The sequence below is a fragment of the Cicer arietinum genome, chromosome 2 (assembly GCF_000331145.2).
Source record: "Cicer arietinum cultivar CDC Frontier isolate Library 1 chromosome 2, Cicar.CDCFrontier_v2.0, whole genome shotgun sequence".
Lineage (NCBI taxonomy): Eukaryota > Viridiplantae > Streptophyta > Magnoliopsida > Fabales > Fabaceae > Cicer > Cicer arietinum.
This window is the reverse complement of record NC_021161.2, coordinates 10,648,731-10,720,819: the sequence shown is the minus strand read 5'-3', so window position 1 is coordinate 10,720,819 and position 72,089 is coordinate 10,648,731. Positions and strand designations below refer to the sequence as shown.

The window sequence follows — 72,089 nt, the reverse complement described above, 5'->3', positions numbered from 1 at the left end:
GTGAATAACTTAAAAATCTATCCCGTTTCTTGCGACGACATATATGATTTATTGGGGTCGACATATACATTATGAGGCTACAAGTTAATAACATAAAATTATGCATATATGTTCATATCATTTCACAACATTCTCTTAAAAAAACAATTTTGCTCATTTTTCTTATACATTGTTTGCAAAGTTTGAATTTATTTTTTTAGTGGTTCATTATAGAAGAGAAACAAAAGATAAATGTTTTCTAAACCATATGTCTTGTGAAGTTTTGAATAATAAGATATGACATTTGGTTATTGATAGAATATAATGGATCAATTTGGCTAATACAATCATGGTTGAAAATAGGGACTTCTGATTCTTGAGCATCTGGAACCATACTCACTTGAAAGTATTGAGGATCTAGAGTTTAAATATATGGGTGATATGATGGTCACCAAATAAATACGAATGTCAATAAAGATTGGGAGATATAAAGTGTTATGTGATGTAGTTCCAACAAAAATGAAGCCATTGCTACTTAAAAGCCCATGGAAGCTTGCTTGTCAAACACAAAGTATGACAAAAACCAAAAAGTAATCATATTTGTTTATCAATAAAAAGTACCATTAGAACAAAAAAAAATGTGAGAGAAAAGATAAGGAGATAGAGTAGTAAAAAGAAAGTGATGAGAACAGACTCGTAGAAGAGGATGTTGGAAAAACATATGAAAATGAAATAGTCTATTTGTAAATGAAATAAAGGTAATGGAAAGTGTTTCAGAATGAACTTAGTGATGAGAGAAAAGAAGAAGATGAGAAAATTGAGGGAAAAGAAGAAAGAAAGATAGACAAAAAAGAAAAATTTGAGAAGAAAGCGGATTAATGAGTTAAACATAAAAGAAAAGATGGAACAAAAAATGGAGAAACATTGCTACAAAACTCATTATAATTTAAGAGATTTTGGATTTGAGGACAAATCCTTTTGAAGAATGGGAGAATGACGAGACCATGAGTTCATTAAGTATGTGGAAGGAAATCTACGGGGAAAAAAAACCACTGATAAAAGAATAACAAACTTGGGCTTATTTGAAATTGACAAATTTGTGATATTTTCATCATTTTGTGGACTTCGATAGAATAATATTAAATAAAAAAAATAGGAACATAAAACTAGTACAAAATTCATTATGAGACTGCAAGTTAAGAACATAAAACATGCATATATGTGTATATCATTTTGAAACATTTTTTTTTTAAAATATAAGTTATAGGAAATGTTTGTATCTTTTCGACACATAAAAGAACACCTCAATCAAACTTTAGAAACTCAAGATATTTTCAAAATAATTTTGTTTTGTATGTTTCCTTCCACATGTTTAATGAATTGATGATCTTATCAAAGATCATGACAACAAAAGTCTATCAACGCTCTAGATTGAACTTCTCTTTATTCCCTTTGTTGCCTCTACAAGCCACGCTGATTTTGAGCGAAATTCTGTGTGTCTATAGTCGGAGCCATATGGGCAATTATAGCTTCAGGAATTCCAACAATAGGAGGGTACATCTCAAAGGCATTGTTTCCTACATCGATCAATCCAACTAGAACTCTACATATGATAGTGATAAATATATATTGCCTCATTATAGAACCAAGTAATACCTATAGCTACTACACCTATAATCAACAAATAACACTAAGCATGACTAGTCACACAACAAGTTACCCCATTACGCAACACTGATCATCTTACAACACCCAAATCGCAACCCAATTAAGATTGACATGCTCTGACACCACAATGTAACATCCCACTTTTTCTAAAATGAACTCAAAGTATTAATGTCAAAATTACTTTCATTTTTTAGAATAATATTAAAAGGTTAATTCTATAATTCATTTCCTTCTAATTTAAGTTTATGTTTACATCTGTGAAAATTTATTAAGATTATTCGCAAAGTTTGGAACGTAAAATCATACATGACAAAGTAACAAATAAACACTTAAAGTTTGGAACGTAATATCATACATGACAAAGTAACAAATTTATTAAGATTATTCGCAAAGTGTTTACGCAACACTGATCATCTTACAACACCCAAATCGCAACCCAATTAAGATTGACATGCTCTGACACCACAATGTAACATCCCACTTTTTCTAAAATGAACTCAAAGTATTAATGTCAAAATTACTTTCATTTTTTAGAATAATATTAAAAGGTTAATTCTATAATTCATTTCCTTCTAATTTAAGTTTATGTTTACATCTGTGAAAATTTATTAAGATTATTCGCAAAGTTTGGAACGTAATATCATACATGACAAAGTAACAAATAAACATAAAAGCCTCAAATTTAAATGTGAAAAATAATTGGAATACTTCATTTTATTAAAACATCAATATCCAATGTCTCATACACTTATTAACTAGCATAGAAAATAAAAATACAATAATTAAAATAAAACATCTTAGGTACATCAAAGAAAATCCTTAAAACAAATAATACTATGCTAAAAAAAACCCTTATTTGAAAGATCTTATTTGTCTAACTCAATAGGCCTAACATAATAGGCCTATACAACACTACACATTAAAAAGGAATTATCCATCAGATATAAGTCTTCCCAAAAACCTAACCGAAAGAGGAGAGAGAGAGACATTAAGGACAACTCATCCACCTCTTCTACTAGCTCCCTCATAATAGTAGTTGTGATCCATTGTAAGGTTATTGAGAAAAAAACATACATTCTATAAATTTTGCTTTTTAGGACCTATTTGTCATCTTCTTTCATAACACGACCACCGTCCTTGTATACTCCACCCGACTCGAGAGGTAGTTGATGCACCAGGCCGAGGAAGATTCCTTACCAAGAAGTTCAAACGACGTTCATGATTAAAACATTGCACAACAATCATGTTGCTTTTTCACCAAAATTTAGCGTTACGTTAAACCAATGAAACCAAACAAGACTACACGGCTTAGTTACTGAGTAATGAAAATGAAAGCATAAACACCTTATTTAATCGAAGAACCATTTATTCAAAATAATTTTTAAATTGAAATAAATAAGCTAAACAATTAACTCAAAACGACTCTAAAAATAATGTGCAATGAAGGTTCATCAGTTCCCGACGTCTGCACAATTATGGAAACACGAATTGTTAGAACTGTTGAGGTAAAAACCATTTTGATGTATGTTTTAATGACAATAAACCTTATGAAATAAATGATTAAGTTTTACGAATGGTGATCCACTAATGATTGCACTTGAGTTTTATTTAAGGAACATGAATTGCATAAGTGAACAAGCAAGAAGCCATTCACTTCATCAAAGTACATAAAATTGATGACAAAATCATTCTGGAAAAATGAAGATCATTCTGGTTTATTAAAAACAAAAATGTGAGAAACGAAGAATGTTCTAGTTATTAAACAGAAAAACAAAGAACATTATGGTTTTCATAGCTTTAATCCAAGAATGTCCTAGTTTACAAAGAAAAAAATATGTTGTAATTTAAGATCGATCTAGGGTACAAAAATAAATCAATCTATATTGCTAGTCACCAATATTCATTACAGAGGTACAACATTATATACTCAAGATCATTTTGGACAGATTCTTTCCATAAAATCAACAAAAGGCAAAGCAAAACATCAAGAAAAAATAACAAGATCAATCTTCAGATTGATGGTTAATAAGTACAACAAAGATAGAAATGATAAGACACTGACAGTAAAAAACATCATGTGTAAAGACAAAAAAAGCATGACACATAAAAGCTGTCAATGTCCAGCAATCATACAAAATAGAAATGAAGAATGTTCTTGTTTTATAAAAGAACTTTTTGGTTATTCTCTTTTAAATGCATAATTAAAAAGGACAATTTTCCACACTCCAAACCACATATTAAAGAGTATCAAGACTGCTCAAATCTAAGGTCAAGCCCATACTCGAGTTGAATACCCAAATGAGGAAAACATCCTCAAGATTGATCTCCAAATTGATGAGGTGTGTGCAAGGACACAAGTACATTGTACTTGCAATATTTTGCAAAAGGCTTTGAATAATTTTGATTGGAAACAATACCAAACTGACATTTCACAGCTGATTCCCTCACTCATTCACATTTTCCATCAAGCCCAAAAGCAAGAACGTTCTTCAATTGTCAAGAACGTTCTGACAGCGATATAAACACATGTTTAATTGCTTTAAAATATATCTTACAATTTGGAAGTGTGGCCAATGACTATATTCATTTTAAATTGAATATTCAAAGCCTTTTAACATCTATAAATTGAAGATCAATTGAAAGATGAAGGCAATAATTCAATTTACAAATCAACCAACACTTGTTCAAGTAATAACAAGTCAAAAACTCTTTAAGCAAAATCTAGCTCTCTTCACTATACCTTTGGATCATCATTTACTGAGTTTATCGTTATACAAGTGTTGAGAAGTTTCAGAGATCCCAAACACTTTTATCATACATATATCATTTGTAATTCAAGTCTATCTTTTATGTTAGATTGAGTGTGTTTGTAAAAATCCTTTAAAGGCTGAAAGGTGATTGAAAAAAATCTTTTCTAGGTTAAAAGATGAAGATTGTAATTGATCCAGGTGTGTCAAGAGAAAATGTGTGAACTAGAACATTCTTGTTTATGAAGCACATAGTAAAAATCTCACGGTTGTGAGGACTGGACTAGCCCGAGTTGGGTGAACCAGTATACTTTTTGTGTGTGATCTTTCTATCACTTATCCCCATTTATTTATCACTCACTTAGCACTGATCACATAGTGAACTTTTTATTGTTATATTACTAACGAAGAACCTTATTCTTTTATTATTTATCAAACCAATATCATTCTCGAGTTAAAATATTTTTAATACAGAAATTAATTTTAAAAAGGGAATCACAATTCAACCCCCTCTTTCTTGTGGTTGACATTGCTACTTCAATTGGCATCAAAGCTTTGACTCTAAGATTTGAGCACTTAATAATGTAAGAGGAAAAGATTCAGGAAGAAGTAATGTCAGAAGTCAACATGTGTTCAATGGAAAACATAGAAATTAATGGGGTAACCATCTTCGAGCTCTGCCCTTTATGTGAACAAATGGAAAAATAATTTGATAATCTTTTATATGATTCAAACTTTCTTGCGAAAAAATGTAGTTTATTAAAAGAACAACTCCATAAAGATCAGGAAGAAAAAGATAAAGCTCAAGCTATGAATGACGAACTCATAAAGGTCATTCCAAGCCTGCAAAAATCTAATTTAAAAATGTTTGAGCAACAAAATATTCTCAATGAGATACCCATACAAAATCATCTTCTAGAATGTTTTGAAAATAAGGAAGAAAATACCTCTTTAAAAATAGAAGTTCATGAATTGAAAAAGGACTTAACCAACTTGGTAAATACCACATAAAGTTTTCAAAAGAACATGACATTTGCAATATAGATATTTGACAAAAATGATTTATGTTTCAAAACTTCTCAAAAAGAAAAGCTTTATGAAAACTTTTTTGTGTCAAAAAAAGAAAGACAATAAAGGTAATAAAAGATGCTCTTACTGTTACAAAATTGGACATCTTGATTCCATATGTTTTTACACACAAAAAAGGATAAAAGTTTCAAAGCAAAATGATTTTCATAAAACGAATAACGTTCTTGTCTCATATCAGAACATTCTCCAAGAATAAAAAATAAGTGTTTTTACTGTTCAAAGAGCGGTCATGTTGAATCAAATTGTTATCATAAGAAAAAATCTTCTCGAAGAAGATATACTAACCATCAAAGACCCAAACAAATATAGGTACCAAAATCATTACTAACTTGTGATGTAGGAACATCATCCAACAATCAAGAAAGAACATTGATACATGGACAATGCATGCTCAATACAGAGGAAACGAAAAGTATGGTGCCTTGTCTGATTACAAATATTTGGAAGGTATATAACTTTTAGAAACATTAACAAATAAAAGGTACATGTATCATTAGTTGAAATAATTTTCCATAGATTAAGGATGTTTGACATGTGAAAGATAACTTTGTAAAATTGCTTTTAAAGTTATTTTTTAAACCCCACATGCCTGAAGTAAAACAAATTTCCTCATGTTTCGGTTTAAAAAAAAAAATCATTATGTTTTATACTTAAATGGATTTCCATCCAAATCACGTTTTTAAGTCTTTTGAAAAAAGAATTGTCATTTCTTTAAGAAATTATCAAAAGAAATTTGAAGCATCATTCTTCAAATAACTCTTTGATGAAAATGATATTTCACATGATTTTCATTGTCAAAAAACTTTCCAACAATATGGAGCTGTTTAAAAAAATTAGTTACAAGAAATGGCTAGTTGTTTATGTCTAATTGATGACTTGGTTGATCCATAATTTGAGTGGAACCAGCCAATCAATCAAGGATTGTTGAAACTGATAAACGATTTGTTTATGCCAACCATCTTAATAGATGTGAAATTAACATAATCTTCAATATATGCTTATACATTTGTACATGAATTCATCTAGATAGTAGAGACAACTAAGTGCATCAAATGTGCCTAGTTTTGGAGTTCAAGTTGGGCCTTAGGAAACTATCTATGGCTAACAAAAAGTAGTGATTAATTATCCCATATGGTGCATAAGATTGCTAATAAGAATTCAAATTGGGTTGCTTTTCTGAAATGTGATTCACTTAGCTGGTCTAACTTTTTTAATTTTGTTCACTACTTTTTTATTTTATTTTTAAACTGGTTAATAACATATGTCTAAAACATAGGTGTAATAGATGTTAATCTTACTTTTCCTCTCACAAAAATACAATTATTTCTATAAAAAGTTAAATGAATCAAATGTTAAAAAAAATAATTTTGGAGAGAAGTCATAAAATTTTTTGTCATGTTTTTTTTTAATCTTGGCTATATTAGAAACTACCTTTAACATACCTTCATATTGATATCTATAATTTTTTTTTTTTTGAAATATAAAGCAAAACATATCATTTTTTTAACATTTTCGAATGTCGTTACTATGTTTTACGTGATAAAGAAAGTAGGACACATTTGTTTTAAATGTCATCAAATTATATATTCTAAATACTCTACATTGTATAAATATTATAGAATATAAAATCTTAAGGCCCAAATTATAGATGAAATTATGCATATTATTGTTTGATGAATATGTTGGTTTTTATGATGAAAGATAGGATGGTGAAGAAAAATAATTACAATGTTAAATTTGGATAAATCATAAAGTTGATACTGTTCAAATATCATCCATGAAAACTCCAAAGTCTAATAATAGAGTGGCAAAACAAAAAGGATCTAAGAGAAATATCAAATTGAGCAAAAAGGTACATACAAGAACATTCTCCACAAAAGCAGAACGTTCTCCACAAGAGAATAATGTTCTCAACAAGTGAAGAATGTTCATAACAATAAATATATTTCATCCATTCAAAACTAATATTTCCTATCACGATGATATGATTGAAAAAACATTAACAACTTCTGAATGAGTTTGAACCATTTGCTTTTGGCACTCCTACACCTAGCTCACTGTTGAGCTTTCCTCCAAAACATCTCCTCAAGATCAAACTATTGGAAGACATAATAGTGGAAAAATAACTTGATTGATATTCCAAAAAATATGACAACAATGTGACTACTAATTCTCAAACATAGCAAAAAATCAATCAATGAAGGCAAATAGAACAATCATGAATTACTGTCATAATGAAGGAACTCTCTCAACAATAAAAGCTAAATTGTCTCATTTCAACCATCAATTAAGATAGATGAATGAGCATGAAGAGAAGCTCCAAACTATTTGAAGATTACTCGTCGCTGAACAAAATCAATAAAGGAGGTACACTTAATCCTAGTTCTTATGATATTTCCATCACGATAAGAATGAATATTATTTTTTAATGATATTATGTGATTGATTGGGTGCTCTTAAAATTAAGAATGCATACTATTTTTTTTTTTTTTTATGTAAGTATAACTTTAAAGTTTAATTGATTACACCACTCTTTGTCATTTACTTGTACATGCATATGCCTAATTCCTATCCTAAATTCAACATATTTTCACTTTTTGTTCCTACACTTTTCATATGGTGTAAACAAGTGTGCAAATCTAGTTTGATGTTCAAATTTATTGTCCCTATTACAAAGGCATTTAAAATAAATTTGTCTTTAATAATTAAACAAAGGGTTGTTTTGTCAAGTATAATTCATTGAATAATTTTGTCACCTTAAATGAATTTACATCATTTTGTGCATATTCACTTCTTTATGTCCTTGAAAGCATTCTCTGTCATGTTCTCCAATTGTTTTGCATGTATTGAGTAGTCTATACTTTCTTGATGATTGAGTATAATTTTCTGAGTATTTTTTTTTTAATTTTTTTTAATTTTAAATATTGAGTTTATAATGTGGCTTTTGAAAAAGATCATTCTTCAACATGTTTTAAATATATATCCTTGTTTAGGATTTAATTTTGAAGGATTTCAACAAGAGATATATGTTTGGTCTTCATGAAAATGATTTGTGTCTGTTGTTGCTTTAAAACTCAAAACTAATTCAAAAAGATTATGGAATGAAGTCAAAAATTGATATTTGAGCATTTTGAGGCATATTAATATATGTCTTTCCAAATGAGTCTTATTTGTTGCATATTTCTTTTGGTAAAATTAATCTCAACTATTTACATATATTTTAAGCATGATAGATAGAAATAGCAACAACCAAAGCCTCATACACACTTACTAACGAAAGTAAGCTTGAGCATGTGTCTTATTGTTAAATTGTGTGTTTGCAAAAACGTTGAGAATTTTTTTTTTATGTGAGCAAATCTCTTGGTATTTTGATTCATTTAAAAATTAGTTTTTGAAAAATACAAACATTATTAGCATCATAATGTTTTGTAAAGAGAGAAATTATATTTGACATGGTGTCACATTCATCTTATTTTGCTTCCTTGTATGCGCTCATTTTTTCTAGTTTCAAATATGAAAGATAGATCTATTTATAACAGTAAATATGATCATATTCAAATCAAAATGTTGCTTCTTGTGAAAGAGGATAAAGATCAAAGAGACATCTTACTTGTTTTATGGAATTTTGAATTATTAAATGATATTAATTTCATAATATTCAAGGAGAGTTTTTAGAAAATATTATTTTTCTTAAAACTGAAGTCAACTCCTTTTTTTTTCTTTCTAAAAATGAGAAGAATATATATTCATTGAAAGATTTTCAAGTGTGTTAAATTGCTTGAATATAATTATGTCATATTGCTTTTGTTATCATTATCCATATATTGATTGCAATATTGACTTAAATGATTATTGATCATCATACATGTTATGATATTTGATGTTAAATGCAAACTTGACAATTTTGATATATGAATGCATTGATCAACCACATGATTTCTTTGTGTAGTATACTCATGTTATTGCTCCTTACATTTATACTTCATTTTTATTCTCCAACCTTTTTGATAGATGCCAAAAAGGGGAGAGAAATATATGATGGATATATGATAGGTGACTTGATTGAACTCCTTTCTGGGTGGAAATGTTTTAACTTTATAGCAGATCAAGGTTGATCTAAACTAGGTGTTGTAAAACCAAGAAGGTTCTTTATTTTAAACACTTAGTGGAAAATCTCACGGTTGTGAGGACTAGACGTAACTCGGGTTGGGTGAACCAGGATATATCCTTGTGTGATCTCTCTATCTCTATCTCTATTTATTTTATGTATTACAATCATAATGCAAAGTTATGCTACAAATTCCATGGCTACCCTAAACATCCTCATGCATCCTCGCCCATTATGCTCACAATACTCCTCATTCTCCTTCACAAGTATGGATCATGGACTTTGGTGCAACTTATCATATCACAAATGCAGTAGACAACTTTCATATCATTCACTCTTACCATGGTCGAGTTGAGGTTTTGGTTGGAGATGATAGTGATGTCCCTACCACTCATACAGGTAAAACTTGCATTCACACTATATGTTCCAAAAATTGCAAAAATTCTCATTTATATATCATCATATTGTCAAACTAATCCTATTTATGTGGAATTTTTCTCTTATTTTTGTATGTGTGAAGGGTCTGAAGACAAAAACCCTTCTCATCAAAGGTCACATCCACCAAAAATTCGTCATGACAACATTAGAGTTACTTACCTTTGTGCTAACACAATCTTTTACTCTTGAACGAAGCATATCTTCATGTGTTATCACTTTTTCTACGAGCAAATTTAGGCCAATTTGCTTCATATATCTTATGTCTCTACTTGAGATCAACTAGCCGACATCCTCGTTAAACCACTCATTGTGGCCAAATTTAACATTATATCCAAGGTTAAATTTACAGACAACAATATCTTGAGGGGCACATTAGTGGATAGTATCATTAGAATATAATTATAATTATTATGTCCGTTTCAGTCATGATTGTGGTATAGTCTTGATAATTAATGATATCCTCTTCATTACAGTAGTGATACATTATCTCCTTAAAGTACGAGCTAAAATCTTGGTAATGGTCTTGTAAGACACATTGCACAAACTAATGGGCCAAAAATATTTAACATAAGTGACATTTTCCAACACATAAATCACGATTTCATTCATAGAGTAAACTTTACGAGGATCATTAAGGACATCCTAATCACTGTATTAAAAATGTCCCCCATGATGTTCCATTGAAGTTGATAAAAGACAATTTAGAATCTATTTGGATATGGCGCCTTGAAAGCTCTCATTAAGGATGATAATGAGTAGAATTTGGGTAAGCTACTATATTACTCATTCCTATACCCGCAATTTAAAAAAATACTCGTATCCTCGTAGATATCAACTTTAATACTCGTATCCTTATATTTTGGGTACTTAGGTATTTGTACCCATACCCAGTACCTGAATTTTAACTAAAATAGATCGATATTATTGTGATTAAATTCAAAAACGATCTAAATCATAAAGTATTACAAATCAAAATATTTTTTAACTCAAATAATCTCAAACATTTCAAATGAGCACACATATCAATAAACGTCCAAAATAATATAAAACAAATTGATATATATATATATATATATATATATATATATATATATTAAGTTAGTGAAGTATAATTATAAAATCACAATTAATAAGACACAACTCTTAGTCATAAAGTCACCGATGTTTACCTCTTCATCATAATCAAATTCTTGAAAAGTTTGCATATATTTATCTTTCGATTTTAAATATTGTAGTGGTGCAATGATACCAATAGATGTTAAGACGTAATAAAAAAAAGTTAAACAAAACATAAAGAGAATTATAATAAATAAATAATATAATTATATAAATGTATCGTGACCCGTTCAATTTTATGAGTAATTATATATCCCCATACCCACACTTAATAGTGATTTTTATTCTACCAATTATGTTTTTTATTCTACCAATTATGATTTTTTTAGGGATTCCCGCTAAATTTAAAAGTAATTGTTATCCCTAACGCTTATACTCTTAGAGACATAACGTTATAGATATCATCTCTGATAACATTAACATCAATTAACCCAATCTCTTCGAAACTCAACTTAGAAAGAAAAATATTATAAATATTAATAATTTATTTTTAAATTGGTACGGGGTTTATAAACAAAAGTTGGTATGTAATCTTAAAAAAAAAATAGGTATAGAGACGGACAAATTCAGATTCTATAGTCAACTAGATGCTAACCCGCGGGTTGCGCGAGTGTATTTTTATTTATTTAATTTAAGTGGATTTATAAAAAAATTAATATGAAGTTTTACGTTTCAATTTAGTATTTATATCAATAATATATATACAATTTTACCAATATAATTTATATATGAGAAGTGACAATTTAAACGAATGACTTGAATAAATAAAGTAACGTATTAATATTGAGATCGATGGATATGTCAAATATTGAAGCAATGTATTTGATAATTAAAATTAAGAGATAGACTCAATTAATATACAACTGAATTACAAAATATATTACTTTATTGCCGAAACTAAAAATGATTAAAGTGAAATAGTTGTAAATACATTCACCTTGTATTTTACTTTATTACTTTTTTGCTGTCTCACTCGATCATTTTAATCATTCATCTTTGAAGTAATTGTGAAATTTTTTTATTTTAAATCGGATATATTAGAATTTTAATTTACAAACATTCAAATTGTTACTAACATTAATAGAGTAATCATAACGATTAACATTTTGGTTTCAAAATCGAAATCCAAAATTTATGACAATTACAAAATATTAATCGTCAAACAATTATAAGTATACATCTAATACAAATAATTACAAATGAATTACTTTAATTTCATGTCAATTAACATTATAAAATAATAAATTTAATTTCAATAATTTCAGTAAAATAAAGCTGATCAAAAGACATGACTTTGTACATCGTTTCTAAATATTTATATATTATATATATTTACCAATATTCAAAAATAAAAATCAAATATAAATTTTTTTTGTTCTCTCACTCGATTATTTTAATCATTTATCTGTGTGATAATTGTCAAATTTTTTATTTTAAATCATATATATTAGAATTTTAATTTATAAACATTCAAACTATTATTAATATTAATAGAATAATCATAATCATTAATATTTTGGTTTAAAAACTGAAATTCAAAATTTATAACAATTCAGTTACAAAATATTAATTGTCAAAACAATTATACAACAAATATAAAAAATTGCAAATAAATTACTTTAATTTCATGTCAATTAATACTGTAAAACAACAAATTTAATTTAATTAATTTCAATAAAATAAAACTAACCAAAATTCAAAGAGTCGTGACTTTGTCCATCATTTCTAAATATTTATATTCTATATATTACCAATATTCAAAGTAGAAAATCAAATACAAATATTTTTTATTCTCTCACTCGATCATTTTAATCATAAATCTTTGTGATAATTGTGAAATTTTTTATTTTAAATTGGATATATTAAAATTTTAATTTATAAACATTCAAATTATTATTAATATTAATAGAGTAATCATAATGATTAATATTTTGGTTTCAAAACTGAAATTCAAAATTTATAACAATTCGGTTACAAAATATTAATTGTCAAACAATTATAAGCATACATCAAATACAAATAATTGCAAATGAATTATTTTAATTTTATGTCAATTAACACTATAAAATAACAAATTAAATTTAATTAATTTCAATAAAATAAAACTAATCAAGATTCAAAGAAACATGATTTTTTCAATAATTTATAAATATTTATATATACTATATATATTTACCAATATTCAAAGTAGAAAATCAAATACAAATATTGTTTGTTCTCTCACTCGATCATTTTACACATGGATCTTTGTAGTAATTGTGAATTTTTTTACTTTAAATCAGATATATTAGAATTTTAATTTACAAACATTCAAACTATTATTAATATTAATTGAGTAATTATAATCATTAATATTTTGATTTCTAAACCGAATTCTAAAATTTATAACAATTCAGTTACAAACTATTAATTGTTAAATAATTACAAGTATACATCAAATACAAATATTGCAAATGAATTACTTTATTTTCATGTCAATTAACACTATAAAATAACAAATTTAATTTAATTAATTTCAATAAAATAAAACTGATCAAAATTCAAAGAGAAATGACTCTGTCCATCATTTCTAAATATTTATATATTATATACATTTACCAATATTCAAAGTAGAAAATCAAATACAAATATTTTTTGTTCTCTCACTCGATCATTTTAATAATCGATCTTTGTGGTAATTGTGAATTTTTTTAACTTTAAATCGGCTATATTAGAATTTTAATTACAAACATTCAAATTATTATTAATATTAATTGAGTAATCATAATCATTAACATTTTGGTTTCAAAATCAAAATCTAAAATTTATAAAAATTCGGTTACAAAATATTAACTGTCAAACAATTACAATCAAATACAAATAATTGCAAATAAATTACTTTTATTTCATGTCAATTAACACTATAAAGCAACAAATTAAATTTAATTAGTTTCATTAAAATAAAACTCACTAAAATTAAAAGAGGCATGATTTTGTCCATCATTTCTAAATATTTATATATTATATATATATTTACCAATATTCAAAGTAAAAATTCAAACATAAATATTTAAATATATATAATAGATGAAGTTAAAGTAATTCATTTGTAATTATTTGTATATTTATAATTGTTTGACAGTTAATACTTTGTAATCAAATATTTTGTAACCAAAATAGTTTGAATGTTTGTAAATTAAAATTCTAATATATCCAATTTAAAATAAAAAAAATTCACAATTACCACAAAGATCGATAATTAAAATGATCAAAGTCATTAACTTTAACATTTGAAGAATTTCTACAATACATGTTGTGTTCTGAAATTTAAAATGATCCAATTTACTCAATTCAATTCAATGTTAGACATCTTTTAAACATTTTTGTAAATTAAAATTCTAATATATTTGATTTAAAATAAAAAGAATTTCACAATTACCACAAAGATCGATGATTAAAATGATCGAAGTCATTAACTTTAACATTTGAAAAATTTCTACAATACATGATGTGTTATGAAATTTAAAATGATCTAATTTACTCAATTCAATTCAATGCTAGACATCTTTTAAACATGCCTAAAATTATTTGAGTTAAACTTTTTCAAATGCAATTTGTAAGCTACTTAACATATACTACATTGAAGTAAAACTAAGAATATGAGACACACAAAGCAAAGTGACACTTAAAAACAAACTAAAGAAGGAAAATAGTTTAGAAGGGTGAGAGAAAAATATTGATGTGTAAATATACCTTGTCATAGCATAGGAATTTTTTTGTTGCAACGAACCAACCTATACCTCTTTCAGTGTATCTTTGGAGTAGAGTCGGCGATTTCAAAGAAAAAGATGATTTTGCGAGGACGGCGAATGACTGAGAAGTACACAAGAGGGAAGAATAAATTTTTGGAGGAAGTCATTAAAAAATTAGGGATTAGAGGGATTTAAAGAGGAAAAAATTATTTAGAAACTAAGTAGAAAAAAATGAGGTGAAACATAAAAACATAAGAGAACTCTCTAAGGTGTACACATGAGCTTTTTTGCTGAGGTGGGATATATTTCTACAATACATGATGTGTTCTGAAATTTAAAATGATCTAATTTACTCAATCCAATTCAATGTCAGACATCTTTTAAATATGCCTAAAATTATTTGAGTTAAACTTTTTCAAATGCATTTTGTAAGCTACTCAACATATACTACATTGAAGTAAAACTAAGAATATGAGACACACAAAGCAAAGTGACACTTAAAAACAACTAAAGAAGGAAAATAGTTTAGAAGGGTGAGAGAAAAAAATATTGATGAGTAAATATACCTTGTCATAGCATAGGAAATTTTTTGTTGCAACGAACCAACCTATACCTCTTTCAGTGTATCTTTGGAGTAGAGTCCGTAATTTCAAAGAAAAAGATGATTTTGCGAGGATGACGAATGACTGGGAAGTACACAAGAGGGAAGAATAAATTTTTGGAGAAAGTCATTAAAAAATTAGGGATTAGAGGGATTAAAAGAGGAAAAAATTATTTAGAAACTAAGTAGAAAAAAATGAGGTGAAACATAAAAACACAAGAGAACTCTCTAAGGCGTACACATAAGCTTTTTTGCTGAGGTGGGATATGTTTGCACATGTGGAAGAAATACTATGAGGTGACATGATAGTCTGTTTTAAATATATATAATAGATAATAGATGTTTTAAAAACTATCTCGATAATAACGAATACAATAGTTCACCGTTTAATTATGATTAAACAATGCTTGAACACATAATAAATTATTATTAGTATTAGTATTATTATTATTATGTATAATATACTAATTAATAAATTATCAAAATATTAAGAATTAAGGTGGATAAAATTTTAAATTCCTATATAAGATACATATTCTAATAGAAGATTAATAATTAAAATCTAGTATTTTGTCCAAAATAAATTAAAAAAATCTATGTATACTAGCCTTATAGAATCTTTAAATACAGTTTTCAAATTTTAAAAGTCACAACACCTTTTTTGAATAAATAATTGATTGTCACTAGTTTTGTGTTATTTTTATGTTCAATGCCTTATTATTATTATCAAAATATTGATAAGAATACCTTATTCAGATTATATCTATTGCCATCATTTCAATAAGAAAAAAAATATAATTAAGGTTTAAATATATATATATATTTTTTTGTAAAGATGGTTCGTTTTGATTTTAGTCTCTGTAATTTATTTTTTTTGATTTATACTCTTATAAATTTTAATATGTTTTAAAAAAAGTCATTTATAAATATTTTTTAATAAAAAAATTGTGACATGATTAATTTTGTATAAAGTGACATATAGTGAATGTGTAATTGATGTTGACTAGACAATATTTAATATTTAAAATTTATTTTATTAACTCATTTAAATACTTAAAATAATTAATTAATTAATAAATCAAATAAATAATAAAAACTCAATAATATTCATCTTCAACCCTAATTTTTTTAGTAAAAACTCAACAACCTTTATCTTCAACCCTAATTTCTTCATCTTCAAATCATAAATTCTCATATATGATTTAAACCCTAAAAATTCTAATCTCTAGTTTTTCTTGCACGACACCTATAATTCTAACTAAATATGCACTATCTCGGTTTTGGATGGGGTTCGCGGCCAAATCTATACGAGGTAGAAAAACTTACAATAAAAGCACTAAATCAATCTTGTGTAACATTTTTCAGTATTCAATTAATCATGCAAACACAAATGTCAAACTATTGATCAATTCAAATTATACAAACCCTTATACGAAAAAGTAAAATTTAAATAAAATAAAAAATCGAAAGAAATTTTAGGAGGAAAATTACAACCACTGTAATGAAAAAGGGAAAATGATAAGAGAGACTAAGACCATAATTGGAAACCATAGCCAAATCACAAGAAGACAAACATGTCCATAACAGGTGTGGTGTAAGAAAAATAAGAGATTATAATTTTTTTGAAGATGAAGAAATTAGAGTTGAAGATGAAGGCTGTTGAATTTTTATTATAAAATTTGGGGTTGAAGATGAAGATTATTGAATTTTTATTATTTAATTGGTTAGTTAATTAATTAATTAGTTTTAAGTTTTTTTAATTAAACGAGTTAATAAAATGAATTTTAATTTTAAATATAGTCTAATCAATAACAATTACATGATCACCATATGCCACTTCATCCAAAATTAGCCATGTCACCATTTTTTGCTGAAAAAGATTCATAAATGACTTTTTTAAAACTTGTTAGAATTTGCAATGTATAAATCAAACAAAAAATTTACATGACTAAAATCAAAATGAACCACGTTTGCAAAAACCAAAAATATATTTAAACCTATAATTAAAGTTGTAAGTTTGATTCCTATTAGTAACATTGAAAGAAAATAAATATAAATATTTTTGTAAGTGTTCAGTGAGACATAAAGTCTTCTATACTTTAGATTAGAACAACATCCATCCATCTTAAATTATATATATATAAAAAATAATAATTAAGGTTACTGATTTTTCCTTTTCTTTAAAGATTTTTTTTCGTTTATCATAGTATTGTCCACACTCTATGCAACTGCAAAGACCGATCAATGATTTAGGACATATTTAAAAATTATCTCTTTTAAAGAGTGAATTTTCATACTTTTGATCCATTGGTTGAATATACCGGACAAAGCAAATTGAATATGAAAATTGATCCTCAAATTTGTAAATATCGGTCAAAGTAGTCCATAAATTTTGTGAATCAAACATGTTTATGAAATTGTAAAGTGTAGCTCAAAATAGCCTTTTTTTTATATAGTCAATAGTTAATAATTAGTTGTTAATTTTGTTAGGAACTGGATTTAAACCCATGACCTTGTAACTCCAACTACCCCAAACCTTCAAATCACATTATAACTGTAGTTCAAAATAGTCTATCTATAAATTTTATGGTTAGAGATTGATTTGACATATTAATTGAATATGTCATTCTTTTATGTTGATCTCATATAAATGTCATTATAACATGAATAAATTTGTCTATAAAATTTAGGTTTTACATGGACTAATTTGTCAGTAATTAATTTATGACAAATTTGTCTCTTAAATGACCATATTTCATAATTAAATTTTTCTAAGGTGAGATGACATTAAAATCAACATTGAAAAGTCACAAATTCAATTAGTGTATCTCATCATAATCTCCAACACTAAAAAATTACATATAAATTATTCTGAATGACAATTAACAATTTCAATAATGTATTATCAATTTACAAAATTTAAAGACTAATTTAATTCACGGTTATAATTTTAAATATCAATTTATGAGTTCCCTGTATTTTCTTAATGGTCGAAAATTAAAAAAAAAAACTGGTTTTGCTGACATCAACTTCACAATTATATGAACTTTATGTATTTGTAGTATGCCAATAATATTCCTCCAAAGCATTGAATGCAATCTCAATGTGGATAAAGACACACTAGTGTTATTCAAAAAAAAGAAAAATAAAAAGTCAGATAAGAGATAGATGAAGAAATTATAGTCACTGATTGGAGCATGGCATAAGAGCTTTGGTGACGCATATTCTAAGGTACATAAAAGTCTTCATAGTAACCAATCAAATCCATACAACACTACACAAAAGACAAAAAACCTCAAAGATAAAAGGGCCATTCATCTCATTGCAAACATTTCAAACACCTTGATTTCTCTTGAACCCTCTCTTACAATATCAATTTCCTAGCAACCCTTTTCCTTAATTTTCCTCCAAAAATAACCATTAAAATTTTAGTCTATAGTTTCATATTTCCCTCTTTTTTTTTATTCAATGAATGGAAGAACAAGCTCTGATCTTCCACCAGGTTTCAGATTTCACCCAACTGATGAGGAATTAATTGTTTATTACCTTTGTAACCAAGCAACATCACAACCATGTCCTGCATCTATCATCCCTGAAGTTGATATCTATAAATTTGATCCATGGGAATTACCTGGTATACATATTAATTATATTGTAATATTACTTTTTTTGTTTTTGTTTCAAACCTTCGGTTATCCAAAAAAATTGGAACAAGATAATCTAAAGTTCAAAGTCAGGACATAAAGTCTGACTCATGATTATTTCAGTTAGTTTTTGAAATTCTCGATTAATTCGACTTTCACTAAAGTTTATAAATTACTTGAGTCTAATTATTTGATCTGATTACATAGTAATATTATTTTAATATGTATAAATTTGATTATTTTTTTTTCAATATTAACTTGTGATCATAATAAAATGCAGATAAATCAGATTTTGTAGAAAATGAATGGTATTTTTTTAGTCCAAGAGAGAGAAAGTATCCAAATGGGGTGAGGCCAAATAGAGCAACTGTTTCTGGGTATTGGAAGGCTACTGGCACAGACAAATCAATCTTTAGTGGGTCTAAACATATTGGGGTTAAGAAAGCTTTGGTTTTTTATAAGGGTAGGCCACCAAAGGGCCTCAAGACAGATTGGATTATGCATGAGTATAGGTTAATTGGATCAAGAAAACAAGCCAATAGGCAAATTGGATCCATGAGGGTAAATTTTTTAACCCTTAATTTGTCTCTACGTTAGTTTTATACTATGATTTCCGAACTCTAACGACTTATTGAATAGATCACTTGTTTAATCTTGAAATCGACGTTAATTTAATTATGAAATTAAAATATTCGATCAGATCAACCATTTTCGGCCCGTCAATTGACATGGAATTATCTTGTAGTATTTTTCAATTTCTATAATCATTTCAAAATTTTGTTAATTTAATGTACAAATTGTGTAGCTTTGCAATCCTTTTTGATTTTCTATAACTATTTTTTAATATTTTATTTATTTAATTGACCTTACCTTATGTTTTTTCATGTGTCACCAGCTAGATGATTGGGTGTTGTGTAGGATCTATAAGAAGAAGAATACCACAAAATCATTTGACACAAGAGAAGAATACCCTACAAATCAAATCAATGTATCACCAAGAAATGATGATGATAGTGAACAAGAATTGATGAAATTTTCAAGGACATGTTCTCTAACTAATCTTTTGGATATGGACTACTTGGGTCCAATATCACAAATATTATCAGATGGATCATATAACTCAACATTTGAATATCAAATTAACACTGCACATGGTGGAATAATTGTTGACCCATTTGTAAAATCACAAATGGTTGAAATGGCTACTAACTCTTATGCAGCTGATTCAGAGAAAAACAATGTGAAACAGAATAGCAGCTTCAATTCAACCTTATTTGGGAATCAAGTATATGACCATAGAGAATAATAAATTAATTACAAAAAAGAATAGTAAATGAATGACATTGGATTATTTAATTAGGCATGACGATAAGCTTCACCAATAAAATAATTCTGAAGATTCTTTGTAGAAATATATAATATATATATAGCATCACCCTATGAATTTTCAGTTATATTATTTAATCTGATAGCTCCATCAGAATATTAATGATACATTTTTCCAATACTTTTTATTTTATTTTAGTGGGTGAAATTTTATAGACTTGAACGTATTAAATTTCATTCAATAATAATCTACATCCATTTTTTTGTTTGGCTTTTTTGTCATTTACTCTTTATTTAAGTTTTTATTTACAATTTTATTTTTCTTTATCTAATCAAATAACTGAAGTTAATCCTAATTTAAATTTTAAAGCAAATCTAATGCTTAAATCGATCTTAACAAATCAAATATAAATAATTTTAATTCAATTTTGAATTAAAAACATAGTGATTAAAATAGTAATAAAAGCGTTTAAAAGATAATGTTAAACAATTCGGTTGCTAACATTAGAAATTTGCATCATTACATAAAACGACAAGCTAATTTGCTTTTGAATTGAAGTGCAAAATCTAGAATTACATTCCATAATTTGATACATTTCAAACCAAATGCTTATATCATGCTTTGGTAGCTTTTTATGGTCCTATTAATAGAAATAATTATTTATTGTGACGAACGAAACAATTGACCAAAAAGAATAGAAAGTATTGGAAGTCAATAATTGAAGCAAGAAGAAGTTATAAGAAGAATAGTAGTTAATTTAATGTGTTATGTTATTATTAGTTAATTATTGTGTTGGTACTATGGTGTTGCTTATCCAAAATGATGACGGCAGTATATTGGTACAAAAAGGGAATGACGTGTTGAAGAGGTTGGTATCTGCGCATGCTTTTGAGTTGAGTTGAGTTGAGGCTTACACATACAAAATCCTTGTATTTGCTTTGTCATGAAAGTGCTACTTAATATAAATAAGTAGTTGAAAGTTAGGCAAATCAATCATTTGAATTAGTCGTTATGTACTATATTACTCTTTTATAATTCAACTTTTATTTATATAATCTACCATCATAGCCACCTTTTATTACTTGAAAATTGAACAAAACACTTAACAAAATCAATACATATATAGGATAACAATAATTGTGTAGACTATGCTTTACACAATTAACTACAAATATGTAATATATTATTTAGTTTGGTTTAAATATAATTTAGGGATGTTTAGTGTTTGTATAGTCTTAAAGTATGTTAACAAAACCATGTTGACATGAAAGCTTAATTTTGTTGCTTTTACAAATTCACGGAAGGATGGATATATATAGTATAGGAATGCGATAAAATGCTTTCTGTCGTGCATCCAAACATGCTTAGTTTAAGACACCACCAAGTGGATGATATGAGATGAAACATTTCTTAGTAAATCCATATATAGACTTCAAAATTGTGCACATTAATGCTTGCTAAGGGGTCTATTAAGGAACTAAAGTTCTGTGTATCGGTCCAAATTATGTTCTAAACCGATTAATACATATTTTTTCTTAAAGAAAAATTGTCAATAGACACACGGACACTTCATTTATGCATTGAAATCCTCTCCACTTATCACTTTCTTCATTTTTTCCATTATCAAAATTTTGATAATATAAAATATAATAATGAGACATTTGATGGACTTGAATATTTTTATACAACTAAAAACATTCAAAATTATAGTAGTGGAGAGGATATTGACTCCTCAGTGACACCTTGAGAGAGTAAGAAATAAAGAGAGTGATGTGACATATATGATATATTAGTGATGTGATAGAATGATAGAGATAGAGAGAAAATGAGATGTTGAATATGTGTATGAAAATGATATGTGTATCATTGTAGTATTTTGAGTCTTTTATGATAAATGCTAACGATTCTGTCAAAAAATATTATAAATAATAACAAGTGTCTTAAAGACATTCGTTAAGAAATTAAAATGTAAAATTTTGTCATAAAAGTTGTGTATTCAACTCCTAAAAGTTTAAAAAAATTGTTTTCATTAACTACAAAATTTCTACCAAATGTTAGCAGAATACACACAGGTTAGTACCACTAATATTTTATTTATAAACGACCCATCTTTAATATGATCAACAAGGTTATTCTGGCTAATACACTTCTCATATTCTCATCTCTCCCACTTTGTGCAATTCCAATATGATTAAAGGTCTATTGCAGACATGGATTCTCTCCCACTCTGTGCAATTCCAATATGATTAAAGGTCTATTGCAAACATGGATTCCCTGCAATCACTGACTACACGCATTCACGCAGTAAATGATTGCATAGCCATCTAACTGAGATTAGACAGTTCAGATTAATTTTTTTGTTCTGAAAAAATAAATCAAAAACTGTTTGAGATCAAAATCGTTTGATCGAGATTGAACGGTCATGCAGTCACTGATTACGTGAATGCGTGCAGTAAGTGACTACACAAAATCTAAATTTTTCTATCACACCACAACACAATGATGATTCCCTCTCTACCATGAGCACTTCCATGATGAGACTAAGATGCATTGTTTCCAGCCTCTCAAGCGTGGTTGTGCAAGGTAGTTTGCCACGCCAATGCAGAAAAGTTGCAGGTCTCTCACACCTTTGTTACTTGAAAAGATACCCGTCATCAAAAAATCAATTGTGGAGATGGTGGGGGAAGAGAGATGACATTAAGGTAGGGGAATATTTTTCAGTTGTCAATTTCACCCTTAAGTGCACCGATACAAAATCTATTAATTTGGAATTGGACTCATCTAAAGTGACAAATTGCTAAAATGAGTGATTCAATGATTGATATTATAACCACTCATGGTTGGTCATGTACGTGCACATAATATCAACAATTTTTTTCATCATCAATGGTTGATATTATTTACTTTATTCTCTAAAGTAAATTGTTCATTTTAGATGAACAAAATCCATCGATTTGGATACCTTAACATTCACTTACTATTAATAAATAATAAATAATAAATAAAATATGAACTATACATTACTAGTTGACATTTTAAGAGCCAAGTTTCTCGTTGTTGATATAACAAACTGGTTAATTCAAGCGCATTCATTCATTCACTGCCAATGAATTTCTTTATTCACTTCTTAACAAACAGATCTGATGCTTCTATCAGAAAACATAATTTAGCATAACAATGGTATTGCTGTTTTCTTCACAAAGATGTATGGCTAATAAATTATAATTTCTATGAAAACAGATGAGGAATTAATTATCCTGAAAAAGCATGAATACCTTTGTAATATATACATGATCATCTGTAGCTTTTTATTATTCCTTTGTTGATGTGAGATCATTTAACATCAAACAATTATTAAAGATACACAAATCCAAGCAGAAGCTATGAAATTAGTCTCAGCTTACTTTCTTTCCATTCCTCGATATTAGCTTCAACTTTTGCTTGCACAATTGAATGAAATCCTGGATATGGTTCATAACCAAATAGAGTCTGGAGAGCCTACACCAAACAAATAGGCTTACATTCAAACATAAATGAATGGCAAAACTGCATCAGAGGTTCTTTAACTTAATTTAAAGTTTCAACCAGGTTCTTTATTACTCCCTCTTTTCCTTTTTATAAGAGACAATTGGGTCAATAAAAGTTGATGTATTTTACATCAACTTTTGTTGACAATTGTCTCTTATAAAAAAGATAGGAGAAAGTATTTTTTTAGATAAAAAAATCTTTTATCTTTAGAAAAGACAACAACTATGGATCTTTAGTAATTTTTCATCCAAAATCGTGAAAAATTGCCTTGTTTTGCCTTTTTTTAAAAATGTAATTTGTCATTATGTTTTTAGAATTCTGGTGTCATTTTGACCTTATGCTGAAACTTGGATGTCATTTTGGCCTTATGTTGGAACTTGAATGTCATTTTGGCTAGTATTCAATAACTGAAAGAATTATGGTTTATACATTTTAATGGGACCAGAATGGCACCAAAATTTCCAAAAGACATAATGACAATCTACATTTCAAAAAATGCCAATTTTTCACAGTTTTAGACGAAAAACTACTCAAGGTCCAATGCTATTGTCGTTTAGAAAGATAAATTACTTTTTGATCTAAAAAGAAGATAAATGATACATTTGAAACTTTAAATTAAGTTTTAGGCAGAAAACAAAGCAAGAGAACAAATAATATTAGAAATAATATGAAAACTTTCTGTACCATACCTCGAGCAATACAAAGAAAGGAGCCATTACTAAGGCCTGAATGAGGTTATCCAAAAGAGCAGGCGCTCGTTTCTGCGGGCGAAAAAATCTCAGGTGCATATATAATAGGGTAAGTCAGGAATTGAGTTAAAATAGCAGCAACTTACCTCAAATACTCCATGACCAATGAACTGTCCTATCCAACATACCAGCTGAACCACCAGAACAACCTATATATGAGATTATTTGAGAATTGAGATCAAGGATCCAAAAGTCACAAATTTTATGTTGATATTTATGAATGCATCAAACAAAAATAATTTTTCCATGAAAAAATAAAAATATTTTTCTTATCGACATTTGACAATATGCATCTTTAGCGTGATATACTAATATATATGGTAACTGAAGAAAACAGCATAGGTATTCAGTGTCAGATGAGGCTGCTGACAATAATCTCTTATACAAATTTATGTTATATATGTTTTGATGCAAAACATATGGTATTAACTCCAGGATATACTAATACTAGACTCATAATCCTAATTCAATGAGATAACAAATCATGAAATAAGGAAATAGGAAACCAATCCTAAGAGATAATTTGAGATATACATAGTTACTCTAAGATAGAATCATGATGTTATGACATATCTTTTATGTATTCTGAAAAATGTAATGCACTATGCAGAAAAGGGTTGGGTTGTTGTATGCTAAATCTCTGAGTTCATGTACATGCAATATGCAGAAAAGGGTTGTATCATGAACTCTGATTAAAAGTACATGCAATAGATGTTATGCATGATATGGTTTATTACAAAAGAAATTTAAGCATAAAACAACTCATTACTAGAGGAGGCAAAATGGATGGATCGAATGGATATGGATTGTAATAGATGGATCAAAATAATCCATTAATTCATTTACAATCCACTAAAAATTCTTAAAAATAATTCAATCCAATCCATCCATTAAAACTAAAAACCATCCAATCCATCTATTATCACATTTTGATCGATGGATTTCCATCTAATCCACTTAATAATTTTTTTAATATTATAATAAATTATATACCTACAATAATAATAATAATAATGGTTTTTATTTATTGTTGCAAAAAAATAAATAATGGTTTTTATTATTCCTAAAATTAATTCATTTATTATTTTAAAAAATATTTTTTAAAATATTAATAAAACTGTTTTCAAAATATTAAAAAAATACTGAAAATGACTGTTCTTAAATATTTTAAAAACTTTTTTATATTATTTTTAAAAACCGTTCATTATTATTATTTTTAAATAGGTAATTAATTTAATAATTAATAATTAAATAATAGGGGTGGTAGCCAAAGGCGGTGTGCTGGAAGCCACCAAGGCGGTGCTTTGGCGTCCAGCCACCACCAACCACTCTATTTAAATTAATAATTAATAAATTATTATTTTAAAATTATTTTTAATAATAATGTAAAAAATTTAATTCTTTTTATTTTTTATTTTAGCAAAACAAAATCTTTTTTTTATTAAAAAACTCTGCTTTTTTTAATAAAATTAAATCATTATTTAAATTCTATTTTTTAAATATAATAAAGATATGAGTACTAAAAATAATAATTAAAATTCTGATTTTTCGAAACAACGTTTTTAAAATAATAAAGTTTGAATATGGTTTTTAAAAAACAATAAATAAAACTACTTTTAGAATTAATTATTTTTAAAATAATTAAACAAAAAATATTTTTTTAAATAGTTGTATGATAAAAAAATATTATTTTGAAATAAATATATAATATTTTCTTAAAATTATATATATATTTTAAATGTAATTAATTGGATTTTGAAAAAAAAAATTAGATGGATCAATCCATCCATATTTTTAAATGGATGGATTGATCCCATCAATTAAAATTTATATTAAATAGTGGATGGATTTATAGTTAGAAGGATTGGATGGATGATGGATAATTGGATCAAATTGTCACCCTCAACTTATTACCAATGAAACACTGACACACACAAACACAGGTACGACAGTGACACGTCGGCACTAGTATTAATTTGAGAAAATAAAAATGATAGGATATAACCACATGCATCAGAGTCATGTGAGACACCAGACACACCTTTAATATGAAATGTCACCTTTAATATGAAATGAATGTACTACATAATTCATTACAGCTATGTCATCTTATTAATAATAACTAAAATATAGGTTTTTTTTAATGATTGTGGAAGGAATAAGAATAGTTCAACTATCTACTCCTCAACCTAATAAGAGAATGGGAACTAACAAAGAAACAGCTACCAAAACTTCTGACAAAAATTTCTTAACATCAAGAATGAGAATGGTTCTAAATATTACAAGACCAAATATTATAGCATTATAAACACCACCATTAGACAAGACCAAATATTATAGCATTACAATAGCAACTGTAAGGGTATAAGGTTCTAAATACTACATTTCTTTGTTGCAACATTAGTGATGTCAATAGCATGCTACAACAGTGCTATAGCATTGTAGCAGAGCAGAGCAGCCACTGGCCGCTACAGGACCTGCTGTTGTTAGAGCAGTTTTATGTGGCAGTTGTAGCGGCCAGTATAGTGGCAAAAATAGAAGTCATCCCACTGTGAGCTGTCCGCTATCTTTCTATAGCGTTTTTGGGGTCTGCTATTTAAGATTGATAACACTGTGCAACATGTATATATTTTGTAACTAAAATGTATCCTCAAGTATGCCTGTTTATGAATTGAAAATCCAAAAAACATGATGTGCCTCTAGTGCATGTCAGGCAAGGCAACAAATCCACATGTAAACAGATTAAGTAATTTTCTTTTGTGGAGAGAAGATTTGAAACCAAAGGATTATGCTTAAGAGAATTTAGTGACTATTCATACCACAAGTTGCCTAATTAGGTGTGGAGGTGAAAATTTAGTGATTATTCATACCACAAGTTGCCAAAGTAAAGAATCTTGGATCCACCATGTGATTCATAAAATGTATATATAATATTCAAACTCAATTTGTGATTTTTCAGAGCCTATCAAGCTTGGAGGAAAACTCTACCAGATTGCTAGACCAACTATGCTCTAGGGTAATGGAGATGAGAATGTTGAAATGAATAACTAAACAGACCAATGTACAAGAAAAGATAAAATCAGAAACTAATGTATTTGGGAAAAGTTAAAGAAGCACCGATGTCAGAGTTGCATAATGTGGTTTGGACATGGGAGGAAAAGGTCAATAAGGTTTCACAATTTCAGTGAAAAACAAGTTAACAAAATGGAGCATAGCCAGTGTTTTCGATCACAAATTGCGAAGAAAAGTGGTTTATTCAAATTCCGCTATGCTATAGATGTTATAGCCGCTATTAAACAACACTTTATACTAAATAATGTATCGTGGAACAATAACGACTTGTTCAAATTCCACTATGCTATATCGTTGCTATTTGACTATATTGAGCATAGTCAGATGAAAATAATAGAGGAAGACAAAAGATAACATACGAAGAAACCATGGAAAAGAAAGCTTCGCTCAAACTGATTTCATCAAAAAATTGGCTTTAAATATAAATCAATGGCATTAACTCATTCATATAACTAACTTCCCCTAATAGGATAAGATCTGTTTGAGGTTATTCCATCTAAATATACCTTTTGCCCATATTCCTTTTTGAACAAGTTTTCACATCAGAATATGAAGTTAAGAAACAGTGGAAGAATTCATTTCTATTCCTATCTCAAATATTGTATTGTAGGCTATATGCACTTTCAATCAATGTTGTCAATAGCATGCTATAGCAACAGCGCAGTACAAGCACACACAATAGGAGAGTAGTTTAGTGTCGGAGCTGCCACGGTGAGATAGCACCACATCTCAAACAAGATAGAAAATTCAGAAGAAAAAAAAGCCTTTGAAGTTTAAACGTTGCAGCTTTTTGGTTGATGTACTTAGGAATTTTACAATTAAAAACACCAAAACAACATTTGGGCTTCTCCTCTCTCACTCTTGCTCTCATTTTTCACCCTCTCACTAATCAGTCATAGCTGGTTGTTGAATTTTTATGATATAGCATAAATTAAATAAACAAAATAACAATTTCAAAATACTTGCCATCAACACTTGTGTATTTAGGGTCACGACTCACTAGCTACGCAATGTTATCTAATTTTGATAACAGAGATTTCAATTCAAAAATGTTATTTGAAGTATCATATTTTGTTAATATATCGGGTGTCATAACTTATTAATCACCTACTAAACTTTATTAACCACAAATTCAAACTTGATTAACCTTGATTTTCAAGTGTTCAAATCTACAAGTAGTTGGAACACCTGACACCGTGGTTAATAATGTTCAAATTTGTGGTTAATTAAATTCAGTTGATAATTAACGAGTTATCCAATTTTGATATATCTATTAACAACTCATGGAACTGAGTTAACCACTCATTGAAATGAGTTATTTCTGTTTCAATTTCAACAAGTTACTTGTTCTATGATCAACAACAACAATAACAACAACCGAGTCTTATCCCACTAGGTAGGGTCGGCTACTTGGATCAAACAACGCCATAACGTTCTACTGCCATACATCATACCACTTTCCAGTTCATTATTCTCTAGGTTTTTTCTAATAGTTTCTCTTATAGATTTTCTAGGTCTTCCCCTACCTTTAACGATTTGACTATCTTCCATTTGATCTACTATCCTCACTACATAATCCAAAGGTCTCCTCTCCACGTGTCCAAAACCACCTAAGCCGAGTTTCTACAATATTTTTTACTATAGCTGCTACCCCAACTCTCTCGCTAATGATGTCATTCCTAACCCTATCTCGACTAGTCTTTACACACATCAAAGTAACATTCACATCTCGTCTAATTGTTCTATGGTAAAATCAGAAAAACACACAGATACAAAAAAGACAAAAACAAGAAGAAAACAAACATGGATGGCACTTGCAAACAAAAAATCCAATTAACAAAAGTACAACAAGGGTTATACAAAATTGTGTACCTTCCAAGCTAGAGTCCAACCAAGTTGACGAGCAAGAAAACTACTTAGAACCCAACAAAAAACACAAAGCAAAGCAGCCAAAGAACCAGCTTTGAGATCCAAACTAGCATAAAAAACCGAGTAAACCAAAGTAACCAAGAACCCAAAATTCCAAACCAAAACAAAATGGAGGTTACCGAATAGAAAAAAGTCGAAATTGGGGAGGTCGAAAAAGCGGGGTGTGAAGTAGAGTATGAGAATTGCAGAGAAGAAAATAGGCCAAACGAATAAGACGTGAATTGCTATGTTGATTGGATTGGAGTGATATGATCCGTAGAAAGCGAAGTGTTTTTCGAGATCAAAGAGTCCAGTTCTTCCCATGGAAAACATAGTAGATGTTAGTTTGATAAACAGGGTTTGGTAAAAATTGCTTGTCAAATTCACGGGTAAATAATACCCAAGTTGATCACAATTTTTTACCTACAAGATCTGGGTTATAACTTATAAACACACACAATTACGCGGTTTTCAAAAATAGAAGTATCCTAATCATGCGTGTTTGGAACGGAAATTCTGTGTTTGATTATAAATAAAATATGATAACAATTAATTATTAGATCAATAAAATTTAAACTTTTTAATATAAAGAAATTTAATTTTTTTAATGAGATATTAAGAGGAAGAATTCAACTCAAAATTAAAATAAGGTAACTTGATTAATATTTAGCAAATAGACGAGGGATAGGCGTGTCTTTGTCTCTTTCTTTCTATAGTTTGATGATGGAAATGTGATACTGCTCCTTCAAGTCACTGTTATAAATAAAATTTAATTATTTTGACTTATTTAATATTCTTCTTAATATATTATTTATTTAATTCAGAATATTTAAAGTTGGTAGGTAAATATTTGACATTAATTTATGTTTTACATAAAATCTAATAAATTAATTATATTTAACTATATTTCTTAGTATTTGCATAATTTTTTTTATAATAGTAATTGGATGGAGTATTTTAATAAGTACACTACAATCTTTTTTTCTCTCTCTCTCAATTTTTTCCCTTTTTCACCAAAAGTAAAATAATCATTAAAATTATCAACTCACCCCTTCTTAAAATTCATCATTGAAGTGGAAATAATATTCACAAAAAAATAAGAGATTGAATTACGATTTTTTTAAAAAATTTAATCATACATTTAAAAATATTTTCAAATATTTATATGGAAAACTGAAAAGTTGTAAGAGAACATTCTCCAGTAGATAATATTTTTTAATATTATAAATCTAATAAAGACATTTTAGTTTGTGTGGTATATATAAAAAATGTAAGTAGAGATAAAAAGATCACTTACAAGAAATATTTTGTTTTATCTAATATATGTTAGTTTAGTAATCACAACTATGAAATTTTTAGTATAGTGTTTTATTTAACACTTTCACTTTAGACCAACCTTAATCTTACAAGAGACTATGTTTAGATTGAAGATATGAGATGAAATTAAATGGAATAAATTGATGTTCCATTGTTTGAATTGATAAAAAGAGAATTGAATAGAGTGGAACACAATATAATGCATTTTATTCTATTCCATTAATTACTTTCACTTTTCTTTCTCTTCAATTTGGAAGGAATTAGAATAAATTTTCTTTTATTATTCATTTCATCTTAAAATATCCAAACAATGTAGTGAATATTTTATTTCATTCTACTCAATTCCACTTGGTTCTGCTCCGATCCATTATGTTCATTTTAACATATCAAAACATAGCTTTAGTCTTGAGAGACTTACACTTGTGTTCTTTTAGCCTCAACATGCTTAGACAAACTAACACATTTATCATCCAATCTATGAAGATTTGAGAATGTTTACAAGAATATGAGAGATTTGTAGGATCTGATTACAACTCAAAATAAATATACTCAAATACGTTGATTCACAAATCTAACTTAACGAGTTGAAGTATATGTTAATGATGATTGGAAGATAACTTGATAGATTTATACTTTAAAAAATGTATTATAATTTAAGTATAGTCTATTAAATTTAAAGTTTAAAATTATTATTATTATTATTATTATTATTATTATTATTATTATTATTATTATTATTATATTAGAAGTCTCCGTAACAATGTAAGAGGTTAATCTTATAGGGACATATCCCAAAATAATATATGTTTTTTGAAATTCATTCTCAAAAATATAATATTTTGATCTTTTGTGTAGTTAGAGTTTAGAATATTTTAAATTTTTTTTTGTTTGTTTATGACATAATGTTCTTAATTGATCTTAAAACATTTTTAACAGTAACTTTGAGATTTTGGGCACATAGTCCATAATTTTTGAAGATGTTTTCTCCAAATTATTCAATTTGCTATGCAAATACCCTTAATTGCTACACTTCACACTCCTCTCAAATACCTGCAAATATACTGATAAATACTAATTTAAATCTTAAAATACATGCACATTGAATATTCTTTGAACACCTATAAACGAATCAAATCCATCCACTATCATAAAAATTCTACGAACCTTACAAATGAATGAAATCCACTATCATAATCAAAATGCTTCAATCTCCAACAATGACTTTGACTTCTTTTTTTAAGAAGAATGACTTTGAGTTATTTTCCCAACATCAAAGTGGATAATAAAGGTTCCACGTGGCATAATTTTAAGGCCAAAGTCTATATAAACCGGGCAACACGGTCAGCCAATAAAAACCTGCCCAAAACTTTCCAATTCCAAATACACCATTCAAAAATCAAAACTCTCACACCATACCTACATTTTGATACACAAATTATCCACACACAAAAAAAAATGTCTAGCTTCACTCATGCTACTACACTACTCCATGCTCACATCAAAACCAAACACAAAACCACTTCAAAAAATTCAAACAACAACCCTTTACCTCTTAACCAAAATGTAACCAATAGAAGGAAACTAATTTCAACATTTCTAGCCACATCAATACTTGGAACAAATGTTAGCACAACACCAATAGCACAAGCACAAAATTGGGGCACACGTTCTTTCCTCAAAGAACATTTTTTTGAGCCAGGGCTTTCCCCTGAAGATGCAGTTGCAAGGATAAAACAAACAGCTGAAGGGTTACATAGTATTAGGGAAATGTTGGAAACTATGTCTTGGAGATATGTTATGTTTTATATAAGATTAAAACAGAACTACCTTGGACAGGATTTGAAAAATGCTCTCTCTACTATGCCTGAAAATCGTCGCAAGGAGTATGTTAAAATTGCTAATGAGTTGGTCGACAACTTGACTGAGGTATATGCTTAATTTGTTGTTTGTGAATCACTTATTAATACTTGTTTTTTTGTTTTTATGGATGAATTAAATTAGTCTATGAAATGATACAACTTGTGTTATATTTGTGTTTTTTAAATTATAGGCTTAGTGTAATCTATTTTTTTGAAATCAACGAATTTCGAAATTAATCTGCAAAAATTGTTAATTTCATGATTTATTTTGAATTTGTGTTAATTTTAGGGATCGATTTGTCTTATCCCTACAATTTTAGAGGCTAACACACACCCATATATATTAGATATGTTTGTCATCTTTTACCAAATGAACTACACTTGTGGAAAAGTGATTTCCTTTATTAATATTTGAAAAGTATTATCCAGATGTAGATATTTTTTATATCAAATTTTAAGGATTAGTTTGAGCTTTGAGGCATGAGTTTAATAAACATATACTATCATAACATGATTAACCTAAGGTGGGAAAAATATAAATTTTTATTGGATGCCAGTATAAGTATAAGAATAGTTTACACTCACATTTATTTGGATTAGGATATGTTGCGGTTTTGTATCATGTATTTTTACATTGTAAGCGATTTAAAATGTTGCTTTAATATCGAACAATTCAAATTACACAAATAATTAAACTCGATTGTTACGTTGTAAGCGATTTGAAATATTGCTTTAAGATCGAACAATTCAAATTACACGAATAATTAAACTCGATTGTCAATATAAATTAGACCGTAAAAACATAATATTGCGTCTAATCCAAATCCCATTTGTCCTTTAAATCCATGGAATATACATTTAAAAAGTAGTAATTTGTTATGTAAGAATAAGAATCCACACAATGTTTGTATCTTGTAAGTACTAGTTATATTTTATTTCAATAATGGAAAAATGAAAATAGATAGAACGACATATATATTGATGATGAAATTGTGAAAAATGAATACAAATTTTCTTAAAAACTAACAATCTGGTAACAGATTCACCGCATGAAATAATTGTATAATCATAGATAAATCATTAGATTCATGCTAACATGTTTTCTATCTAAATTTCTAAAATACTCCTTATGAAGTGAAATATAATTAAAAATTGTAGTTGAAAAATTGATGTATGATTAAATATTTAGTCTAAATACATTAACTTTTTAATTATTATTTTTTATGTTTCATTCTGGAGGGAGTAGATTATGTTCAATTAGTTAAATAAGAGAGCATAGGTTCTACTTATCATTTATTATCTTTAATAAATTATTGTGTGTATAATAATGTGATTTATGGTTTTTCCTTGTTCAGATGGATCGTTATGTTCGGTCGCCAAAGGTATATGAATCCTATGTATACTACGAGAAGACGTTGAAATCAATAGACGAACTTGTGGCTATGTTAGCATAATAATGCAAGATTGAAGCTGCAGCAGGGTATTTGGAATTCTAATTGTATAAAAACATCTTGACATTTTTTTTTCTGAATTTTGGATTTTGAATATTAAACATATATAGAAGGTTTATTTTAGAATGTTATTAAACATATTATATATGTAAATGTTTGTATTAGAACATGCAACTTATAATATTTTTTAATTTAACGTATTAACTAATATGATATAGAATGAGGTGGTAACACGACTCTCTTTCAAAAAAAAAATTTGAATTTAATTTTTGAGTCATTTATTTAAAAGATGATTCAATTTCGTATAAAAAAATTAAACGTCTTATTGCTTACTCGAAGATTAACTCTATAGTGTATTTAATATATCTACATCGTAAAAATATTTTCAAACATATAGGATCTCAAAGACGAGTTAATGAAAAAAAATATTGAACATAACAAAAAAAAATTAGAATGATAAATTTTTTTTAGATAAATAAATTAAAAAAGAGAAACTTGAAATGTGATTAGAAGAAAACTTGAAATTGCATATACATTAATGTAGTATGTAGTATCCAATACAAGGTATAGAAAGTGAGAAACACACTTTGATACAAATGCACACACTATAGGTGAATTTTAATATTTGAAGAAAGTAAAATAATTCCAAAGCCACAATTGAATACATGAAGTGAAAAGTGATGAGCAATTGAATTAGCTTCGAAAGATTGCTACATGTGATAGAAGAATTATTATTAGGAAGAGAGCAACTGCAATATAGGAGCCAATAAGGGAACCAGAAATGCGTTCACAGAAACTGTTGTATTGTTGACAAATTGGAAACCAATTGGCTTGTGAGTTTCCATAATGTGCTATGTACACAATTGCTGCTGCTGCTGAAGCTGCGGCTGTTAGTAGACTCATCATTGCCTTCACAATAATATTATTATAATTAACACAAACTTTATTAACAAAATCTTTATTAGAAGAATCAAAATATGGAAATTAACAGAATCATTTAGGAATTGTTGCTTCGGGTTAAGCTTACAACATATTCAGCAAATTGAATCTTACTTGCCAATATATATTAAACTAGTGTAACTAACTCTTGCTAAGCAGGGTTAGTTTTTTTTTTTTTTTTTGTCTATGTTTTGGAAAAAAAAATTGAAAATGAAAAGTTAAGGTTCTCTTTAGATTGAAAAAAGTTCTTTGTTTTTTATTTATGGATTTCTTTCTTAATTACAAAGTTGTCATATTTTAGTTGTACATGAAAATGAGAAAAACTAAAACCAAAAGAAGAAAATGAGAAAATAATTTATTTATTTTTTGTGATAAGAGAACAAATCTCTAATATGATCTTTGATCTAATGGAAAATTAACTTAATAGCATTAAAAAATTGGATAAACCTACTATATCAAAAGTTAATATCAAATTGGATTTTTGAACCTTTTTCTTAAAAGATTAATATTAGAATTAGGGGTCTATAATTACCTGGTTGTCTTCTGAACCAGTTTTGGCATGTAAATAATGGATTGGATCGGTCCCAAAAAAAAAAATAAAGACAAAAGTATAAAGATAAGATAAAAATAAAGTAAAAAAAGAACCGGATTTGGGTTATCTGTTACCATCGTAACATTTTTGAGTTATAGTAATAATAAAAAAGTGTGGCATAAATTAAAAAAATTGTGGCCTAAAGATTAGACAACAATTTATAAAATATGGTGTCGTGACTTATTCTTTAAGGCAATTGTTTTTTACTTTTGCCAGCAAATCTTAAAAAACCGTTATTGGAGACACTCAAAGCTATAACTCTTTTAAAGCTATAACTCTTTTAAGCAAGAGTATTTCATTTGAAGTTAAGAAATTGTACTCTATAAATAAATTATAGGTAACATCTGAAAAGTTGTTGCCTATTTTCGTTTCTAGTCACAGTTTTTTAGTCGTAGTTAAGTGAAGTGTGGCCTAAAGTAGAAAATATTGTAGTGCCATTACAAATTACTTTAAAAACAAATAATTATTTTTTGTTATTATTGTTTCACTCTCTCTAAAAAATTATCAAATTAGACCACTAACTTAATAATTTATAATTTGTAAAACAATGTTATAACTCTTGAATAAATTGACAAGTGGTAATCATATCTGACTTGTTATGAGTTACTTTATGTTTAATTATTTTTATAAACAAAAGTTTAAAGATTATTTTATCTTAGAATCAATTCGATCTCATCTTTGTTTCATTTCATTCTTAATGACTCACAACTTCTTGAGTTTAATCGGATTAAGAGACAGATTAAAGTTTAAAATTTAATTGATCAAATATTAAAATCAGGTAAAAGACACGTTAAACACGACCTAAGAAGGAATCAATGCTTACCATGTCAAGAACAATGAGAAAAATTCTACTTTTTACTGCAGTGCTCCTGACTATATGGAAAATTGATAGGATTAATGAAAGCACAAGATAGCCACAAACAACAGAGTTGGCCATCACAAAAAACCTGAAATATTCATGGTCAAATATTAGTCAGTATTTATTCTACTAAAAATTTAATTTCTCATGACAAAATCATCTAATTAATTTTAGTAAAAAGCATTTAGAAGAAATAATCACTTACATATGTAATTTTAAAAATAATTAAAATTAAAAAGTGAAACAGATACAAGGATATGATGATAATATATAATAGATTGATAATATAAAAAAATTAAACTATTGTGAATATAAATTAAATTATAGCACTTACACAAATGATGGAAGGTCATCATATTCAGCCCTGAATTGTATAAAAGCTGTAGCAAATGGAAGCCTCTCATCAGTTGTAGCCATAGACACTGCACTAGCTAGTGTTGCAACACCTCCAATAATTCTCAAAATAAAATCCATTATAGATAATCCTCTTTTCACCCCTTTTTTTCTGTATGCATCTTTAGACACTTCACCAATTTCAATTGAACCACCTCCCTTCATTTTTTGTTCAAACTTTATAAAAAGTATTTTTTCTCACACAAATTCTTGCTTAAAAACTCTAGCTAGGATATTGTACTGTACAGTACTTTTGCTTCTTAACTATCCAAAATGTGCATTTATATAGTTGTGGAATTGTAAGTCAAATTTGGAATTTCCGAGGATGATCATGATAAAGAAACCAATTAGCCAATAATGTGTTAGGTAAATCCCATAAAAATACAAGGTATTAGGTTTTGCCAAGTGGCTTTGTTTCTAGAGCAGGACACGTGTAAGTTTTGAGATTTGGTTACATACAATTACAAAATGAACATGATCTGTCTAACTTAAGGCCATCAACCTAAATCCATTAGGTCTCTAAAATATTTGAAGTTTTTTACTCAATTAAAGATATTATTTTTTAATAATAATAATAAAATGAAATATCATATTATACTATTTTTAAAATGGAAAATATTATATTTTACTATTTTTTGAAATTTAAAATAAAATTTTATCTAAACATAATATTATATCAACAAATATTACATTGACTAACTTGTCATCATTTAAAAATAATTATTATACAAAATCAATTATATTAATTGAATAAATAATTTTATATTCTAAAATGTCTAAGAAATAAATTTTGATAAATTTTTTGTTATAGTTTTACTAAAACAATAGATAAAAATGTACTACAAATTCTTTATTTTATTTATGTTTAACACTTAAAATATTTTACTAAAACAATATTGATCTTTTAAAATATTAGTTATCTTTTAAAATATTTTATAAAGTTATCATTTTTTTTCTCTAATTTAAGTCTTTTATCTTTTAATATATTTACAAAATTATTGTTTAAAAATACTGATAGGTCATTAAAAATGTTGATCAACAGTTCCGTACAAGATTATTATCAATAATCTTATTTTGATATTGATGAAATATTATTATTAATAATCTTATTTTAATATAGATGAAATATAAGAAGACGAACATTTTATAAGATAATACAAAATAAATTTGTAAACACTTTAAAAAAAATAAAACTACGAAAAAAATTAAAGATAAAATACATGGGTCCACTTTAAAAAGATGTTGTCACAATGGGTCCAACGTGAATATGGAGTGATGATATTTTCCACTAAATTTCAACATCAAAAGGAGATGATCATAAATCAACTAAAGTACACACCTGCTCGTACTTATTCAACCATTTATGTATTTAATAAATATTATATATATAGCACAAGTGACCGTATTCCTGCTCCACTATAAGCAATCGTTTTGGCTAAAATAATATGGCATTGATAGGATATTCTTTAGGATTTGGATTCCAAGTAGTTATTTTATTTTTTTTAAATAGTAAAAGTTACTAATTACTTGTTAATTTTGTTAGAAAAAGTAATTGAACTTATTACCTCTTTGTTACTCTAACTTCTCCAAACAACCATACCATTTTATGATTCACTAATTCCAAATAATTATTGCATAAACACAATGTTAGATGAAAGATTCACGGTGTTGCGTTAAACTGCGTGATATCCTATTCTTTATAGACTTAGTCAAACATGGGTGTGTCATCTCATACATTCTACCCGTGGTTCTTATTATTGGAGAAATAATGTGGAAATTTTAAAATCAGATAAAAAAAAATCATAACTGTTGTCTAATGATAGTCAAATAATAATAATATGTGAAAATTGTTACAATACATAGACTTTCTTCAAACACCTTAGGAATTCCAATACACCGACATTCTCTAAAGCAAATATTTAAATTACATCTCACAACATATTGTGATTCGTGAAAGTGGTTAGTCTGACATCAACTAAAAATAGAGGAAATGTTCGATATATAAAATATGTGAATCATATATTTATAGTCTTAAGATTTTGAGGAGAGATGTTGTATTAAAGTCTCTTTGAAATCCTAAATGTTTAGCCTATTACTACTGCCACGTATCAAGTCTAGCGTCGTGAGTGATTTACACTTAAGGAAATATTATTGAAATTTAAGTGTAAGTGATCATTAGTCTCATATCGACTAGGAAAAGAAAAAATATTGGATATTTAACTGCAATAACCTATATATCTATTACTTTAACATTTTGAGTTGAGATATGAGAGTAAAATATAGATTTAATCATTTTTAGAATTTTAAGAACTTACCTTTAGAATCAAATTTGCGTTGAACATTTATCCTGGTGATACACTTGCATGAAGGATTTGCATTCACATATGCTCCATATCATCCTCAATCTAACATGTAAACAGGAGATAGACATGTAGCCAAAGACGACTTGCCGATTTACATTATCCCAAAATACACTTCATAGTAGTCGACTTATACATTGTGGACGTGGACCAGTTTGCTACATCTTTTTTTAAACAATTAATCACTTTTAAAAGTTTTTATCAGTTTGTTACAATTTTATTTAAAAAAAAATGAGAATATGAAAAATTATTTAAAAATTATTTTAAATGATAAGCTATTTTAGTAATATCTAAAAAACAAAATCATTATATATACTTTTTTTTTTTTGTGAAAAAAATAATTTTTATTGTGACGAGTAAACACAAAATAATTATTTTTCTTAAAAACCTCTAAAAAAATTAATCTATAAATTATCGAATATCAAAATCATTTTTTTTTAGAATTTGTTATAAAAGAATCCACATCAACACTTATTCACATAATGACATGTTTATTATAAATTTAAATAAAAGTGATTTTGATATATAAAAAAATATTTTTATGAAAATGATGTGTTTGTTCAAAATTTAAAAAGGAATTTTGAATTTCTCTCTTCCATTTTAAAATTATTATTTTTTCAGAATCTAATTAAAATATTTTTTCATTTTTAACAAAATAATTATTTTTTCACAAAATTACTTTTTGAAAAAATAGTTACACAAACATAACTAAAACATTAAAAATAAAGTTTTTACTTAAAAAAATGATTTTATTCCTATATAATCTTTAAACAAATGCACTTAAATTAAACTAAGCTGAAAGCTGAATTAGAGAAAGAGTTTTCGGCAAGTCATCCTTGGCTGCAGTATCATATCTCATGTTCACATGTAAGACTTCAGATGAACAACACATATAATCCATCCAAATCAGTGTCATTTCATGTTTTCCTGCAATGAAAAGGTAAATTGCCATGATAAGTTGTGGATGTGAAAGGGAAAAATAATTTATTTCCATTATAATTCGACTTGTTTAAGTTTTTTTGGTGGAGAAACTAATTTATTCTATGAGATGTAGGAGAAGTATATGATTTAGGAGATAATTTTTATATGATGTTGAAATCATAAAGTACTTCACAAGATAGTGTCTATACTTCTTTTAAGTATTGATTCATAAAGTAATGCAAATATCATCCTATTATTGTTGTTTGAATGTTTTTCATTAAAATAAAAATGCACACTTCATGGTCCTTTTGATGGATTGTGTCCCTATTCAAGGCTTCAATCCTTCTAATTTAGTGAACTGGATTTTCTAAGGTTAGAAAATTTATGTATTCACTATATCATAAGTATCCCATGATATCAAACACTGCAAATTTTGAGTTAGTTTTTTTTTTTAATTCTTTAAATTAGATTTTCTTAACTTAAACCTAACTCATCTGATCTTCGATCTAATGAACGGTCTCAAACAAACAAATTGTCTCGGCTTGCTGACTACATGACTCCACAAATTGTGAGATTAAAGAGAATCTTGATCTCTAATTTAATTCACAAAATATGCCATGTTTGGTGTAAGGTAATATTTTGCAATATAAACAAATGTGCTAAAGATGGAAACTTTTCTTTGTTTATAAAAACTTAAAATGGTGGTAAAAAAAATCAACACTGTTGAATTTGTTTACCTAGATCATTAGGGAAATAAATTAGACCAAGTGGCATTTTCCATTCTTGTTAGAAATTTTGGCCACTTATCTTATTTCAAACAATATCAAAAAGCATAGATCAACTTGTATATGTTTACTAATAAAAAAATCATGTTGACATGTTTATTGAAGGCATAATATAAAACCAAATGAAAAAAGTTAGGAAATGAAAATAAAATAAGTCTAAGGAAGAGAAGAACATTGTTCCAAAAATATTCAATGTACTCACATATTTCATTGTTCATATTTAAGCTTCGCCATTAACTAATTAATATAAATTAACAGCTTTCTAAAAGAGGAAGAAAAACTTATGTTAATTGGACTTACTTCTTTGTGAATTAAACCTTCAATTCGCCAGCATGATCTTGGAGATTATAAATTATGGTCATTTTTAGAGCATAGCTCTGCCTCTATTTATTTAAGTTGTTATTTGCAAATGGTTTTGAAGGAGGTTGCATTTAAAAATAAGGACATTGACCTTATAACTTTAGTATGCAGCATTTGAAGGCTATGCTTTCTTGTGATTTATGAGGGTATATATAAGAGAATTGGAAAGTCTTAAATACCCTGGCTTTGTATTGTACTTGCCATTGGATGAAAAGCATATGAAGGCCAAATTGGGTTTCCTCACAAGCTTATATTACAAGTAAAGAAGCCCAAAAGGTGAATCTATTCCACAAGATTATTCAATTAATTTATATAAGTTTCAAATTTTAGGTGATATCTAAGACCGATAATAATTACCGTTCAAAAACTAACATTCTCTGTATTTATAATTATATTTTACAACACTTCACTCAACTTTAAACGCTTCACTACCTTCTATCGGTTATAATCCCTTCATTTTACTCAATTTTTTTCGTTGGACAACTCTCTCCATATTATTTCTTAGATATGACTAATACTTAATTATAAGTGGATAGATTATTCGAGCCTCTTATTGTATATTTAAAAATAAATCCAATAAATTCGACTGTAGTATTTAAATATAAATTTTATATTGTACATCTTAAATTTAATATTAATAAAAAGATATCACATTTGCTCTACAATTAATGACGTAAGTATAATTGTCTAACCTTTGTGATCAAACGTTATATGTTCTCCATTTATGTTTTTCTTATTTATTTCTTTTTAAATCGAAGTTGTTATTCCATCACTATGGAATATAAGATGTAAGGGAGGGTCAATATCAAGAGACTATTCTATTAAAAAAAGAGATTTAACGTAATGCATGATCCAAATTAGCAATTAATTCATATTATTAGAAAATGACACGATTGTATGATTCATTTCACTACCTTTTCTAGCATATTAGTACTCATTATGGAAACAAATCTTATCACTTTCATGGAGAAAAGATTGAGGTGAAGTGAGATCAGCTGTTGTCAGTTAGAAAGCAACTCACATCACATGCACATAATGCAACTTGTGTAAGGAATATTTCAGGATCAATTTTTTTAAGAAAAGATCCAAGTTGCTAAGGAATTGAAGGCAATGGTAAGTTTAGCTTATATGCATATAACAATAATAATTTTAAAGATAACACATACACGATGATAATAATTTTAAAAATAGAAACAATGAAATATATGATATTGTATCGATGTAAAATACTGATATATATTAGACATTAAATATGTATTAATTTAATATATTGATGTTATATATATATTCTTTGATTAGTATTATCAATAAAAATATAATGTTAATTTTTTATTATTATTATAAATAAAAACTAATTATTTTTAATTTATTTAATGTTAATATTTTTAATATATTTTTATTTTAATAAAAAAAAATATTAATAATTAAGTTTTTATATTTAAATGAATTATTTATAAATTTAAATTATATTTTATATAAAATTTAAAAATTAATAATACTTAAATAATTATTTAATGATTATAAATGTAATTATTTTTGTCTAGAGAATACATTATAATAGGTGATAATGAAAATCAGAATAATTCTTTACAGATATCATAACAATTTGGAATATCAGACACAACTAACACACAGAAAGAGTTATTTTTATTATTTTTAATATGGCAAAGAAGGAATATAGAGAATCCACGTGGGTTTGGTTATGCTGTGGGATGTGTAGCTAATAATTATTTCGTGTACCAAATTTGTGCTAACAGAACAGATCAGCTGATGTACTTTGAGATTCGTACCTCAATCCTATGTTTGATTAATGTACAATACATGGTCTAAACTAAACCACACAGAAAATCAAAAAAAATTAAGCATTCCAGCAAATATAAAGGAAATTAACTAAAGCACATAGGTTATCCCATCATAGAGCAATAAAGCACACACAAAAATTCAAGCACTCTAGCAATTAAAAATGTAAAAAAAAAATCTGCATTCATAGTGATAACTTCGATTTATATATCAACTTCCCATTAAATCAGTTATGAGTGTCTTTCTATTTTTATTGGAAGATAAAATTGAAATAAATGATAAATTTGTTTGGGATGTAAAAAAAAGAATTTATTGGTTTAAGTGAGATAAGCTTGCTATGCATAGTAAGATGGAGAAATGAGAGTTAAAAGAATAAGTGCCTTTAATCTTTATATATTTGACAAACAAAGATGAAGATTTTTGCATAGTTTAATTGATGGAGAATAAATATATAAACAAAATAATAAGTAATATGTATCAGATATAAAATTTCTCCAACTTGCAAGAACGTGTGAGGAGTAACAATAAATATATGATAGTAAATTAATCAAAATAAAAGACGTAATGAACATCGACATTTTAACGTGGAAATCAATGCAAGGGTAAAAATCACAGGTCGTCCAGACCAAAGAAATAACTCCACTATAATCAAATAAGGGTACAAAAGAGTCTCAAAATGATGCACAAATTGTGCCTACAACCAACCAAATTAACAAAGCATTAAAGCCTACAAATGAAAAGCAAGAAGAAGAAAAATACCCAAAAAATTTGTTGTTGTATGAGCACGATTTCTCCTTCTCCAGACGTCTTTTCGCCGATCCGATGGTTGAAACTGAATACCTGAATGTTACGAATCTGTTGTCCAAAAATCAGTCTGATTCAACGGTTAACGAATGCGCAATCGATGTTTTTATGAGACTAATTTAATAATATCGGGAATAGGGTTACTCTTCTCTTTTCTCTTTTGGTGGTTGTCTTTTCTACAAAATAGTATCTCTCTTATAACCCTAATTAGACCACTCACCACTTAAATAAGTGAGACACATGGACTACAATATTTGGGTCTTTCTCCACATAGAAAGAGAGCCCAGTACCCAACATATCTCCCCCTCACAATTATGTGGAGATAATTGCCAAATCGACGATATCACAACAAGTTTCAAACTTCCTTCTTGGTAATGCTTTAGTCATCATATTAGAACCATTATATTCAGTATGAACTTTAGCCAATTCCAACAACTTAGCTTCCAAAACATCACGTATAATGATACCTCACATCAATGTGTTTGAACCTGCTATGAAACGTCAAATTCTTACCAAGATGAATAACACTTTGACTATCGACAAATAATACATATTTGTCTTGAATAAATCCAAGCTCCTGCAGGAATTTCTTCAATCAAATCAACTATTTGCATGCTTCAGTAATGACAATGAACTATGTCACAATTGTAGACAATGCCACACATTTCTGTAATCTAGACTGCCAAGCCACAACTCCATTTGCAAATTTAATCTTGTAGCCCAAAGTTGACTTTCTCGAGTCAATATCTCCAGCCATATCTGAGTCGGAGTACCCCACCAAAATAGGTTTGTCACCTCCAAAATAAAGCATCATACATGTAGTACCACGAAGATGCCTCAAAATCCATTTTACAACATTCCAATGTTCTCTACCTGGATTTGACAAAAATCTACTAACTGTACCAACAGCATGCACAATATTTGGTCTTGTACGCACCATTGCATACATCAAACTACCCACAACAGAAGCATAAGGAACTCATTCCATGTCTCTTTTCTCATCTTCACTAGAAGGACTTTGTTTAGAACTCAACTTAAAGTGAGCAGCAAGAGGAGTACTTACAGCCTTGAAGTTTTCCATTCGAAACCTTTGCAACACTCTCTCAATATAGTGTTGTTGTGACATCCAAAGTTTCTTCTTCTTTCTGTCGCGCATGATTCTTATGCCAAGAATCTGTTTAGATGTTCCCTATGTCTTTCATGACAAAGGACTCGCCCAACTTATTCTTTAACCTGTCAATCTTGGAAATGTTTTTTCCAATAATAAGTATGTCATCAACATATAATAACAGGATAATGAAATCATCGTTAGAAAATTTTCTAACAAATACACAATGGTTAGAAGTAGTCTTCATGTATCCTTGATCACACATAACAGACTCAAATTTTTTGTACCATTGCCTTGGAGCTTGCTTCAAACCGTATAGACTATTCTTAGTCTACACACAGAGTCTTCCTTGCCTTCAACAAGAAAACCATCATGTTGCTTCATGTAAATCTCTTCCTCCAAATCACCATGAAGGAAAGATATTTTTAAATCCATTTGTTTGACCTCTAAGTCAAGAGTAGTTGCCAAACTCAACACGGTTCTAATTGATGACATTTTTATCATAGGTGAGAAAATCTCATTAAAATCAACACCCTTTCTTTGACGAAAACCTTTCACCACTAATCTGGCTTTATACCTTGGAGACTTTGAGTTACTATCGAGTTTCACTCTATAGATATACCTATTTTCCAAAGTCCTTTTGCCTTTTGGAAATATCACCAAATCATAAGTGTGATTATCATGCAAGGATTTCATCTCATCATACATTGCATTCAACCACTTTTGACTTTCTTCACTCTTGTTCACCTTTATCAGTCAAATTCACACACTCGTTAGAACCATACCTTGTAGATGGTTGTCTCTTCCTCTTAGACCTTCTGAGTTGGGTTAGAGATGATTCAGAAGCATCACTAAGATTTTCATCGTATGACAACTCATGATCTTCACTAGTTGGAATATTTACCTCATCTCTAAGTCGATGGTCATCAACACAATCATGTGGCTCATCATTCTTAACACTACCATAAGTAGTTTCCAAATCAGAAATAGGTGACCGAACTGGATCAACATCAGCTAAGGCGTTATTTCTCTCAAGTGTAGTCTTCTTCATCTTATCAATGCCTTCAATAGTTTGGTCTTCCATGAACACTACATCACGACTTCTGATAACTTTTTTGTTTATATGATCATACAACTTGTAGCCAAATTCATCCTCACCATAACCAATAAAGATAAACTGCTTTGACTTTGCATCCAACTTGGATCTTTCATCCTTCAGAACATGCACAAAAGCCTTGCAACCAAAGACTCTCAAATGATTATACTTGACATTCTTGCCAAACCATACCTTGTTTGGTACCTCACTATTCAAAGCGACAATAGGAGTAAGACTAGTAACATGCCCCGCCATGTACAATGTCTCACCCCAATAATATTTAGGCAACTTAGCTTCAGAGAGCATACACCTCATTCTTTCAACAAGTGTCCGATTCATCCTCTCTGCTAAACCATTCAGTTGAGGAGTTTTAGGAGGAGTCTTTTCATGTGATATACCATGTTGTTTACAATAGTCATAAAATGATCCACAATACTCACCATCGTCGTCAGTACAAACATGTTTCAGCTTATTGCCTATCTGCCTCTCAACCAAAGCATGAAATTGTTTGAATTTCTCCAACATTTGGTCTTTTGCCTTCAAAACATAGACCCATAGTTTCCTGGAACACTCATCAATAAAAGTAACAAAATAAAGTGCACTACTAAAAGATTTTACCTTTAAAGGTCCACAGACGTCATAATGCACCAACTGAAGCAACTCTGACTTTCTAGAGGGATGATGCCTTTTGAAGGATACTCTAGTTTGTTTACCAATCATGCAGTGAGAATATTTCTCCAAATCTACATTTTTTAATCCTAGAAGCACATCATTTCTAGCTAAGCAATTTAACCCATTTTCACTAATATGGTTAAGTCTTCGGTGCCACAAAGATGATTCCATATCCACAACATTCACACTGTCTTTTGCAACAAAAGCTTTTGTTCAATACAATTTACTAATTTTCTCCCCTCTAGCCATTGTTGAGACAAAATCTCAATTTAATGTTTTGATGATAACTAAACAAAAGGTTAATTAAGAATTCTATTTATGATTCTAAGTGTTTTGGTATTTAACATGTGTATTTGAGTATGTTAAACAAGATAGGTCTCAAGCAATCCAAAGCAGATCTCATTAAAATCAAGAAAGCAAAAAACAGTGATACGAAGATCGATCTTGACTTATTGCTGAGAAACGAAGAACAATCTTTGTTTATGGCAGAAACAAGAATAATCAGTTTCCTTGTGAAAGATTGGATCCTCGAAACATTATTCATCTCATATCTTCATCTAGAACAAGCAAGGATCAATCTAAGTCATATTTATTCCAGAATTCGAAGAATCAAAGACATGTTTCATTAAAAGTATAAAACAAGATCATTCTTCAAATGAGGCAAGTGCAGGTACAAAGCTACAAGCTGTAAAGTACACTACTAATTGTACTTTTCTAGACCTGCACACGTGATTGAAAAACAAGCACTCAACTCAGACAACTGACATAACCACAAGTACAAGTTAGCTCATCATCAACCAATTCGAAGAACGATCTTGGATGTCAAGAACGTTCCTGGATTCAACATAATCACTCCTGCTTTATGACTGACTTTATCCAACCACTCCTTTATGACAACTGGTTCTTTTTCAACAGATATATGAGATGTCCTAAAGCTCTATTGAAGCTTATAAATAAAACTTAAAGATAAAGAACAAGACACAACTCAAAGTGCCAAGAAAAGCATCAATCATTCAATCATACTTGAATTTCTCTCACTCACATACATTGAATCAGTTCTGATTTTTCCCGTTCGATTCCTAGAATCATTCTCGTGTTTTTCTCTGTCAAATAATCAGATCTCAAACAAGAGTTGAGACATCTCAGATTCTAACAAAACAATCTCATCATTATTGTAAAACTCAAACTATAAGAGTTTAGTATAGTTTGGGTAGATTGTAAGAAATCCTATCAAGGTTGATAGGTGGTCTGATTGAACTCCTTTCTGAGTGGAAAGGTTTTAAGTTTGTAACAGATCAAGGTTGATCTGAGTTAGGTGTTGTAAAACCAAGAAGATTCTTTGTTTTGGACAATTAATGGAAAATCTCACAGTTGTGAGGACTAGACGTAACCCGAGTTGGGTGAACTAGGATATATCCTTGTGTGATCTCTCTATCTCTATCTCTATTTATTTTATGCTTTACAATTAGATTTTATATTGATAAAATTGATATTGTTGTTTTTTACTAACCAAGATCAATCTTCGTTTATAACTAAGATCAATCTTGAGTTAAACTTTTCGTTTTAAACAAAAACTTTTAAAAAGGGGCAATTATATTTCAAACTCCCCTTTCTTATAATTGACATTGTTACTTCACCCACAACCAAGTTACCTTTACTGAGTTTCCACTTTCTAGAAGCAAAATGATTATCAAAACCACTTTCATTAAGCATATGCACAGAGATCAAATTGAAGCGAACGTCTAGAACATGTTTGACTCCTTTAAGCAACAATTGCATTCCCATGTTGGTTTTCAAGCATACATCACCAACACCAATTACCTTATATACATCATCGTTACCCATCTACAAAACTCCAAAGTCACCTGAAGTATAAGATGTGAAGAACTCATTCCTCGGTATAACATGTAGTGTAGTACAACTATCAATTATCCACATACTCTCATCAAATACAAGATTAATTGACTCATAGTCACGGAGAATAATAAGATCATCACTAGTAGCAGTAGTAACACGCTCGTCATCATTATCATCATCATGACCCCTTTGTTTCTGCTTACCATTTTTTCCTTTGTTATTCTTTTTCCACAAAAAACAATTCTTATGTATGTGCCCTATTATATGACAATAATGATACTCCATATTTTTGTATCTAGACTTGGACTCGCTTCTGCTATTTTCTCTACCACCCTTCGGTTCTTTTGTATGATTTCTCCACCTATTTTTAGTGACAAGAACTTCAGATTGAGATGAAGAACCTTGTGCCTTCCTTCTCATCTCCTTATTCAAAACACCACCTGATGACTCTTCATGATATGTATATTTTCCCACTGTTTTAGTCTTATTTATCCTCAATCATCAGTTAAATTAAGGATTTATTTGATACATTTTGTTGATTTTTGTTCTTTGAGTTAATAAAATGTTTTTTGTTTTTATTTCGTTGATTAAGTAGGAATTTGTCGTAATTTTACATTGCGTTTTGTTTTAGTGCAGTGCTGAATTTTGGTGAAAAATCAACATGACATATGTGGAGTAGTTCAGCCATATCTGGAGTTCTAGATGTCCAATTAGGGCCACTCCAAGTGCTAATGAAAGCTAAGATCCATATCTACTACTTTTATGAAGACACCGGGACCAAATTCAGACGCAAAAGATGAGAAAAATGCAAAATACATCAGACAACAGATGAAATACGCCTGGAGCGCATCCTGGAGCACATTTCTCAGGATTTGACTCTGCCAACGCGCGCCTGGGGCGCGCGACGCGCACCAGCAACCATAAAAACGCAGATTTTTACTGTTTTAGGGATCTTTTTGACTTTGGGGAACTTGGGAGACTTGTGCCCTAGCATAGAAACTCAAAGACGGCCGTTTCTAACGCCATTGAAGCAGTTTTATCAAGAATCATCCATGAATCATTCTTGTAATTCTTCTTTAATCCTTATCTTTTGTATCTCTGTCATGAGTAACTAAACCCTATTTGTTAGGGATGAGTGTAACCAGATGAAACCGTTATTTTTCTGATTTGATTTCTAGTTATATGAATGAGTTTATTGAATTGTTTTTCTCATCTCTGTGCTTAATGCTTTTTATTGCTTGATCAACATTAAAATTTTCTACGATTTGTATTTTGAAATGGAAGTGGACTTTACGAATGCTTGAGATGAGAAATTCATGAATTTGTAGTCTAGGGATAGATGCAGGTCATGAAACCAATTAAATTAGTTGCAAAGCAATAATTTACAAGAGAATTTCTATACGGTAATGCTTAATTCTAATCTTAAATCCACTAAGGAATTAGGGGTTACTTTGGAATTAAAGGTTTTGTCACTAAGACATTAGGGCAAGAATAATAAAGAGAATTCGGTAATAATTCAATAAAGGAATTCAGTAACTAGGATCAAATTAGACACCAAGGTTGGATTCGAAGTGAAACTCATCCCTGACATTTTTCTCATTATAAAAGATCAATTTTATTATTGTTGTTAATTTCAAACATTATTTCAATCAACTTGGGAACCTTTTTGTTCAATTCTAGTAATCAAATATAATTCAATAGTAAAACGCAATCCTTGAGTTCGACACTCGGTACTACCGTTTTATTATTACTTGCAACGATTCAGTACACTTGCTGAAACGCAATCACCACCCTTAATTGTTTCCAAAGAAACAACACCATTAGGAGCTAACTCGTTATAGAAACCCGAAATGTCTCCCAAGACTCTGGTAAAGATAACAGTAAAAATAGTCTCAATAGTTCATCATCAAACTTGATACCCATTCCGGACTTTTGATCAAGGAGCCCCTTAAATTCACTCAAGTGGTCTGAAATAGACGTTTCCTCCTTATAGTTCAAACTTATGAAACTATTCAGTAAGAATAATTTATTATTCCCTGATTTAGAGGCAAACAAATTCTCTATCTTATCCCACATAGTTTTTGCATTTGTCTCATTAGCAATATGATTATAAACATTATCTTCTACATATTGCCTAACAAAACCACATACCTATTGATGTTCAAAATTCAATTCTTCCGTAGATTTATGATCCGGCTTTTTAGAAAAAAAATAGGAAGATGCATTTTCTTCACAAATAACAAATCTTTCATCCTGCCCTTCCACAAATGGTAATTAGTATCATTCAAGCATACCATCTTTATATTCATATTTGTCTCTATCCTTCAAGCAAGTCAAATAACCCTTCAACCAAGAGCTATGATGCCACTCTGATGGGGAATAAATATAGAAACACAATAACAAGTAAAACTCAGCGGATATAAAATTCTCTCAACTTGCAAGAACGCATGAGAAACAACAATAAATATATGGCAGCAAATTAATCAAATTAAAAGACGTAATGAACAATGATATTTTAACGTGGAAAACCCATCAATGCAAAGGTAAAAACCACGGGTCATCCAGACCAAAAAAATAGCTCCACTATAATCAAATAAGAGTACAAGAGAGTCTCGAAATGATGCACAAATTATACCTACAACCAGCCAAAATTACAAAGCATTAAAGCCTACAAATGAAAAGCAAGAAGAAGAAAACACCCAAAAAATCTGTTGATGTGCGAGCATGATTTCTCCCCTCCAAACGTCGTTTCACCGATCCGACCGTAGAAACTGAAGACCTGAATGTTACGAACCTGTTGTCCAAAAATCAGTCTGATCCAACGGTTAACGAATGCTCGATGTTTTTTTTAGACTGGTTTAGTAAAATTGAGAATATAGTTACTCTTCTCTTTTCTCTTTTGGTAGTTGTTTGATTACTTTGTGCTTTCCTCCTAGAAAATTTTGTATATTCTTTAACTTAGTCAAAATTGATACTCATATTTGACAAGTAGAGAAGAATCATATTTATGTAATTTATAGTGCTTACATATATTGTATAATTAAATTTATTGATACATCTAATCTTAATCTTAGAGTTAGTGAGCATTGGAATTGTTTGTGACAATTGAAGGTGCCATCAAAATAAAATAAAAATGTGGTAAATGTGTCGTGGTTGTCTTCCTATGTGATCTAGATTACTAGATAATAAAATCAGTTGTCCAACAAATTATGTATGATATTTTATCCGATTGTCGATTTATTTGTCATACTATCTTTCAAAACTCCTCTATAGAATTTATTTGAGACAAATAAAAAATAGAACTTATATTCTTGCAAGAATAGTCACACTCTTATTAATCATCACATCTTTATTAAAAAAAATTCTTGCATTGAAGATATTATTATTAATGAAATATTATATGCAATTTTTGTTGTTAAATAAAAAACAGTGGTTTAAGTTGTAGTTCAAAACCAAAGCTCAAACCGCAATGTCAATATTTTAGAGATTCTGCATAATGACCATACATATGCAACATTTATCTACAATTTACACATTATTAGAAAGATGTTTAAACTAAATTTAGATCCTCTAAAATAAATAAAGTATAAAGTAAGAAACTTAAAAGTTAATATTATGATAAAATCATAATTAATTATGATCTATTTATAATATCTACTTTTGATTTATTATTTAATTGTTGTTATTAATTATTTTACTTTAGAGGAACCAACTTCTTTTAAACAACAACGATAATTCAAAATCCTTTGTCCATTATAATTTATAGCACACCAATAAGTTAGTTCATGAAACCAAAATATAACCTAAGACTATATACACACACATATTCCCTTCTTCCTTGAGTCATCTCACACTTCGCATCTATAAAACCATTACTCCTAGTTCCTTAGCTTCATTCTAATCCTCTAGACATCTCCGATTAATTCGTTTTTAAATTAAATTCAACCATACCACAATCAAATTTAAAAGCATCAATCTTACATTAATCAAACAAGGGCACATGTTAAGAGATATTAAAAGTAGATTTTTTTTTATTTATTAAAAATATACGATATTTAAATTTTTGAAGAGTTGAAAATACAAATTTCAGTATAAAGTTTCTATATTAAAATCATTAGCGTGTGTTTTTGAGACACATATTAGCTCTTTCCATTAAATAAATTTAGAGTAAATTCAGATTAACTACTTTTACTTGATTGAATACAACTTTTTTAAGCATTGATTTCCAAATCTTTCACATCCAAAAACAATGTAATACAATTCTATTGAGTTAAAACTATTTTTTCTCTAAAAATAGAGAAACTAACCCACAATAAATATGGAGAAGAATGATTTTCCAAATTATCAGTAGAATTTAGATCTAATGAAAGGAATTAGATTTTTACATTGTAATGAACTCAAATTTAAATATTTACTTAAAGGAACATTATCATTTAGTTTTTGAGACGTCTCGAATAAGATTATTTTCGCCGAAAGAAACTTATATAAAAAATAATATCCTGACTTCGAATTTACCTCATAACTTATATGATTAGATTAATTTCAATACATACTTTCAATTTTACTATATTAATTTTTAAAATATCTCTTAATTTTTTTTAATAATAAATACATCTATTACATAATGACATTTGAATTGAATATATGTGAAATAGATTTTCACCAATTATGCATATAAATTAAGGCAAATGATAGGTAATTTAAAATATACTAATATTTAAAAGTCATTTAAAATTTCATTGATGATTGAAGACATTGAAGTATAAATTAATAATTTTATTAATCTTTACGATTAATACAATAACTCGAGCTATTTTAGTTCAATAAAAATAATAGAAAATGAAAATATCTTTAAGACTCAATTTATTGGACCAACGTTGAATCGTCAAATTATATTTGTTAAAAGTGTCCATGATTTTCATATTAAATTTTAAATAACTAGTGTATAATAAAATTTATCTTAAAATTAAATCCTTAAAAGAATATATGTTCTGAATTGGCCAACTTATTTTGCAACTTGTTGCAAGATCTAAATAATAATATTTAATTAAATAAAAATCTATGAGTGTAATGTATGTTCCTATTTACAACAGACTTTGTATCAACGCAATTCGAGATGCTCCCATAGCAATCAGTTTCATCTTCTCATTTCACTCAATCTAAAGATCGCGAATTTTTCATACTTAATTTCTTCCAATACGGTACGATAACATTTCTTGTTCCTTAATTAGGTTTGATTTCATACTTAATTGGTATTGAATCTATTGATATTAGATTGATCCGTGTTATTATCATTGAAATTTATCTTTTGAAAATGAAAACTGTTACATTTAACTCACAATTGGATTTGGTGTTTGTAGAAAAAGAGAGTAAGCAATGTCAGAGGCTAATAATGTTGAGGATGTGAAGAAACAAGAACTTCATGAGGATTCTTCTAAGAATGAAGTTCACAGTGATAATTCTGGGGATGATCTCAAACTGTCTGATCAAGATACAAATAATGAAAATGAAAACTCCATGCCCTCATCTGAACAGGAGGTAACTATTTTGCTCCATTATTATTATTGTTATTATTATTATTCAAATTGGAAGTAGGTTTTTATATCAGTTTAAGATATTAGTATTTTCATATATTGGTAGAAAACTGAAAATTTGTTTATTTTTTAGAGACATGTTAGAAATTAGTGATTGTGTTAGTTTATTGTGTTTGAACTTGAGACCTGCTTCTTAATAGTCATTCGGTGTCCCTTATTTCACCAACCAAACTACCTACAAGGCGAAAAACTGAAAATGTGTTGTTTTAAGTTTTTGTAAGCTTAGATATTAAGAATTGAGGAGATATTATACATTGCCTTCATTATAAAGGGTTTATTTAAAATTTATAACCAGATTTACAGCTATTCTTTGCATTAAATCTCACAATTTGTTATTATGTTGTTATATCATTTGTAAATTTATTTATGTTACCTCTACAGGAAACAATCAGATTGTAAGTAATTTTTTGTATCAGTTCAAGATATTTCTATTTTCATTTGTTGGCGAAAATTGTGTTGTTTTAAGATTTTGAAATCCCAGATATTACTAAATCACTCCTTAAGGATTAGGGAGACATTATAAAGGGTTCTTCTTACAAGATTTATGGTTATTCTTGTCATTAAATCTAACAATATGTTATTATGTTGTGATATCATTTGCTGTAAATATATTTGTGCAGGAAGACTCTATCAAGAAAAAGTATGGAGGGAGATTACCAAAGAAGCCTCCACTAATATCCAAGGTTACTTCCTTATCTGTTGTTATTCTTCGAAGTTCCAATTCTTGTATGGCTCTATCATTTAACCATATGTGTGTTTGTGTGAAATGTTCTTTTGAAACTGACTTTTGTTCATGAACAATTTCAATTTTTGGTAGGATCATGAACGTGCTTATTTTGATTCTGCTGATTGGGCTTTGGGAAAGGTATTTTCTGGTCTTAGAAGCATCTCTTTATCATTATGCTATTAAAATTTTCAATGAAACCTTCAATATATATTTGGATGCCTGATATCTCTTATCTCTATATCATTATTATTCATATAGCAAGGAGCAGAAAAGCCTAAAGGACCACTTGAAGCACTCCGTCCGAAGTTGCAGGTAAAATTCTTAGTTAACTTTTCCAAGCCTGTTTCATATAAATAGTTTGTGTGCTTGGATTGCTATCAAAGACCTCCAAACTTATGTTTGCACAACAAAACTTTATATGCACAATTTCTTCCTTCAAAGTAGTTCAAACTTAGTTCGAAATGGAAACAAGGGTAAGGTTGCTGTTTCAAACGATGTTTGCAAAATAAAGTTAGTTCAAACTTAAGCTAGCAAACTTCAATCTGAATATAGATTAAGTTGTTTCTTTTATGCATTAGTGCGGTTAGCACACCATGTATATATTGTATTTGCATGTGTTTGCAATAGTTTTGATCCCCCAAGTAGACCCAGATTGAATTTCAGAACAGATATGAAGAATGGATTTGTTGTTTGGAGTACATCTCTGCAATGATATATATGTGTTATGCAATCTATGCAATTAACTTCAACAGATTTTACTAGTTAGTAACCGTTGTCGAAGCCGCTTTCATTATGTTTACTGTAAAAGATTTTAAGGAAACATGTAATCTGAACATGGAATGTGATTCACCAGTCCATTACATAATAGAGTAAATGGTAACTTGCAATAAACATTTGCCTACGCGTACGCGTATTATTGAAATTTTAAAAAAGATTTGCTAATAGTGTTTTACATTTTCTGTTCCCTGTTTTGGTGTCCTACCTAAATTGGTAATCAGCCAACACAGCAGCAGGCCCGGTCAAGGCGCTCAGCCTATGCTCCTGCAGATGGTTCTGAAGGTATGTGCAAATGACTGTCCATTTTTTTGTGTTCCATAAAGTTCAGGTCTGTGTCAAAACTAAAATGTTGTGGTATATATCTTCTTTGACAGTTGATGGTGATAATGCATCATTAGAGGATCCTACTGAAGATGTTGGCAGTGATCAAAGTGATGCTGCTCAAAACCAAAGCTGTCATTAGTAGCTACGGGTTTGAGCTATAAATTGCATTTTGACAATGTGGTGCTTTCTTCTTTGAAATTACAAGCAAATGATGATGCATGTTAGAGATGGTTGTGCTAATAACTAGAAATAGGAATTTTGAAGCGGTTGTAACCATGAATTTCATGATGTGCTAGGATTGCACAGTGAGAGGTCTTGAACTATCATTTGGTGTCACTATTGTGCCAATTGTAACATTTGATGTCTTACAAAATATAATCATCTATAATAAGATTGGATACTTAACAGTAATATGTTGGCAATCAATCAGTATATGTTATTTTGGTCGCTTTTTTTGTTTTGAGTAACAAGTTAGGAGGCTTTAATTTTACATTAATAGTAAATTACAAATTATAACCCAATATTTTGTGTCATATGGATCACAAAAATGAAAGTCAATTTCTATAATTCCATTTGTATGTGTTCTGATTCGTACTGTTGCTTTAATTTCTCATCACATTTATTTTACTACATCCACTGCATAAGCATTGTTCTCTTTTTCATACTTGTTATCAATTCTACTTTGTCACTATTTTATTAAGTATGTGTTTCTATTTCATTTATGTTTTGTTTTTGAGTCTTCTAATTCAAAGAGTTTAGTTGACAATTGACAAGTAATTGCAAGCATCTGTTACATTTTAAGATTTATTTAATAACTAAAATAAATGCAGTAAGGAACTTGTTATGATTAGGATGTCTGAACATACTAGTAATGAGTTTTCTGGATTTCACAAAGATCTTACAAAAGAAATAGTCAGCTTCGGCTTTACTTTTGATGCACAACCTTATCGTGTAAGCTATTGTTTATTTGTTTTCAATGGCCATCCTTTTCATCTCCACTTTTCTTCAAAAATATGTATATTATAGAAGTGTACTTATGAATTACATGATTTTTTAAGAACAAAATTTATATTTTTTCCTTTATAAATATAAAGGGTCTCCAATTTATGATATTAATCCACAAAGTAACTAAAATTCATCAACGATATTTTTGGCAAATGAATCAAACATTTGACTATAGTAACTTAAGCATCTGCTAGACCAAGTTGGTGTTTAAACTACCATTGGTTTTTTTTCATTTACGATTGAAGTCCAAAACAATTTTATTTAATTTATTTATTATCATGTGAGAGGAGCTTCAGTCAAATGACTCTCCCAAAAGTCTAAAAAAAAATCATAGAAAATATCAACACATTGAACTTTCAACATCTATCACCAGCGTAAACAATGAACCTTGTTAATTCTCCCATTCATCTTCGTACAAAAATATCATTGCTTTCCTTAAACCCCAAACCCAAAACTATTAACAAAGACACCCATAAGTCTCGTATGAATTACAATATGATACCAAAACGAGTTAACTCGGACGCGCCAAACAAACTCAGTACCACCACCGAGTTTCTCCTACCTGATGACTCGGTGGAACCCGCAAAAACCAAACCATGTTTATGTGGAAGAAGACACTTCATAGAAGCTGCTGCAACTGCAACACTTACATCATTCCCAATTCAGCCTGCCACAGCCACAAATTCAGATTCTGATTACACAGTAATTTCTTCTCTATTGTAACAGTAAATTAATGGAAAATTATTTAACTTTTTACTTTAAATAAGTAAATATTTATTCATTTTGATTCTTGAATTTGTGAGTCATTGTGACTATAGTTTCTGAATTATCGAAATTATAAAAATATTTATGAATGTGTCTTTCATTCATTGTTTAGATTGGTTTCCATGTGTGTGTATATTTGTTAGTTAATTTGATCCGTAAAATTATTAATAGACGACACACTCAAGGAGTCAATGATGTTTTTGAAATTTCTATACTTTTGAGGGTCTTAGTGACTCTACCTTACACATTTATGGACTAAATGAGTGTTTACTTCAAATTTTTTAGGCAATTGTTAGTAGTTGTTTAGTTCACTTTTAAATTGTGGCAATTGCTAGGGTGGAAAGTGTTACTTGTCAAATTTGGCCATGGATGGGTGATTGAAAATCGCTCTAAACTTTAACGATGACATGATATCATATAAGCTTCTACTTACGAGGAGCAGCAATGATGGTTGTTAGTTTTGAATAAATTTCAAGCATATACTTTGTAGACCATATGAAACCACTTCCCCACCCCAAAAGCCACTTCAGATTGTTGCAGAAAATGATGTTTTTCTTGACACTAATATAATATGGAAACAATTGTTTTTTTTCTTTTTTGCAGGCTTTGGTGAACAAGTATCGCCCACCTAAACCTGATTGGTATCAGAAGTTCTATGCTTGGGTTTTGAGTTCATTTACTAAATCTTATGAAGCTGAGGTTCATTCTTCATTATTTTCATGTATATGGGTCTTAATATAAGCTTGTTATAATTTTTTTATTGAGTGAATAACAATTTTAGTTCATGAAATTGTAGAGTAAGACAATTTGGTCTTTGAAATTAATGGAATTTTAAAATGATCATTGAAATTGAAATTCTCAATTTCAATTTTTTAGGCCGGTCAACATAGTCCCTGAAATTGTTTTTGGAGGGGCTAATGTGATTGATGATTTTGCAATTTTGTTAGTTTCAAAAACAAAACTGTCCAAACTTTACAATTTCATGAACTAAAATGATTATTTACTTGTTTTTCATTCTCCTTTTTTGGCTAGTCTTTATGTTTTTGTTATTATTATTATTGCATTGAATTGATGCTTGGGATTTCTTGCTAGGTTGCTCGGTACAAGTCACAAATCTTCAGTAACTTGAAGGAGAAGAAAGCTAACAAAATCTTGGAACTTGGCATTGGAACTGGTCCTAATCTAAGTTATTATGCTAGTGATTCTGATGTGCATGTTGTTGGCATTGATCCTAATCCGGAGATGGAGAAATATGCTCGGTCAGCTGCTACATCAGCTGGACTTCCACTCTCAAATTTTGAGTTTTTACATGCTGTATGTATCATATTCTCACTGGTTTTAAGTTATATAAGTTATAATAACCATTTCTTTAGAATAAGGAAGAGGAACCATGCTATCGAGAATTTACAGTCCAAATGATTATTGTTTGATAGTCTGGTCAAAACTTATAGTTAGTATGATATTTATTTTGTGGTATGAAGTTAATTTATAGATGTCTCAAAATACCTAGACACGGCGTTGGCTTGGTGCAGTTGATAACATTGTTTAATTGATCTTTAAATTTTAAATTTGGCTCTATTTAGGTTGGGGAGGTTATACCATTAAGTGATGCTTCAGTCGATGCAGTTGTTGGAACACTTGTATTATGTTCTGTTAAAGATGTTGATATGACACTGAAAGGTGATGAAACTTTAGCCTTCTGTTTTTATTCAAATACTTTGACTTACCTTGATTTTTTATGAGCAATTACTAAATCCACTGTTCTGTATATTAGTTTACAATCTTGTGCTTGTGTGTGTTGTCAACTCTCAACTAGGTTGTGTGTGTTCCCATCCTCAAACATTTGTGTTTTTTAAAATTTGATCAGAAATTTGGACAAACCAGTTATTTTTCAGAATTATGTGATACTTTTTCTGTAGACGTGATAGAAAGGTGTAAAAAGTCATATGAACATATGAAAAGATTGAAAAATCATAATTTCTTCTTTCTTTAACTTCTCAAGGCACTTACAATTTAGGTTGGGTCTAACTCAACCAATGAGGAACTCTCAACACACCTCTCATATTTATGACTGAACATCTAAAGTGTGATCCGAGTGGCCCAATAGTGGATGGCTCAACCGAACTTGGATAGAATTTAATATCATTTTTGAATTTGAGTTGACCCTAAACAATCCTATTAAATCAGCCTGTAAAGTGAGGATAGAACAATTATCTCCATGTAACATACAAAATCGAACAATTGTACTTTACAATGAACAGCCATGGGACTGGAAAACCACACTCATATACTCTTACAATTTATGATATAAGTATTTATTTGCGTGTTATGCCTATGTATCATGCTGTATTGAGTTTAAATTTAAAACAATAAAAAATGCAGTAACCAATCTAAGGGAGCATACATATAAAAAGACTAAATATGTGCTTCCTTATTAAGGATGGATGTTTTGTTTATAATTTATAGCACTTTGAAATTCAAAATTATCATCTAAATTTCACCATGTATGCAGAAGTAAGGAGGGTCCTGAAACCTGGTGGAGTGTATGTGTTTGTGGAACATGTAGCTGCGAAAGGTGTGTAATAAACAAAACTTTTTTATTCACTATTTTGAACATAAAAGTTATGTTTGTAAATAGCTTAATTTTGGTTTGTTTTCATGGTTTTACAGATGGAACATTTCTCAGATTCCTACAAAGAGTTCTTGATCCTCTACAACAGACAGTGGCGGATGGATGTCATCTTTCTAGGGAAACAGGAGAAAATATATCAAAAGCTGGATTTTCAAGTGTTGAGCTTGACATAGCATTCTTATCAAATGCTACATTTGTAAATCCCCATGTATATGGAATAGCTTACCAGTAGGATCAAAAGCATGTATTTGATCCTCTTAGCATGCCGGTTCAGGTTGCTTGGAAAGGATTATGGCCATTTTGAGGTACTTTCATAGGGAATGTTAGTAACAGGTGACTTCATGTTAGGGGTTATGCATGTAAATGTTCAAGTGTAAAGTAGAAATAAAAAATAAAAAATAAAAAAAGCAAATAAACAAAATTTTATTGTATTATCTGCTTGAACTTATTGTTTGTGACTCACTATATTAACCCGTAAAATTAGTTTCAAATATTCACTTATGTTTTCAATTTAGTGTAGGTTCTTGGTATCATAATGAGAGTTGGTAGTCAGTCAACATCCATCTCTATTAATCATGTAACGATGAAAATGGGCAATCATGCGAAGAGATAAATTTTTTTATCATTTTAAATTTTCAGAAAAGCTATAGATCTATAATATGTAGTTATGAGAAGTTTTATGATAACCAGCTAAGCTAATATGGTTGTGAAGTAGTTTGATTTGATTCCAGCATTGGACCCTTTGGTATGGTTGGTAAGGGTTCTGTTTCATTTTGTGCTAATTATAAGAACAACTGTTCAATACTTATGGCTGAAGTAAGTGGATTATGGCCTAAAACAAATAAAAACAAGAAAAAAACCAGTAGATACACAAAATAAGAAAACAGAACAAAAGCAGAAGAATTATTAAAACAACACTAAAATACACTTTTGATTCTTTAAGTTCAATCACTTGGGTTCTTTAATTGGTTTTTTTTCTTACTGGGTCTTATATATTACATTTCGCTTTCAATATTAACCTTTTAAGTCTCAAAACCTGCACATTGTGATCCTTTTTGTGGAATTATATTAAAAAAATATCATAAATTTGTTAAAATAGTGACGTGTCATAACGGTGTTGATGTGTCAAATTTAAATAATTATTTAATATGAAAAAAAATAATTTAAATTCTAAGTGAGAATTGAGTTAAACTTAAAGATTACAAGTGTATTTTTACTTAAAAATTAAAATCATAAGTTAAAATGATCATCTTCTTCATCCACATCTTCACCAACTCAGAATTTAAACCCCGAAAAATGAAGAAAAAAACTTCATCTTCTTCAAACCCTAAAACCCCCCAACAAGTTCATCTTTTTCTTTACCATCTACATCAAACTCAAAAATCCCAACAACTTCCGAAAAATCACTGATGCCCTCTTTATACATCCAATCTATTATAATATATTAAAACAAACTTCAACTCTATTTATTGACACATCACACACTTATATTTCACATTATAATATTTGTTCCACATAACTTATTTTCTTATATGGCAGCTTTCATATGTCTCTACAATTTATCTCACATATTTTATTTCTCAATGTTACTTTTGCATCTCACCTATTATCATATACATATATTGAGAATCCGCACACAAAAGCTCTTCATGAAAATAATTTTATTATCTTCTCACTTCAATCACTTTCATTCTTATGTTGAAAATAATTTTATTTTTGATTTCTAACTTTTTCTAAATTTGCATATTTAGATTAGTTGGTAAAAAAATACATCATATCTTATGTTATCTCAAAAATCATTCTTTCGATTCCTTCTGAAATTTTATTGGAGAACACACTTTACATATAAAGTTGTGTTTCTTATACAACATTAAATCCTTCATTCTTAATTCTCACCCCAAGTATCAATGTGAAATGTGAGATTGTCTAACCGTGACTTCCTCAATTGTGTCAAATAATGTCATTTTCTTTCTCCACTTAAATATTTTTCATGTTCTATTTTTCCTTTTTTTTTATCAATGTCTTTCAGTTCTAAACTAATATGATTTCCCAATTCTCATTCCAAATATCAAGGAAAATATGAAATTGTGTAACCTCTTCGGCGATTTCATAAAATGGGTCAAAGCTTACGTTTATGTCATTTTCTTTTGCCATTTATTTTTATCCTTTTTTTTAATCTATGTCTTTCATTCTAATTTAATATAGACAACGTATGTTTTTTTATACAAATCTTTTGTATTTCTTTAACTAATATTATTTTGATTCCGTTGAACACTTTTGAATTCTTAAACCACAAAATGACATTTTCAACTCCTTTATTCTTTTAGATTTTTAGTTCAACTATATATAATAGATAATTGAATATAAACAAGTGCTACAATCCCCTTTAGCCAAGAGATTACAATGTCAAATAGCATAACAAATTCGTTTTGGTAGTCGTTCGACCATAAACACTAACCTAATGGCATATGAGAACATGAATTCACATAGTTTTGTTTCTCTTTCACACCAATAGTTGTTTTGGCTTAATGCATGTATAATAAATAAATTTCAAAAGTAACGAGCACAAAATAACTCCTAAACAAAAATCAGAAGAAGAAAATAGAAACAATTAAAAAAAAAATACAACATGTCCATATTTATGGTCCGACGTGCTTTGAATAAGATGAATTTGGTGAAGGAAATCTATCATAAACCAAAATAACTGACTTTATCTTTCTAATCACTCTCTATGATTTTTATATCATAATTTTGCATACATTTTTATGATTAAAAAACTAACAATAAAAAAATTTATTACAAACTTAATTTTATATCAAGTTATTATTGGTAATTCATTACATTTAAATACATTACAATATTTTAAGAACTAAAATGTAGCATTCATCTTAAATGACCACAAAATATATAATTAAAACATAATCATCACAACTTAATTTCATAACTCTATGATTAAAACTAACAATAAAAACATAACTCTTATAACAAACTTAATTTCATATTAAATTACTCTTGGTAATTCATTACACATAAATGGATCACAATTTTTTAATTACATTTAAATAATTATAGCGTAACATCTTAATTGATTACAAAATATATGAAAACATAATCATCACAACTTAAAAACAAATAATCAATTACAAACAAATAAACTTAGAATGTTTAACAAAAATAAATAAATATTGAAACAAAAATAATTGTAAATGGTTATTTAGATTATTTTTACCATGTAAGTAATGCACAAATAATAACCATTCAATCTAATAAATAATTTTTGTGTCGTTTTCTCTTAATAGTTATCCGTGCATGTATTTACCATGAACAATGTTTCGAAACATTTTAAAATGTGTATGAAAAAATGTTACAATTTTAATAATTTTTACATAATTTATATTTTTTTTTTACTCAGATAACTTATATAGTTTAATAAAAATAGAGTATGTTATTATCAATTATATAAATTTTCACTTAAATTATGGTTAATATTTTATGTTCATAAGGTGTTAGTTAAATAGTAAGGTTTTGATATTCTAGACATGGTTTAAATCAAACTTGAAACTGATAAAATTGTTAATTTTTTTATCATATTATTTCAGGAGTAAAAATACTTATCTAATTACAAAACTCTACAAATTTTTATATTCTTTTTCTTTTTCTTATAACCTTAACTATTTAATTCATTAATAAATTATATATATATCACCTTCAAAAAAATTTAAACATGCACAAGTTTGCTTTATTATTGTAACAAATAAAACCTATATAGATTTTTTCTCAAGTGTTTTAGATATGGTCAAAATGGAAGGTTCATGTTTGGACTCTTTTTTGAAGAAGATTTGATTAAACAAATGGGATAGGAATGTAGGTAATGCAAGGAAATCCATTATTTTTAATTTGGGGAAAAAGAAGAAGAAAAAAAAGAAGATGTTAATGAAGATTTAGAGTTTAATTTTTAAGTTGATGAAAATGATGGTGAAGTGGACGAAGAACACTAACCGGTTTAATTTATGATTTTAAGCTTTAGAAAAAAATACCCATGTGGTTCTTAAAATTTAACTTAATATCCACATAGACAAAAATACACATGTGGTTTGTTTATGTATTATAGTTGTTCTCTTTGAATAGTGTTGAAGTGAATATTTTTGTAGAACCAAACTTCAGTTGAAAAGGTTATGTGTATTAATTTCATTACACATTTGATCTCTTTAGGTTAAGTATCATAATGGCTAACATGTTACGGGCCATTTACTCCGTGAATATTCCCATGAGTTGGACCGAAAGTTGACAAGTGATAAAAGCATTTACATTATAATTTCTTTTTTGTTTAAGGTTTTAAAAAAAAAATATATATTTTATCCAATTGAACTTTGCATTTTTCTTTTCTCTTCCCATAGATGTTCAATTGAATCATCTCATAGGAACAAACATCATTGATCTTCAATCTCCATAGAAGTTGTCTTGGATACGATCGTTGTTAACATTGTCACTTTCTTCAGTTTCAATTATGTTCTTTAAATACTCTTAAGGATATCATTGTTGAGAAAAGAGCCTTTGAGATATTCAGAAAGTTGTTGCATCCGAACATGTAGTCGTTCGACCTTACACACTTTACAATGTATATTTGTAGGCTATCTTGTACTTCTTGTAGGATTTGACATCTCACTTTGATTTTCATGTTGTCTTGCTTCATTGTCTTGATCTTTGAGGCAAAGACAATACTTCACCAGATGAAGTGTCGTTCAAGAGGAAACTTAATCTTACAGTTGATTGTTCGTTGTATCAAACAATATAGATACGTTCATCACATGCATGATAAGTATTGGACGGTGTTTTCTTTTCGTCTAGTCTTCATTGCCAATATCTTATAATCACTAAACTTAGAATATTGATACAAAACTCATTTGTATTTTCAACACTTTTTATATGGCTCAACCTAAATCATATTTGTTTTGATAAAAAACACTCTAACTAAATAAAAATTGACTCTACTACTAACAGATCATTATTAAATTAGAATTATTGGATTGATTTTTTTTATTATTAAAAAATCTATGATGTATTACTATTCAACAACATTATTAAATTGGTGAGATAAATAGATTATACTCGTTTTGGTTTTTAAAGAAATTTAATTTTAATTCTCATGATTTGATCTGATGATGAAAAATTACCAATTTAAATCCATATTATTGAAGGTAAATGATTTTTTTTCAATGAACATTTTTTTTTTTGGATTTAGCACCATAGGTCCCCTAAATTTTTATTATAAAAAAATAAAATATTTGTATTTGTTTCGACAACAAAAATGATTTGCATTGAAAAAAAATTGACGAGTGAGAACGGCGCGTTTAAACTTCAAATCGTTCATATCGAAGAAAATTAGAAGTAGCGGTTGCCAGCTGTGCAACCACTTTGCTTTCTTCTCCCTTTTTGTTGTTCTTCTTTTTCTTCCACTTTCACTCCTATTTGCTCACTTCATCTTGTTTCTTAGGGTTTCCACACTTCCACTTTCTTCCTTTCGCTCTTCGCACTCACAGGATCATTCTAAACATCACAGTTTCTCCATAAACCAATTATAAAAGAGAGTTTCATTTCGATAACTCACGAAATCGAAACTTTTGGTGAGTGTTTAATTTTTATTTTTTTTGCCCTTTCTATAATTTCTGTTTTAATTAATTAAATATATTAAAATTAATTTAATTATTATTGTTGTTTTTATTCTCATTTTTTTCTTTCTATACTGTAGTATTTGGCAAAATAAATTTTTATATACTTCGTAAATGCAGTTTCTGTGCAGTTACAAGTATTGGTCTTGCTCTAATTTTTGTGAATTTGTTATGTTTTGGCGTTTGTTATCATTTTTCTTTGTATTTTTTTTAAAATACTAGTTGAATTTGAAATAGGTATCTTTCTGTGATTAAGAATATCACGTTTTGAATTTGATTTACTTTTGTTTTGAAGGACCATGTTCCCTATATTTTATTAGATGTTGAATATCATTCATTTCTCTTCTTTTGATTGTAGGATTTTCATGGTGAGTCTCGTGTTGCCAGTGGAATTTAATATTAGTGTCCGATAGACTTGTCAAATGCTGATTTTGTGTGTGTAAACCAGTGGACTTCAGCATGAAACCGTGACATGTTTTAGTAATATGTATCGAGTTTGTAAATAGTGACTTAATTGGTTACTAAAATAGGTTAATTTGAAGCTTCTGTCCAAGGTTAGGTTTCTTGTGGTATTCTGAAAAATAGCTAAAACGGGGTCGCTTTGTTGTGTGGCTTCAAGGCCACATGGATCAAATGCAGATAGTAGGGACTGGTCCATGGGTCCGCATGAGCCCTACTGGCGAACTAACACAAGCTATTCACCACCTCCACCGAGGTGGGATTTCAAATTCCAGTCTGAAGGGTTGCCTTATAGTTTGAATGATGGTGTTCAACTCTATGACGGGTCTTCTACATCATCAAATGGTAAAGACAGTAGGACCTGGGTCAGAGGAAACCATCTATATGATCTTCACTATTCTGTTTCAGATGGCACTGGGATTTTCCTTAGCAGTCCTTGTCCATCTGAACTTCGTCACGGTCCTCAGTGGACGCCTCCAGCAATACAGGAAATAAGTTTTGACGATTATGAGCTTGTGACTAGGAAAGGTAAATCTCTTATATGAATTTTTTAAAGAAAAATGCTAACTAGTGCCCTAAGGGCATTTGTTAAGGAACCTAATATAGAAATAGTGTATTGGAACTTGTGTATTCAATTTTTCAAAATTGCTCTTTTCAAGTCAAAATTTCTATTTTTAGATTTCTACATGTACCCTTAGGGAACTAGTTAGCAAGACTCATTTTTAAAATTGTATGTCTAGGAGATTTATAGATCACTTATCTGACTTGTTAAATATTATCTTTTTTCCTTGTTATATATTCTCTTTTTCATCATTCAAATAGTAGATGATGTAAAACAGTCATTTGGATAGTGATTAAGGAAAGTAGACGAAACTTAAATATAAAATAAAAAAGAGCACTTGTATCATAGGGTTAATAGCAGTGTTGTCAAATTGCGGCTATGGCGGGAAAGGAACATACCGCCATACAAAGGTCATGGTGTGGCAAGGCCATGGCGACTGCCACAATCGTAACAGTCACGTTGGTGTGACGAGAAATGGCGGAAAAGACAGAAAAATAAAAAAACCAGAAAACATGGATTGGGTCATGCAACCTTACCTGAACTCAGACCCAAATGGGTTAAAAATATGAAACACTGACAAGATAGCCATTTTTGGTGTCTTCTCTGACTTCTCACATCGTCTTCTCTTTGCGTGCGACAAATGCTGCATGTGGGTGGTGGTTTTTCTTCTCCCCACTCTGTGTGCGACTGCACCTCTTTGACTTGGTGAGACTACTCATTTTCTTCTCTTCCATTCTTCTTCTGCTCAGTGTCGTTTTCCATCTTTTTGCTCTAATTCTTATTTTTTCTTTCTTTTTTTTTATTTTGCATTTTATTTATTTTTTTCTACATGTTTCTTTTCACTATTTTTCTTGGTTGTATATTTTTGTTTCTTGTTTGGGCACACTAGTTTTCTTTCATCTATTTTTTTTTCTCACTTTTTTTTGTTTTTAATTTTTTATACACGTTTTTCTTTCAACCATTTTTTCTATTGTTGAATGCGTTTTTCCGGTTGGTGGCTTTGCGGCCAGCTCCTCCACCGCACCGGGATTGTGTGGGGATTGACAACATTGAGGCTTGCTTATATTTATGCTTTTTTAAGGGTTGTTTGTACCTTGTAAACAAAGTCTGAAAATCACGATTCCTCACAAACCTCAAGGGCTATCAGTTCTAACAAAAATGACCTTAGATAGAAATATATTCTTCTTGTGACAAAAGGTGATACAAACACTACTTGTTGTAATTTATGTTAAAAAGTCATGAAGGGAGGAATAACTAGAGCCAAACAACATTTAATGCGGAAGAAGGGAAACATTGCTCCTTGCCTCCAATGTCCTTCAGAAATTAGAAAAGAGTTTTGGAATTATGCAAATAACTTAAAAGACAGAAAACAATATTGATATGGTTACTATTAGAATTTAGAAATATAGATTTTGGAAGAATTCATTACGATGAAAGTGAAGATGACCTTCACAAACCAACAACTTCTATGAGGGTAAAAAAGTGTCAATAGATTTATTTTGTAGGAGGTTTCAAATGAAAATTGGCAAGGAAAAGAAATAGAAGTTGAGACAAGCGAGCTAAGAGAGTCTCGTGATAAAGAAGCTACACAAAGAGTCTATCAATATATTGCTCGTTTCAAGTATTATGTTGGATTATCTTTTAACGTTGTTAAAAGGATGAGTGTAGCCATAGGGTCATTATGGACCACACTTGTCTATTCCTACATATAATGGTATTAGAGTTACATAGCTAAGGAAGTAATTTGAATACACTAACAATTTGATGAAAGATCACAAGGAGCTGCTGAGTAACCATGATTGTTCTATTATGTCGGGTTCATGGTGAACTCTGTTGTTGGGATAACCAATTATGTTTTCAGGTTTTAGCTGGAACCAATTATAATAAACCATCTTTATTGGATTTCTTTGCTGTCCATTGCATAGATTTTATGTTTGAAGATATTGGAAGTATTTCTTTGATAACTAAGATAATTAAAAGTGGAATTCAAGTTGTTTGCTTCATCTATAACCATTTTAGTACCTTAAGTTTGTTGAGATGTTACATAAACAAAAAGGTATGAAATAACTAGATTTGCTTCATCCTTTCTATTCTATCTTAGAAAGGTATGAAAAATTTCATAAAATGAAAGACCATCTTAGAAAGACGTCACAACTTGTCTTGGTAGGCTATGGGGAAGGAAATTGCAAAAATAGTCCTTATGCCTTCAAGAGTTAAGACTAGATGTAAGGCTCAATATTTGCCAACATCTACAATTTTGTAACTAAGTGGCCATACATTCGCCACTTCCTTCCCCTTGGTCTACCTAGACAAGTTGTTTAGATAAAATGTCTTTTTGCTCTATGAAATCTTTCTAATGATATAAGGATGTAGCAAATTTAGTAATTCTATGTCTCACCAATTTCCTTCTATTTGTGTAACGTTTCAAAAAGATACTATAATGACTATAGATGAAACAAACAAATTAGATTACTCTTTTAATTGTCTTATTTATCGACGAATCTTAATAACTTAAACATCAAATCTATGTAATGGGCAACACAAGGAGTCAAATAAAGATAATTTATTTTCTCCATCTTCTTACCAACTAAAACATAATTGTTTTTATTATCAGAGATAAACTTGAACAAAATTTTCTTCTCTAATCTCCTCTACAACTACAGTTAAAAAAATCTTTTTACTCGTCTTTACAAAATCAGAGAAATCAATAGACTTCACAAACATTGTCCCAACCTAGGTAATCAATCGTGGCGCTTCACGGCAAGATCGCGCCAAAGCGGTGTGGCGCAAGGCCTGGCCGCACCGGAGTGGTGCGGTGCGAATCAAGGTCGTGGCCGTTTTTGACGCATTCACAGGTCCCAGGTCGTGTTTTCTCAGATCCACAAAAACGTGAAATGTTTATGTGCAGGAAAAACCAAGATTGCCCTTCAATTTTAAAACGTTATGGTGTATTTTCGCTGTTAAACCTAATTCCACTCTCCCTCCTCCGTAATCGTAATCTTTCTTCCTATTCCTTCATTCAGATTTCGTTGTCTTCTCCTTTTGTCGCTGGGTACGAGAGCTGCTTCGACACCACCCAGGCGTGCTGCCGTCCAGCTTCAAACACCACCCAGTCGCGCCGCCTTCCGGCTACAATAACCACCTAGGTTCTCTTCCTACCTCTGTTTTTTTCTACTTTTTTACCTCATTTATTTCTCTGTTTTTTCTTATTTAATTTTATTATTTCCTTCCTTCCTTCTTTCTCTTTTTTTCCTTTAGTTTTTCTTTTCTTCCTTCTTTCTCTGTTCTTATCTACTTCCTTTATTTCTTTGTTTTTTTCGCTTGTTCTGAAAATAACCATGGCAACACGATGATATAACATGCATTTTAGTTTTAATATTTTGTTATTTTATTACTCTATCTTGAAGAAGATGATGATATTTGGTATTTAAATGTATGTTTTAATTAAGACTTGGGTTTTTTATTACTATTTCTGAATGTTTGAGTTTGAGACATTGTTTAATTTTGCATGTTTATATAGTATTATTCATGTAATTTATCCAAAAAATAGAGGTAATCCCGGTATACCATAACTCGCTATTCTGCTATCCCAGTTTTCGGAGTTGGCCGCGACGCACTGCTATCTGGGATTCACTACCTAGATCCCAACAACAGATAAATTAATTATGCATCTTTACGTCTGGTTTGTCTATGAATCTGACATAAATAGAACAACCATGGTTACTTTGTAGCTCCTTATGATTTTTCATCATATTATTAGTGTATTTCAACTCCTTCTTTAGGTATGCAACTCTAATACAATGATAAGTAGGAATCAATTGGCGTGGTCCATAAGGCCATATGGCTGCAATCATATCTCTAAAACTCTTCAACTTAACAAGGTTAAATGATAATTCAACTTGGTATTAAAAACGAGTAATAAATTGATGGACTCTTTCTATAGCTTCTTAATAAATGACTCTCTTATGCTCGCTTGTCTCAATAGAGAAATTACAACAATGTCTCTTCCTTGAGTCAACAAAATAAATAAAAGAAGATATAAACTAAAATCAAGGAGATCACAATATCCCTTGACGACGTAAGATTGAGATCGCGATAATATCACAAGTTTTTTGGTAGTTTAGTAGTTATACATGCACTCCAAACGAAAACTCAAACACAATGGTGTGAAGCTTATGGCAATGAATCTCTAGAATGAGAACAAAAATTATACAAGTAGCTTGGCATATAGTTCATCTGACTGTGAGAGTAATTTAAGTAAATTACTTGTATATTATGATTTAATTGATATTTTAATTATTTAGATTCACACCGAGCAACGATAAGTAAATTTTATTTCATTTGAGTTATGATATTTCACTCCCTCCCAATTCTAGGAAGGCTCTAGAGTTGTCTGACAATATTGATTTTTAATCATTTTGTGTGGAGAGATAGAACTTACTCCAATTAGGTAGAAGGCTAAACTAGTATAAGAGTACAATTTGGGTCATGGTTTCGTTGAAAGAATGATTTTCCTTTCCTCGTTATATCATTGATTCCTTTAATCTTATTTTGTCTGTTATTGTGTGGCACTGTATGTTGATGGCCATCGGGTGATGGTTTTCGTTCAACTGCCGTGATATTGGTAACAGTAAAGCTGTTGTGCTAAACTTCGTCTTGTAACATAATTCGTTCAACGAGCTTGTATATTGTTCTTC

The 72,089-nt window shown here is 28.9% G+C and overlaps 7 protein-coding genes across 9 annotated transcripts in view; 5 read left to right on the top strand and 2 right to left on the bottom strand.

The window, feature by feature from the left end:
• Positions 1–18,812: 18,812 nt before the first annotated feature.
• On the top strand, positions 18,813–20,604 carry NAC3 (NAC family transcription factor 3). Its single transcript, NM_001365096.1, has 3 exons — positions 18,813–19,111; positions 19,402–19,682; positions 20,017–20,604. Exons 1-3 carry the CDS (start codon positions 18,946–18,948, stop codon positions 20,425–20,427), a joined length of 858 nt encoding a protein of 285 aa, NP_001352025.1. The 5' UTR covers positions 18,813–18,945; the 3' UTR covers positions 20,428–20,604.
• Positions 20,605–23,696: 3,092 nt separating this feature from the next.
• On the bottom strand, positions 23,697–30,190 carry LOC101506479 (2-hydroxy-palmitic acid dioxygenase mpo1-like). Its single transcript, XM_004490035.4, has 4 exons — positions 29,670–30,190; positions 24,812–24,874; positions 24,666–24,737; positions 23,697–23,946 (listed from the first exon to the last, which is right to left on the bottom strand). Exons 1-4 carry the CDS (start codon positions 30,036–30,038, stop codon positions 23,830–23,832), a joined length of 621 nt encoding a protein of 206 aa, XP_004490092.1. The 5' UTR covers positions 30,039–30,190; the 3' UTR covers positions 23,697–23,829.
• A 2,202-nt stretch (positions 30,191–32,392) lies between these two features.
• On the top strand, positions 32,393–34,532 carry LOC101513108 (photosynthetic NDH subunit of lumenal location 2, chloroplastic). The gene is made up of 2 exons (XM_012712829.3): positions 32,393–32,948; positions 34,237–34,532. The coding sequence occupies exons 1-2, from the start codon at positions 32,478–32,480 to the stop codon at positions 34,333–34,335; spliced, it is 570 nt and encodes a 189-aa protein (XP_012568283.1). The 5' UTR covers positions 32,393–32,477; the 3' UTR covers positions 34,336–34,532.
• A 301-nt stretch (positions 34,533–34,833) lies between these two features.
• Positions 34,834–37,429, bottom strand: LOC101506148 (casparian strip membrane protein 1). Its single transcript, XM_004490034.4, has 3 exons — positions 37,057–37,429; positions 36,687–36,810; positions 34,834–35,241 (listed from the first exon to the last, which is right to left on the bottom strand). Exons 1-3 carry the CDS (start codon positions 37,278–37,280, stop codon positions 35,026–35,028), a joined length of 564 nt encoding a protein of 187 aa, XP_004490091.1. The 5' UTR covers positions 37,281–37,429; the 3' UTR covers positions 34,834–35,025.
• A 16,467-nt stretch (positions 37,430–53,896) lies between these two features.
• On the top strand, positions 53,897–56,711 carry LOC101505833 (uncharacterized). Of its 2 annotated transcripts, none has more exons than XM_004490033.4 (7): positions 53,897–54,079; positions 54,239–54,416; positions 55,093–55,155; positions 55,290–55,337; positions 55,458–55,511; positions 56,198–56,258; positions 56,351–56,711. In XM_004490033.4, the coding sequence occupies exons 2-7, from the start codon at positions 54,255–54,257 to the stop codon at positions 56,437–56,439; spliced, it is 477 nt and encodes a 158-aa protein (XP_004490090.1). In that variant the 5' UTR covers positions 53,897–54,079; positions 54,239–54,254; the 3' UTR covers positions 56,440–56,711. The 2 variants fall into 2 exon arrangements, with proteins under 2 accessions (XP_004490090.1, XP_073221328.1); XM_073365227.1 differs by having other exon boundaries at positions 53,944–54,079; positions 54,245–54,416.
• Positions 56,712–57,568: 857 nt separating this feature from the next.
• LOC101505496 (uncharacterized) lies at positions 57,569–61,199 on the top strand. Its single transcript, XM_004490032.4, has 6 exons — positions 57,569–58,007; positions 58,674–58,769; positions 59,163–59,384; positions 59,654–59,750; positions 60,583–60,645; positions 60,741–61,199. Exons 1-6 carry the CDS (start codon positions 57,687–57,689, stop codon positions 60,932–60,934), a joined length of 993 nt encoding a protein of 330 aa, XP_004490089.1. The 5' UTR covers positions 57,569–57,686; the 3' UTR covers positions 60,935–61,199.
• A 4,836-nt stretch (positions 61,200–66,035) lies between these two features.
• Positions 66,036–72,089, top strand: part of LOC101512464 (uncharacterized) — a 7,295-nt gene continuing 1,241 nt past the window's right edge. Inside the window, exons 1-3 of one of the 2 annotated variants that reach the window (XM_027331829.2) lie at positions 66,036–66,326; positions 66,730–67,358; positions 70,416–70,538. In XM_027331829.2, the coding sequence (XP_027187630.1) occupies positions 67,028–67,358; positions 70,416–70,538 (454 nt within the window). In that variant the 5' untranslated portion in view covers positions 66,036–66,326; positions 66,730–67,027. The remainder of the gene's footprint in view (positions 66,327–66,729; positions 67,359–70,415; positions 70,539–72,089) is intronic. The other variant, XM_012712834.3, reaches the window with a different exon arrangement.

What these genes read in the sequence shown, in the direction of transcription:
- LOC101506479 (XM_004490035.4), bottom strand. Translation starts at nt 30,038, where the DNA reads ATGTTTTCCATGGGAAGAACTGGACTCTTTGATCTCGAAAAACACTTC. An exon ending in TTGGTCATGGAGTATTTGAG is followed by an intron (nt 24,738 to 24,811) that starts GTAAGTTGCTGC and finishes TTTCGCCCGCAG; the next exon opens with AAACGAGCGCCTGCTCTTTT. An exon ending in CTTTCTTTGTATTGCTCGAG is followed by an intron (nt 23,947 to 24,665) that starts GTATGGTACAGA and finishes TGTTTGGTGTAG; the next exon opens with GCTCTCCAGACTCTATTTGG.
- NAC3 (NM_001365096.1), top strand. Translation starts at nt 18,946, where the DNA reads ATGAATGGAAGAACAAGCTCTGATCTTCCACCAGGTTTCAGATTTCAC. An exon ending in TGATCCATGGGAATTACCTG is followed by an intron (nt 19,112 to 19,401) that starts GTATACATATTA and finishes AATAAAATGCAG; the next exon opens with ATAAATCAGATTTTGTAGAA. An exon ending in GGCAAATTGGATCCATGAGG is followed by an intron (nt 19,683 to 20,016) that starts GTAAATTTTTTA and finishes ATGTGTCACCAG; the next exon opens with CTAGATGATTGGGTGTTGTG.
- LOC101505496 (XM_004490032.4), top strand. Translation starts at nt 57,687, where the DNA reads ATGAACCTTGTTAATTCTCCCATTCATCTTCGTACAAAAATATCATTG. An exon ending in ATTTTGAGTTTTTACATGCT is followed by an intron (nt 59,385 to 59,653) that starts GTATGTATCATA and finishes GGCTCTATTTAG; the next exon opens with GTTGGGGAGGTTATACCATT. An exon ending in GGAACATGTAGCTGCGAAAG is followed by an intron (nt 60,646 to 60,740) that starts GTGTGTAATAAA and finishes ATGGTTTTACAG; the next exon opens with ATGGAACATTTCTCAGATTC.
- LOC101513108 (XM_012712829.3), top strand. Translation starts at nt 32,478, where the DNA reads ATGTCTAGCTTCACTCATGCTACTACACTACTCCATGCTCACATCAAA. An exon ending in TGGTCGACAACTTGACTGAG is followed by an intron (nt 32,949 to 34,236) that starts GTATATGCTTAA and finishes TTCCTTGTTCAG; the next exon opens with ATGGATCGTTATGTTCGGTC.
- LOC101505833 (XM_004490033.4), top strand. Translation starts at nt 54,255, where the DNA reads ATGTCAGAGGCTAATAATGTTGAGGATGTGAAGAAACAAGAACTTCAT. An exon ending in TGCCCTCATCTGAACAGGAG is followed by an intron (nt 54,417 to 55,092) that starts GTAACTATTTTG and finishes ATATTTGTGCAG; the next exon opens with GAAGACTCTATCAAGAAAAA. An exon ending in TCCTGCAGATGGTTCTGAAG is followed by an intron (nt 56,259 to 56,350) that starts GTATGTGCAAAT and finishes CTTCTTTGACAG; the next exon opens with TTGATGGTGATAATGCATCA.
- LOC101506148 (XM_004490034.4), bottom strand. Translation starts at nt 37,280, where the DNA reads ATGAAGGGAGGTGGTTCAATTGAAATTGGTGAAGTGTCTAAAGATGCA. An exon ending in GATGACCTTCCATCATTTGT is followed by an intron (nt 36,811 to 37,056) that starts GTAAGTGCTATA and finishes TGAATATTTCAG; the next exon opens with GTTTTTTGTGATGGCCAACT. An exon ending in TTCTCATTGTTCTTGACATG is followed by an intron (nt 35,242 to 36,686) that starts GTAAGCATTGAT and finishes ATTATTGTGAAG; the next exon opens with GCAATGATGAGTCTACTAAC.